At 38.7% G+C, this 72,089-nt stretch overlaps 2 protein-coding genes across 5 annotated transcripts; both read right to left on the reverse strand.

Moving 5' to 3' along the window:
- Positions 1-28,779: 28,779 nt before the first annotated feature.
- On the reverse strand, positions 28,780-35,829 carry kcnj2a (potassium inwardly rectifying channel subfamily J member 2a). The gene is made up of 2 exons (XM_027160422.2): positions 35,603-35,829; positions 28,780-32,669 (listed from the first exon to the last, which is right to left on the reverse strand). Exon 2 carries the CDS (start codon positions 32,406-32,408, stop codon positions 31,125-31,127), a length of 1,284 nt encoding a protein of 427 aa, XP_027016223.1. The 5' UTR covers positions 32,409-32,669; positions 35,603-35,829; the 3' UTR covers positions 28,780-31,124.
- A 2,731-nt stretch (positions 35,830-38,560) lies between these two features.
- kcnj16 (potassium inwardly rectifying channel subfamily J member 16) lies at positions 38,561-51,827 on the reverse strand. Of its 4 annotated transcripts, none has more exons than XM_047816996.1 (3): positions 51,730-51,827; positions 51,613-51,654; positions 38,561-41,759 (listed from the first exon to the last, which is right to left on the reverse strand). In XM_047816996.1, the coding sequence occupies exon 3, from the start codon at positions 41,748-41,750 to the stop codon at positions 40,629-40,631; it is 1,122 nt and encodes a 373-aa protein (XP_047672952.1). In that variant the 5' UTR covers positions 41,751-41,759; positions 51,613-51,654; positions 51,730-51,827; the 3' UTR covers positions 38,561-40,628. The 4 variants fall into 4 exon arrangements, with proteins under 4 accessions (XP_047672952.1, XP_047672954.1, XP_047672953.1 ...); XM_047816998.1 differs by lacking the exon at positions 51,730-51,827 and adding an exon at positions 49,880-50,176 and having other exon boundaries at positions 51,613-51,674; XM_047816997.1 differs by lacking the exon at positions 51,730-51,827 and adding an exon at positions 49,844-50,176 and having other exon boundaries at positions 51,613-51,674.
- Positions 51,828-72,089: the final 20,262 nt, after the last annotated feature.

Raw genomic sequence — 72,089 nt, forward strand, 5'->3', positions numbered from 1 at the left:
CATCCATTGGAGCCATGCTCCAAAATCTAGTGGAAAGTCTTTCCAGAAATTTGTTACGATCCCAGAGAGTGTTTAGGGGTATGGATGGGATGTAACAACATGAAATGATTATAAGGTTGATTTTTGGTGTGTATGTGGCAATCAATGACAAGGACAACAGATAGTGGGCAAAACCTGTATCTATTAATATACAAGTGTTGGTGACAAGTGCAAAAAAAAAGTATGATGATATTTACATTTACAGAAAACAGATAAAGACAAAAAAGGGGACAGGGACACGAGCGGTGCCAAGACAAAGAAATAAGCAAAACAAAACCACTCGAACTTGAATTTATCCCTCTAACCTAAACTATAAAGGAAAAGTAATGAGACAAATCTTCAGCGTCAAACGACGCCCTAACTACCCTACCCTACACTACCTACCCAAACAAAACGTACAGAGGATGGCACGCACTCCTAACCTAGAGTGTCTAATACAGAAATTATTACCTACACGTTGCACAATGTATGTCACGTGACGTACTCACCTGTCCACTTTCCCCAATATAAACAAAGCCACATACACAGGGCGAGAACGAGGGACTAACAAATTGGGTTAATTGAACAGTCTGACAAACGAACGGAAAAACACCACAACAAACAAACAAATCAGCACATGTTATCAAACAGGGGTCAAGTTCAACAGGAACACGAGCGAACTGGCATGAATGAATGGTGGCGGGTTTAAATAGGCGAGATCGGGTGTTGATTGGTGGATCGATTATAAGAGCAAACTGAGGACTAAATCTGTAATAGGATGTTCAACAAGCATATATGAATGTGATGGTCAGGTGTCCAAATACTTCTGGCCATATAACACCCACACACACACACACACACACACACACACACACACACACTCACACACACACACACAAAATGAATTTGGAGTTTTCATCCTTCAAGTCTGCTCCATCTCACAGACATAAAGCTCAGAAACTCTTGAAGTGGTTTAATTTGTGGAAAAATCTGGGCAGCGTGAAAATCTCAGTTGGAAAGTCTTCCTGTACATCTTTGTCTCTTTTTGTTTTCTCTCTCTGTGGTTCCCATGTCGTGACAGCACACAGGCGTCATGTCATTTCGTATTTGGATGTGTTATTAGCTTTCATTAGTGCCATGCTTCAGCGCTGTTTTAGCTTTGGCATTGTCATAGAGACCAGCTGCTTGAATGCCTCTTAGCTCTTGTGTGGGCAAAGCTGCCTTAATTTGACAAACTGCCTCCAGAGCCATCATCCTTGTTTTTGTTCTTTTCACAAGATATTAGATAAAAGCGAAATGGAATTTTGTTTTTCAAACTCGAAAGATGAAAATTATAGCACAGCCTAGAAACCAGTCGAGTGGTGAATGGCAGATAGTCTAAAGCCATACTCGGAATGTTAGACACATTTTTATTCCTCTGTGTGAAGAAGGGCCACTGGTCTTTACTCTGGGTCACAAATGTCTTCTTTCTTTTGTACTTGGTAAAATGTTTTGCTTTAAAAACCTGCAGGAAGAAAGGGAGATAAGTGGAAATGGTACAAAGTGAGAAAGATTAATTCATGGCACTTGAACTATGAGAGCTTAGTTCACGCCTGCCTGTGACTGAAAACTCCAAATGGCATTTAATCACTTTCTTAGAATAATGTTTCACTATTATTAACTGGCTATTCATAATTCCTGGACATATGACAGAACATAAGGTGTAATATAGCCCCATAATTAATAATTGGTGATGCCAACTGCTGAGACAGTAAAATCACTTAGCCTCTTCTCTTAAAATCTAATGAAGTTGTGAACATTCATAGACACATTGTGGACCTTAATATCCCTAGATTTGCATACATGAATGTCCACATCAAATTTGACAAGATTTCTTTTGGTATGTGTGAAAATCAATAAGTGAATCAATCAGTTGTTTAATGAATGGTAGTCACAGTCAGTGTTCCAGGCAGGGGTCCAATCAAACACAGGCATAGGGCAGAACCAAGAAGTTACTGAAGAAACAAAGTCAGGAAACTCGAAAGTACAACACAATTGATGGGACTTGACAAGAAGATAAAGACACAGGATCATATAAATAGACAAACTAATCAAGGGCTGAACAGAGAATAGATGAGAAAAAGACAGCAGCAGGGATGAGATAAGAATCACAAAGTGCACATGGTCACAGACAATCACATGAGAAAACAAAACCACATGAACTCAAAACAATTCATGCTTGCAGTGCTTGGATCTGAGCTTTACTCTGAGAAGGGAATTCGTGACACCAGAGAATCAGCATGCCAAGGCATAACACTGCCTTTTTTTGTTTCAGCAATCATTTCTGATCATGTTTAGGACCATTAGCTTTTTACATTTACAGTGCCTTGCTCAGGGGCCCAGCACAGGCAGCTTGGTGGACCTGGGATTTGAACACACAACCTTCTGATGGGTAGACTGACACCTTAACCGCTAGGCTACCACATCCCTAAAATCTTTTTAAAAGTTTCATGTACAGGTTAATTAACCTTACTTCATCTGCAGCCATTAGTTAAGGTGGAATATCAGGGTTCTTACATTTAGAGCATTTGGCAGACACCCTTATCCAGAGCGACTTACATTTTACCTCATTTTTATACAACTGAGGGTTAAGGGCCTTGCTCAGGGGCCCAGCAGTTGCAGTTTTGGTGGACGTCGGAATCGAACGCACAACCTTTCCGATATGTAGCCCGACACCTTAACCACTAGGCTACCACATCCCTTCATTTGGCAGATTCTCTTATCCAAAGCAACTTGTATTTATCTCATTTATAAGGGGTGAGAATTAAGGGCCTTGCTCAAGGGCCCAGGCATGGTATCTTGGTGGCCCTGGGGTTAAAACTCATGACCTTCACAGAGCTACCACTGTCCTGACCACTGACCACTGGTTCTTAAGAAATATTGAGCAAAATAAATAAATAAATAAAATCAGTATCAAAGCCCTGTTTGCAGAATTTGAAGATTTATTCTTGTATACAGTCAACATTCTTTTTTCCTGGATGACAGTGTGAATTGGTTTTATATTCTGGTACCATCTGAGAGCAGAACCCTGTTATCAGTAACTCTTATCAGAGTTATTATTAGAAAAAAACAAAGTCATTTCTCTATTTCCTCACTCCTTTGTCTGTAATTTTGTATCTACATGGTTAATGTGCAGTGCATGGTTAAGTTGAGGTATGTACTGTACATAAGCCATATAACATTTAAAGGCTCATAACCTTACCCAAACACACCAGTACATCCATCATCCGTCCATCACCGTGCAGTTTAACATATGGGAACAAACGGAGAAATTAATAGTCTGGCATTGAGTTAAACACACACTGGAAACAGTACGGGGTTTGGAGTTCTCCTGTTACTTTTACTGATGATTAGATGTGGAAAACCAACTCAGGCACACTCCTTATCTCACTGGAACCTTTGGACACAGACAGAACCTACAAGGTTAAGATTACATTAGGAGTAAGTGTGTGTGTGTGTGTGTGTGTGTGTGTGTGTGTGAGGCCAGTGCATCAACATGGCTGTCCTTATTGTAATGTGATCTTGTGCAAATAAGATCATCAGGATCTGATATGGGTGTTTGACTTGGTGTGTGTGCAAGGGTGAAGACACACTTTCTTTCATCACAGTGAAACCATACACTGTGCTGTGCTGTAGCTGTACTTAGAAGACCTTAGTGACACTGTCTAAGGTAACATCTACCTGTGCTAATTAACCTCCAAGCCAAATATTTACCTTTATGATCCCCATCTCTATTTATACCCTTACAGGAAATTAATGAAATATTTTTCCTAATCAAGATATGAACGAACACACGCAATTCAGCGAATGGAAAATATAATAGGGAAAAAAGCTAGAAATTTTAGAACGTTCTGGAAATTGTTTGGATTGGCATCATTATCATTAGAAATCCATTTTGGGAATGGAATATTAGACTCTCTAATTGCTTGCAAGTGTGCAGATATTAAGTTAAGATCAGAATACAGGTTTCATTGACTCTTGTTTGGAGTGAGATCTCTATCTAAAAAAATCTATTCTGCAAAAGAAGTAGTAATTTATGGAAATTAATAACTTACCTTTTCTAATACCTTATACCTCGCCGAGTAACATGAGCCATGATCACGTCATTGGTGATTCTTTTGAACAACTAAAGGGGTCACGGCAATTGTAAAAACATAACTTAATTAGAATGAACATAGTTATAGTGAACCAGATTGTATTTAATATGTGCTTTAAATTGTATATCTTGTTCATTTTACTTGTGAAGGATGCATAAAAAAGGGTCTCAAGACATACCCTTGAGGTTCACCATTGGCAACGGATCACTGTAAAACATTTCAGGATGGTTAAACTTAGTAACAAAAGTTTACCTGTAAACTCAACCTAAAATAAGCTTTGTTTCATCTCAGAAGTAATCAAAACAATAAATTCTTTAAGTCTCAATTTTTTGAAAACTTGAGTTCAGTATTCAATGCTTGTCAGGACAACTGAAGAAAAGATTCCCATAACTTAACCCTTGTATGTTGTTCGGGTCTGTGGGACCCATATTCATAAATATCAATAGTTTTGAAAAACTTTGCTTCCTTGTAAATTTGTTGAATTGTTCCCACTCATAACTTGATTAAATTATATTTTCTTTTTTTAAGCACTTTAATTAAAAAATGTGATGTAATAAAGGTAAAGGGCAAATATTAACCATATATGCTGTTTATTTTAGACCCATGAACACTGGCTTAGTAACAAATATACGAACAGCATACTGTACAAGGGTTAATACAGCACATTTGTGAATGCTTGATGCAAAAATAACTTAGTTTTTTAACAAATGGTAATCCTTTTTTTTTGCTCTTTGCACACACTGCCTAACATTTCAGTCATTTTGCTCATACTGTACAATATTTCAATACATTACAATATTTTAGTTGTTGCTGTTTTTTGCACAATTTTATACACTATCTCAGGGACCTGCTGCTAAGAAACTTTGTTCATTCTAGTATTACTGCACGCAATATTGTCTGAACTTACAGTATTTACATACAGTATTGACACTGGTCGGTCGGCGCTGTTTTTTTTTTTGTTTACTGTCTTTTGTGTATTGTCTTTTTTGTATTTTGTGTATTGTCTTGTAACCTTTTGTCTGCACTGTCTTGTCTGTCTTGTCCTGCACTGTCTTGTCTGTCTTGTCCTGCACTGATTGCACCAGGTTGCACAGTTGAACTTTATGTGGCTAAAGCCCTATTCGGACTGGATTAGTTTTACGTGGGGACGTGGGGGTAAAGTAATTATTACCAGAGCTTCTCTGTGATTTTAGTCCCGTCCGAATGTGCCATCTGGGTAATCATTACGGACAATGTCAGTAAAGATTACGGCGACTTTTACCTTCTGTAAAAAGGTCCGGAAAAATTACCTCATGTAATACTAATCCCGTCCGAATCGACCCACTGTAAATATGTACGGTAAAATTCCGTCATTTCCTGTTTAAATGTATTTTTTGGCGCGTTTTGCAAGCATGGAGTCGCTTGAAACAGGAAGCAATGTCATACGCACATGACGACAAGGAGGTTACTGTGGTGCGTAAAGCGAGTTACCCCTCCCACTTCTGCTAGTTTTACTGAGATGTCTTGTCCCATGCAAATTGGCCAATTAATATTACAGACGTCCTGAGGTAAAATTGCATTACTCCACGTCCCCACGTAAAACTAATCCCGTCCGAATAGGGCTTAGGACTACTTACAAAGTCCTTAGCCCTGTCTTTGTTTTTATGTAGCACCATGATCCTGGAGAAACATTGTCTCAATTCACTATGTACTGCAACAGCTATATATGGTTGAAATGACAATAAAAGCTTCTTGACTTGACTTGACTTGAATTTTAACACAAAACACACTGTAGTGAACTGTGCTGCTGTGAGAGTAGTAGTTGCCATAGGATTTAATGAGCGGAACCTTAAATCGGGTGCCAAAACAGCAGGCTGAACACACACCTCGTGATAAAACATAGCATTTTCATTAACACCTGCACTTCTGTTATATTCAGCTGACAATATGTTCAACATGTGCTTCTAGCAATAACAATACAATGGTTTTCTCTGTGTTAAAGCAAACATAGTGGTGCGTATACGCACGATCACTCTTTCCCTGTTATCCAGTGCTCTCCAGCATTTATACTTCTCTACCATATCTCTCATGTGCTCTTCTACATTTGTTCTCTCTCCCGAGACTTTACCTGTGTAGTGTTTACCTGTCTTCCACCACCCTTGCACGTTGCTATGGCTGTGTGTTTACGATGGAAGAAGCAAGCAAGCTGTAGCAACGGATCAGGTGATGAAGGCACACACAATACACACACATAGACATGCACACAACCATTAGTTCTGTAAAGAGCTTGGCCTGTCAACATTAATTTCCCCCCCACCTCGTTATTGCAGAGTCTTAAGTAGAAAAGAGTTATCACAAACGAACATGGTGAACCTTTCCATCAAGCCTGATTATGTGTGTGTGTGTGTGTGTGTGTGTGTGTGTGTGTGTGTGTGAGAGAGAGAGAGAGAGAGAGAGAGAGAGAGAGAGAGAGAGAGAGAGAGAGAGAGAGAGAGAGAGAGAGAGATTTACATTCAGTTGTAATGGCTAATTGGTCTTATAAAGATGAGCATGCTGATGCTGTTATGACAAGCAAAAAACATTGGCCTCACCTGATGCCAGATTTTCTTCCTAATCAAAGAACCACAGAATGTTTGACATGGACTTACACTTATAGCATACAGTAGCTCACATGCCCAGACCTTTAGAAAAGTACTCTTTAGAAAAGTAGCATGTTTCATTTAAAATTAACGTTATGCAGACTGAAGAGTTCACAGGTGTGAGCATGAAACATGCTCAATTTGAATAGCGATGCAAGTGTAAGCAACGAATGTGGCTTCTGATTAGAGACGAAATGTGAAATATTATGACAGGATTCATGGTCAACTCAGAAAAACATGCTTAATTTGGACCAAATTATCATGCCCTTAATTACTGTTTCTCGAATCATCTGGAACCTCATCTCTCTCTCTTTCTCTCTTTCTATCTCTCTCTCTCTGTTGCTTTCTCTCGTTCTCCGTCTCACTCTTGGGACCTTTAGCGTGACGATAAAAATGCAGAGTGCCAATGTGTCAAGCTTTGTTTCCACAGCAGTGAAGTCTTAAGGAGTGTGGAGTTGTAACAATGCAGACTCAGGAGACTTGCCTGAGTCCATGTGAAGAAGTTTATTTGGTTTATTTTTTAACAGTTCACAAAGTCCAGTGCAACCAATATCCATACTGATGAAATACCTCATTAAAAAGTACCACTGCATCAGCAGTGCAGAATTTGGGGCGACACCACGATCACGCAAGGCTCGGATTTAGTTAGTGACAGCAGGAGTTGGTTTGCGGAGACTGGCAGTGACTTGTCTATGGGTCTTAGATGGAGGGAAAAATGTAACAGTCTTCGTCTAAGTTTGTAATCTCTGCCTTAGGAAAGAAAAATAAAACTTATTTCTCACCAAGATGTCTAGATGTCCAGAATTGAGCAGGATGGGAACCAACTAAATAAGGTCTGGGCATGTAAGTGACATGTGAACAGTGATCTGGATCTGTGGACTGTGCTGTACATGACTCGTTTAAATCCAATATATGTGACTTACATGAGTCAATAAAGATTTTCCTCTGATTTATTACCATTGGAAGTAGGCATAAAATTGGGCGATAGGTCCACAGTTCCACAGTTCTACATCATATTTAGCTAGTTTCTTAAAGAACTTTATTCACATTTCACTGAATAATAAGACATAATTAAAAAAACATAATATAATAGGCATTCCTTTCCAAATCCAAACCATGATGTGGGTTATTATGCAATCATAATATTACTGTATATGTTGGTGAAAATAAAACTGACTGATATGTTGTAACAACTTTCACTTATTTAATATTACATGTGTTTTAATATTACACTTTTTACTTTTACCCATTAAATTTTTACACAAATATCTATACTTTTTACTTCTTACATTTTCAAAACGGACTCGTTACTTTTAGTATTATTCCTTCTCATTGAGCGCTGTTTCCAGCCTATCATCCTATCATCGTGCGGCTTTTTCCCCATGTGACTGGTGTACTGTATTATTTACTGGCTATCAGACATAGACTAAGGATAGCGGAGCTAACAATGAGCAGCGCCTACAAAAGGAATGGCTAATGTTAATTCAGAGGGAGTCACCGATGTTAAAATAACTAACAACGAGGACATTCCTGAACACACATGGCCATATATGAGGGAGATGTTTGAAATAATCGGCGTCAAAAAGGATTCCTGGGGAATGCGCTGCGAATCGTGTCAACCCAAAAAACACAAAGTGCTTAATTTAATTAACATTAATTTTGTCAATTGTACAACATCACAATAATTTTGAGTTGTTTTCAAGGACAGAGCTGGAATCTCCCTACAGTTTGGAATATGGCCTTGGTGATATTATATTTCCAAAAGTATTGGGTCAGGTTATGTGGTTCCTGCTATATGTGGTTGTTTTCTGATCTCATCCCTACTGAACACCTTTGGGATGAATATGAACGCTGACTCCACCCTACCCCACCTACATCAGTGCATGCCTTTCGTAACACTCCATCAGCACACTCCAAAATTATATATATATATATATATATATATATATATATATATATATATATATATATATATATATATATATATATATATATTAAATATACATTATATATAAACATGACGTCCAGTTACCAGCATGACACTAAACAGGTAGTAGTATCGGTGACTTTTTACTTAAGTACATGTCAGAGCCCATACTTCTTTACTTTAACTTGAGTAAAAGATTGTAGTCACTACTTCTACTTTTACCGGAGTCTTTTAAAAAATGAGTATCTGTACTTCTACTTGAGTAAAGGATGTGTGTACTTTTGCCACCTCTGCATGTGTTTGGTCACTTAATATAAGTGAAGTGACGTGACATACGGCTAAGTACGGTGACCCATACTCAGAATTCGTTCTCTGCATTTAACCAATCGAAATTATACACTCACAGCAGTGAACACACACACACACCGTGGACACACACGCACCGTGGGCAGCCATTTTAGGGGGGGGGGGGTTGTTGGTCCCTTGCTCAAGGGCACCTCAGTCGTGGTATTGCCAGCCCGAGACTCGAACCCAAAACCTTAGGGTTAGGAGTCAAACTCACTAACCATTAGGAACCACAACTTTAAGAACTAGGTGTTCTCCCTCAAGCCTCCTTCTCCATGGTTGCCATAACAGTTAACAAGCTCCTGTTATATTTTTTATGTATGAAAGTAAATACAAGGTCCAGAAAGTGGTGAAACTTAGATATTCTGCATATTCTTTAAATGCTTAATAAAATCTGTAAATTCTGTGCATTGGATAAAACTTAAATTTCACTTTGCCATGTTTCATTTGTGTACCCTGCATACTGAGAATGTATTGGAGAAGGCCATAGGGTGGGTTGTAGAACTGACCTTTCTTCAGTTTCACACTGAAGACATTTTCCATTAGACATATGAGCATTTGGAATGCACTTGACATACTAAAGGGCATCTTACCAAGTGGAAGTGAATACTGTTGAAGATTTTTTTTTCCACTGGCCTCTAGAATCTACATCAGGAATGTAGATTATTTCTATTAGATAGAACCCTTAGATATATTATATTTGGTTTGTGAGCCTAAATTTGTAAACCTGTTAGCATATCGTATGGATTTTTTTCACTAATGGAGTGCAGACCTATATAAGGGTTGAGAAGATCGTCCTTATTTTGTAAACTGAAAATATCCTTTGTTCCCGAGGACATAAAAGTGTGTGTAACCTTTACGCTTGGGTAAAACGTTTCAGGTATTACCCTTAGGCATTCTTCAGTTTGCAAAACCCTACAACAAAGCATTTCTATGGAAATATACGTTAAAGAACTATGAATTGTACATATTCAATACCCACCAAAGTAATCCTTGTAATTTGGGTGATTTATATTTTCATTGCGCAGGTTTTAGGCCATGATTAGCCATGTAGATGAATAGTGTGGGTGATTGTGTGTAACAATCACCTAGTAGGTACAACCTAGTGGTTAAGGTGTTGAACTAATGCCCGGAAGGTCATGAGTTCGAATCTCAGGGCCACCAAGCTGTCACCGCTCGGCCCCTGAACAAGGCCCTCAACCCTCAATTGCTCAGTTAGATAAATCGAAAGTAATTGTAAGTCACTCTGGATAAGCGTGTCGTAAATGTAACAGGGTAGGTTTTGTCTGAAGAAGTGGAATTTCTCATTTTATACACCTGAGAAATTGGGGCTTAGGGGCTTTGCTCAGGGACCAGGAGTGGCAGTTTGGTAGACCTGGAAGTCGAACTCACAACCTTCCAATTGGTAGTACAACACCTTAGCCACTACCACATCCTCCACTGCAGTTGCAGGAGTGATTAGTGGAGATATATTTCCCGTACCGTACCGTATTGGGGTGACCAATGACCTTGATTGCAGGAGGTGAGCAGGAAAACAAGGATGATAAAAGTTGATAGAAAAAAATTCCCTGCTTTTCCAAATTTAGATAATGAAAGCAAACATCACTTGAGCACTAGGTTATCTGACAAGATTAAACTTTTTATTTTAATCTAAAGGGAAGTCAGACAGTTCAAAATGAAGGGCTCTGACCAGCTTAAAGATTTATTCTTACACTACTTTTCCTTGGCTGATATTTACCTACTGACTGGTAAGAGGTTTTCGAGTCTGACAATTGAATAAAAGCTGATCGTCCTTTTATATCCGGCTAGTGAAGAGGTTTGAATATCGGTTGCGATAGGTAGGTTACGGAAAATATAGCAATCATGGGAGTTCACCAAAAGGCATGTTTAATACAACTCACTACATTTTTAGTGAAGTGAATTGAAGCTACAGATTCATAATAATAATTAATAATAATAATAATTCTTAAATTAAAAAAGATAATAAAAATTTGGGCATCTTAGAGTTTTGTTCAAATCCAGAAGACCAAGAACTAACTGGAGCATTTTAAATTTTGAAATCTGTTTCATCCTAATTCAATTTGAGAAGTTATTAGGCATCTTATCTTGCAGTTGATTAGATTACATATTATAGTCATTTCAAATCAGGGGCGGCTCTAGAGGCGGGTCCACGGGGGCCTTGGCCCCTGCTGAAATCTAATTGGCCCCGATTGGCCCCCGTTACATAAATCGTCGATAAGAAGAGCAACCGGAGAATTTTTCACAACGATCACAGATGCAATTCCACCCCCAACCAATTGGCGGCACTCGAGTGTTTGAAAAATGAATGACTGCCGAAATGTATTTGCACCGTACTGAATAAATGATTTTGTGTGTTTGAATGTACCCTGTACTTGGCCCCTGAATGTAACATGTGGCCCCTTTATGGCCCCTGTTACAGAAAAATCCTAGAACCGCCACTGTTTCAAATTATGGACAGGTACAGTATATATCCGATATCATTAGCTTAAAAAAAATGAGAAATATTAAAACATTGTTTTACGTGGTCTAAAGGACTACAGAATATGACAGTTAGTATAGTAAACAGACCACACTGGACCATATTTTGATTTATCCTTCTCGGCTACACCTAGTAAAATCCCTTTAAGGAACATTTCTGCTTAGTGCTAGCTTGGAGTGCTCTTGCAATATTATTGTGTAAGCACTTATTCATACTTATTCATATTCAGACACCATACATATTTTATGTAAGGTTTGCATTTCATGCTTCATTTATGCCAAGTGATAAAATAATAATGTTTAAATGTAGTGGTTCAGAGAACATTTTTGTATTACGTTATGTAAAAGACTGCTTTGCTGATAAAAATGGCACTGAAGCTGTCTGGGATTTTACATGCAGAAAGCCTGATACAACCTGCCAGCCAGAAAACTGCAAAGAAATGTCCACACATGACATTGTACCAGAAAATATGTTGTCGTAAACACATAAATAAACTATGTTTTTTATTATTTCTTTACTTATGGCTCAGAATAGTAATTATTCCTTTATTTATTATAGCATTTTTTACTTATAATCATTTACCAGACACCTTTATCCAGAGCAACTTATACTATCTCATTTTTGTACAACTGAGCAATTGAGGGTTAAGGGCCTTGCTCAGGGGCCCAACAGTGGCAGCTTGGGGGACTTGCGATCGAACTCACAACCTTCTGATTGGTGGCCAAACACCTTAACCACTAGGCTACCAGATACTCATGTTAGCTATACAGATTTTTTTCTATAACTTCTTTGATATCTGTCAGACACCGGAAGGAGGCGGACTGGAGACAGACCCGTACGCAGGATAGCTTCAAATGAAAGGGGTTTAATACATAAGGGACACAAACATAATCCACAACACATGGGGAACGAACATTATTATTAATGAAGCCGCGCTGCTTATGGCAACACGGCTCACATATATACAGACAGGGACAATCACACACAATGGGGAACAGGTGTGATGACCGGGAGGAGCAGACGAAGACGGGGCAATCACGTGACAAAAACAACAACAAACGCACATGGCAAAAGTCCGCGCTGATCCCTGACGGATCTGCGCCGATCCCGGACAATATCCTTTAGTACTAAGACTTTTAGATAGAGTAGTTTAATTCATGATACAATTATACTTTCCAGGTTTCATGGCCAACAGCTAACAAGTTTTACTATATGTAAAACAGGATAGACATAAAAATGTTTGCTTTTATAGGAAAATAATAAAGGATAGTAACAGGATTATCCTGAATAAATTATTTATCTCTAACAGCATGTCATGCTCAAAGTCTTTTATTCCCTTCTTACCTCATACCCACATCTTGAAAAGAGAAAAACAATGTTCTGATAAATATCCATACAGTATGTTGACAGTCATATCAATATAGTTATTTATAGCTACAGTAATACTGAACATCACATTGGTCTTTGTATTACTTTTGCTATGTAACATCTCTAAGGCAAGTTAGTCCTTATAATCACTTACTTTAATGCAGCAAAAACAGTTGTTTCCTCACCACTTTCTCTTTTTTTGCTGTTTTAAAGATAATATATGGAATTAAATTTGTCTCCAGAGAATCGAGAAAAGAGCAACACTAATTGCCTTAAATGGGGCAATTGGGGGAAGTAATGGCCTAATGGTTAGAGAGTTTGACTCCTAACATTTACGGCATTTAGCAGACACCCCTTATCCAGAGTGACTTACAGCTGAGCAACAAGGGCCTTGCTCAGGGGCCCAGCAGTGGCAGCTTGGTGGACCTGGGTTCGAACCCATGACCTTTCGATCAGTAGCCCAACACCTTAACCACTGAGCTATCACATTCTAGCCTTTAGGTTGTGGGTTCGAGTCTCGGGCTGGCCACAACTGAGGTGCCCTTGAGCAAGGCACCAAACCCCCCCAACTGCTCCAAGGGAGCCGCAGCATAAATGGCTGCCTACTGCTCCGGGTGTGTGTTCATGGTGTGTGTGTTCACTTTGGATGGGTTAAATGAAGAGAACAAATTCTGTGTACGGGTCACCGTACTTAGCCATATGTCACTTTCACTTAAATTCCTTTTTTTGCTGATAAGTTTTTCATGTCACCAAACCTGCTGTTACAATGCACCCGACACTGGAGACTCCTTATATAATGAACTAAACAGCACCTTACAGAAAGCTTCATTATAACATTTATGTTTATATACAAACTGATGCTATAGAACACTTCATCAGCATTGCGGTATAAGAACTGTGTAGTGCTTAAATCACTTTGTTGTCCCTCAGCATGTCTACATATACTGCATCTTGGCATAACTTCTCTCTCTCTTTGTGCCTGTCCAAATCATTCTCTCTGTCTCTCTCTCTCTCTCTCTCTCTCTCTCTCTCTCTCTCTCTCTCTCTCTCTCTCTCTCTCTCTCTCTCTCTCTCTCTCTCTGTCTCTCTCTCTCTCTTTCTCTCTCACACTTTCTCTCTCTCTGGTCCTTCTCTCTGGTGTTACATCGCTGCTCCCTGCCAGACTTCTGCCACTCCTGTGTTTACACACACTACAAAACAATTCCATTCTCCTCACAGCTGTTGTTTTCTCCCTTCTAGTTTTGCTCCTTGCTTCTTCATACCTGGCTTCTGTTTTTATTCCAGTGAACCAAATGTAACATTACACAACGATAGCCATACCCTCTCTGAGCCCCGCTAATCTGCTCTGTTGTTTGTTAATATTTGGCATATGCAAACAGCCTCTTTCACGCACACACAAACGCACACTGACACGCACACACGTGCAGTGGCTCGAAGACTACTGCATTTATAATAAGCATCATGTTTCCTCTTAAAACAATTTGTTTCTTTTAAACAAATCTTTTGTATTTGAAAAATCTTTTAAATGACAGGAAAAGGAACTTTATAGCAAAGTTCCAACAAATACTGCCAGATCTTTACTACCAAATATTTTTAGCCCGATTGTGTCTGGATTCTTCATCTACCAAACTGATACATACATGAACTAGTCTTTACTGTGAGTGTAACTGAATCGCAGGTCTGATTTAATATCAGTAATATAATACCCAGTAGTTCACACATTTTTCTCTAGAGTAACACGATCAGGTATAGGACAGAAGTAATGCTATTTAAAATGTGATAGAACTCATGGCTCTAATGAAATGTTCCATATAATCAATAGTGTTTGGGAATTAGGGAAAAAATTCAAATGATAAACAAGTTCATTAGTTATCTAAGTAGAAAAGTCTTAATATTTAAATTGCAATCAGTTTTCTGCCATTATTCAGGTCTCCGAACATTTGATAACTTCACTAAAAAAGACTTTGTGCTAAAACTAAAATGAATTCAGAAATCTCGTGGATGCTCGTATTTATGAGTTAAAGCTCCTGGCTAGACAATCGCATTTGGCTATATAGTGTACAATTAAGGACAGGAAATTATTTATAAACACAAAGTGCAACTGAGTAATTAGGAGCTTTTGAACAACGTATGAATATAAGCATCGGCATAGTTTTTGAATTCATTCTCATTTTAATATGAATTTATTTCTGTTGAAGTTATCAAATATATTTTGATATTGGTTTGAAATCACCATGAATTATCATGTGGTGGCTCAACTGGTTAGGGCTCTGTGTTGTTGATCGAGGTTCAAGGCCCAGCACAGCCAATCTGCCACTGCTGGGCCCTTGAGCAAAGCCCTCAACCCTCCCTGCTCCAGGGGTGCTGCATCACAGCTGCCCCCGCACTCTGACCCCAACCTCTTCAGTTGGGGTATGTGAAGAAAAGAATTCCACTGTGCTGTAATGTATATGTGGCGATAATAAAGGCTTCTATGCCCCCCGTTCTTCTTCTTCTTCTAGAGTATAACCAGAGATCGGTTAAAAGATTTAAATGACCTGGGGCTCTGTCTTAATAAACTAATTATTTGAGCAGTTAAACCCTAATGTAACTCTATGTTCTGTTACAGTATATACTGACATAACTCAGATTGGGTCACATTTAATCCACCAATTTTAAGAAAGTAAAATAAAATCGATGAATTCAGAGTCATGGGTTGTGCAAAAAAAGTACCTTTTGCATTGAAACACACCATCTGTTTTCCAATAATAAGTTCATCGGCACTGAAAAGAAAGGAAAGTCCTGGACAGAAATCAGGTGCTTGTTTAAGCACAGAATATTCTGTATGCATCGTATACATATATCATTGCATCATTAGAGACAAATTTTAAATTGAGCAAAAAACATGTGGCTGTTTGCTGTTGAATCTATTGGCCTGAATGACGTGATACTTATAATCATGTTGTACGCTAAACTATCATTTAAGTTAGCGAATTATTATTAATTTTGAACTTTTAACAATTTTAGAAATATATTTTTTTGTAGAAGAGTCGAAGAATATTGTTACATACTGTAACATTTATAAACATTCCTACAACATTGCTGGAAACTTTTAGATTTGGTCTAACCGAGAACGTTGCTCAGGTCCAGGTGTTGTTTGAACACGCAGGAATGTTATTTCTTAGTGAAAGTAGGATACTAACCGAAACATCTAATAATGTTTTCTGTTAGCTGGGTGTTCCCGATGGAAATAAAGGGTAATGCTAAACATTGGACGATAGTAACCTTGTCAACGCTCGGTTGTCAGAGCATTGGAAGGACAAGTGCATTACCCAAAGTCCTTCCAGAATAACGTCATTCACATGGAGAGCATCCTGCACGTCCCTGACCTTAATCAAGCAGTAGTTTAGCCAGAGACCTAATGTTTGTACCACTGTCACTTGATCTGTCGAGGTATCAGATGCATTGAGTGTAATCCAGCTTGATGTTAAGGCCATTGAGAGATATGACATTAGAGAAAGTGCTGAAAGGGGCTTGAGTATTAGTAAGAGTTGGACTCACTTGGTAAACATTGACGTGTACACACAACAATGCATACATGCAATACAGACACGTGCCACGTGATGATGGGTCACTAAACAAATGCTGTGTGTTTATGACCTTGCATAATAGTGTTTGGCAACACCTCACAGTCGTAAACGTACATGCTAACCAGATACCCATGGATTTCCTGTGTTTAAAGGCAATGATACTGTAAGTAGCATGTGAATGTCATCCTCTATCCTGTAGTTAAGGACAAGCGCATGTTGCTCTGTTGTGATTACCCAGTTGGTGGAACTTACATCTTAACGGTCTAAATGTCAAGCCAGAAGAACATCATGCACCGAATGCAGCAATAACATATTTGATCAATTGTAAACTAGCTAATCATAAGTTAGAATCATAACCTTTTGATGGACAAATACAATGTCAGTGGTGATAAAAAATTGTGGGGGAAAAATGAAGGTAGTGGTTAAATATATGGTGATCAGGCAGAATGTCGCTATGTTAATATATTTATTCATATTTATTTTGGTCAGGGTCCAGATGCATCTGAAGGAAAAACACCCTGTATTAGGTACTGGTTCATCACACGGTAGAAGACACATGTATTTAGCAATTTAGCATAACAACTCCACATGCCCTTAGTGGTTAGCACGTTCGCCTCACACCTCAGGGTTGGGGGTTCGATTCCCGCCTCCGCCTTGTGTGTGTGGAGTTTGCATATTCTCCCCGTGCCTCGGGGGTTTCCTCCGGGTACTCCGGTTTCCTCTCCCGATCCAAAGACATGCATGGTAAGTTGATTGCCATCTCTGGAAAATTGTCCGTAGTGTGTGATTGCGTGAGTGAATGAGAGTGTGTGTGTGTGTGTGTGCCCTGTGATGGGTTGGCACTCCGTCCAGGGTGTATCCTGCCTTGATGCCTGATGACGCCTGAGACGCACAGGCTCCCCGTGACCCCAGAAATTCGGATAAGCGGTAGAAAATGAATGAATGAACGAATGAATGAACTCCACATGCCAGCATATTTATGTGAGAACGTCTGGAACTTCACACAGACAGTAACTAAGAATCCGAATCAGAATCAGCTTTATTGCCAGGCATGTTTTCACATGCGAGGAATTTATTTTAGTGACAGAAGCTCCACAGTGTAAAAGAATGACATATACAGTATAGACGAAATTGTATGTACACATTTACAAGTGTGAGAAATGTGCAATTGAAGTATACAATATATACAATCTGTATGTACACGTGAAATTTTGAAATGTGCAATTGAAGTAAACAGTAAACAGTATAGACAATACGTGTGTATGTATGTACAAGTGTGAAATGTGCAAATTGAGGTATACTTTGTACAAATGTGCAAGTGTGAAATGTGCAATTAGGTGTTGTGTGTTCCATGGTGTTAATTGTTCATCAGATGGATTGCTTGAGGGAAGAAACCGTTCCTATGTCTGGTCGTTCTGGTGCTCAGGGCTCTTTAGTGTCGACCAGATGGTAACAGTTTAAAGAGTGAGTGTGCTGGATGTGAGGGGTCCAGATTGATTGACGTTGCCCTTTTGCTCACCCTGGAGGAGTACAGGTCTTGGAGGGTGGGGAGAGTTGTGCCAATGATTCGCTCAGCAGTCTGGACTACCCTCTGTAGTCTCCTGAGGTCGGATTGGGTAGCTTAGCTGAACCAAACAGTTACCGGGGTGCAGAGGATGGATTCAATGATTGCAGTCTAGAACTGTTTCAGCAGATCCTGTGGCAGGTTTAACTTCCTCAGCTGATGAAGGAAGTACAACCTCTGCTGAGCCTTTTTCACAATGGAGTCAATGTGAATGTCCCACTTCAGGTCCTGGGAGATTGTGGTTCCTAGGAATCTGAATCACTCCACTGCTGTAACAATGTTGTCCATGATGTTACTCAAGCTTTGAATCAAACTGGAGCATGTAGAGCTATTCAGAATTAGTGGATCATTTGTTTTTAGTATATGGTAGCTCAGTGGTTAAGGTGTTGGGCTACTAATCGGAAGGTCATGGGTTCGAACCCCAGATCCATCAAGCTGCCACTGCTGGGCCCCTGAGCAAGGCCCTTAACCCTCAGCTGCTCAGTTGTAAGTCACTCTGGATAAGGGTGTCTGCTAAATGTAGTAAACATTATTGATTTAAAAAAAAAAATCCGATTTTAAACGTATACAGTGATGAAGTGATATATAATATATACTATAACTATATAACTAAAAACTTGGCCATTATAAAGGCTGCGTGAAACGTTAGTAGTATTCAAGGCTGTATTTCTTAAAGTTTTCATTTATATTTGTGTGTCAGTAAATGTGCATGGCTGCTTTCATATGTGATATGTACCAGTAACTAACAACATTTGAAATGAAATATATGTAAACATTTTGCACATTACATTTTAATTTATTTATACACATCCTCTATGGGGGAGTGGCCAAATTTCCTTTTCACTGCAAGTGACGTTCTTTACATTAAATACGTAACTGTATCTGTGACAAATAAAAATATTTAATCTACAAGAATGAATTAAAAAAGAAATTTCAGAGTGACATTTTTATTTCAGGTTTCTTACCTCTGCCATTCTTGCACTATTTTACAAAATATAACACCTGCATTCAGCTTAGCAGTTAAAACAACTGATTTAATGCACTAAGGGAACAACCGAGACAGCTATCAAGCATCTTTTTTTTACATTTTTACATTTACTTTTTTGCTTATTTTGTGCTTGTTCTACTTATTTACATTTAACAGCACATCCTAAAGTGTTTTATTCCCTTTATACCACAGCAAATTGCCAACAAACAACAGAAATACAGCCTATTTTATTCCTTTATGGTTACATTTAATGCTGTATAGCATTGTTGTCTTTGTCCGCTTTCATGCTAAAATGCAAAATTCCCTGTTATGAGTCAAGAACTCAAAATCTCTGTGGAGTAAATATTAATAAAAATAAATTTTGCAGTAAAAAAGTCAGAACGATTGTGATGATTGATGTGTTTGCCATCATTTCTGCTCTTTTTGCTAATTCCATATGTGCCAGAGAACATTTGAACAGAGTCTATTTCAGCTTTTGTTGTGCTTATCTTTTGGAAAGAACGCTGATTATATGACAAAAGGATAACTGTTGTGAGACAAGATTGGCTTTGGCAGATACTACTGTGACCAACCAACTGTTGAGCTAACGTATTCTGATTTTATCTCACAGTTAAAAGCATGGCTAGCTTCAGCAGACACAAAAAGCTCTTCCTATTGTTCCCAGCATTCCTGACCTTCTCAGCTTCACTCACTGACGAAGCAAACACACCCACACCGATGGGCTGTAGGATTACGCACCCTGCAAAAGAGAATAAGGCCAGATTTACTGCCCAGTAGCCTGCCACTGGGCCACTCATTTCATGTCTCGAGCTATTATTAGACTGCTGTATTTGCTACGACAATGTGGTCAGACCCAATTAGCATTATGCTCCACCACCCAACCTCCCAAGGCACCTGATGGTTTTGATATATCTAGTGATTGTTTGTTGGATGCACCAAGTACCATGACTTGCAAATGGACCAGGAAATAGAAACTGATTGCACAGCACCAGAGCCGATCCTGACCTCCCTGGGGCCCTAAGCAAAATTCTGCTAAGGGGCCCTCCTACCTGACCCGTGAGCCATGTAAACCATTTGCCACACATTCACACTTGCACTGGCAGCACTGCAAAGATAAGTTAGCTTTGCAGTCAGATAGAGACTGGAGACAGAATCACATCAACTTTACTGTAAAATGAAGTAGGGGGAGGCGGGGCCTTGCGTAATTTGCGGGGCCCTACGCAATTTGCGTAATGAGTGTATAGGGCCGATCGGCTCTGCACAGCACCTAGAGTACAAAGAAAGCTTGCACCACATAGGTTGCATTTTTAACTTGAAACACCTGAGCAGAAATTACAAAGCGGTTTCGAAAACCCATATTTTCCTTAACCGGCTCTTAATATAATGCACAAAAATATAATGCTTAATATAATGCAGCTAAAAGGAATGAAGCTAAGAAAAAAAAAAGTAAAGTCCAATCAGATCTAATTACATTTGAAGAGAACTACCACCTAAAAAATCTTCCATCTAAAAAACAACCATCTGTAAGATGTGTGGAATTGGATATATTTAGAAAGACCTTGAAACCATTTTTTATGGGAAGCTCACACATTGTCATGATTCAGAGAGGGCACAAAGTGATGGCTGGAATTTCTATCGATCCAGAAGGAATGATTTATATATATATATATATATATATATATATATATATGGCATGCACATGGGACCTACTGAGCAAAAACCAACCAGTTCAATTAAATTCAATTTGTTTTCAGTTCAATTTATTTGTATAGCGCTTTTAACAATTTCCCATTGTCTCAAAGCAGCTTTACAGAAGTATGGAAACAGAAGAGAGAGAAAAAGGAAATACATACAGTATATAATAATAATAACGAGAAGAAGAAAAGCTAAGAATAAACCAGTAAGTTGCATGACTAGGAAAGATGAATTAAAGTTGTTAGGTGATGTATATCCATTTCATTTCATTTTGGGGAAAAACCACTACCAAACTGTAACTTTTTTCCCCCCAAAAAAACAGCAGTTTCATTTTATGTTGAACCAGACATGACTTTGCAATTGTGCAATCTTGTGGTCCATTTGCCAGGCAAAGCAGTCCTCACCACACACAAACACATTCCCTGGACTACACAACCTCATGTTATTGCTGCGGGAATGTTGGTGTCATTGTTTTTGTTTATAGAAAGAACAGAAAATACCCCAGACAAACGAATGAGATTTCATTTGAAACGTGGGCCTTCAATATCGAGTAAGGATGTGCCATGGTCTAAAATAAGGCTTGGGGGTGACTTAGATCAAATTAACATCATGATCTAGCTCCATTATCATCATCATTATGGTTGTGCTGACGGCGATGGCCTTTTTCTAATAGCTTCCCTGCATGTTGGCTGGTGTGTGTTATGCGTTATGGGAGGTTAGATAGTGCAGTTTCAGAGCACTAGGCTAAAGCCCAAACCACATGTTTGTGTAAGTACATATGATGTTTAGGGTGGTACCATGCACAGCAGCCATTGCAAGCCAATTATTTCCTTTTTCCAGCACTAATTCTATTAATACTTGTCTAAATGAAAAAAGATGATGGTAATGCTAATATTATTTCCTGCGCTATTTTTGGAATTTTCCAGTTTCCATTTGTGGCTACAGCAGACACAAGGGCTTGAGATTTTTCAGATTTGTCAGACATCTGCTACACAAAAAAATCTTCAAGTATGTTTTGAATTTGCAGCATCTTTTATGGACCTTTCAGAGAAAGTGATATAATAGTGTGCTGCACATACACGTTCAAATAAACAGCAACCCCGCACACACTCCAGTGTATATAAATAAATATCGTATAAAATAAGTCAAACAATTTAATAATAATAATTCATATTTTAAATGTAATCATTTGAAATATAAGTAAGGCCTATACTGATATAGATAAGACATTTTCTGTACCATGCATCCTAGGAAGGGTCAAAATGCAAACACTTTTTTTTCATTAACCTTTTCAAGAACTGTGCCATACTTATTGTTTAATTTAAAGAGTCACGTTTCATGTTCAGGTTCACCTAGAAACAATTATTTTCTCTTGAACTGAATATGACAACCGTACAATTTAAACAACGTCTTAGAACGAGTGAATTAATATAAACCTGTGATTTACTATTGATAGAGCTGCTGTTATATAGTATATATATAAAAAATACAGTAAGCAAATAAATCAACCTTCTGACCAAACAATAGCCATAATTTATCAGTATAAGCCCTGTCAGGTAAGAGTGGCTATCAGATATCAAGGGGCTATGATTATCAAATATCAAATCATCAAGCGACTTATATCCACACTTAGTTTCTTTATCTGTGGTCTTTAACATTGAGGATTAACACCTCATATCTAATGTCACAGCTGCTTCATGCAAACAATATTATTGCTATAACAAGAAGGGTTATTTCAGATGATAGTATTTTAGAAGCCCAGATGGATGGAAAAATACCTCGTTATTCCCTATTTACATTCACAGTCTCGGTGACCTTACCTAGGATTACTTGAGAGGTAATTAGGAAAAAGCATGTTGGCAGTTGTTTCGAAGGTTTTGGCATTTTACGGGTATACAGATATATTTATTCAGTGTAGATGAATACATTGGTGGGATTTGAGCTCATCACTATAGATTTTGGTTGCATAGGATAACCTTTAATTGCAATATAACAATCACGCATGACTCGTGTCATAGGCTAAGTCAGGTCCTCAGCACAAACGAATAGCCTAACAGGAACATAGCCTCCTTATTTTATCAAACTGTTCTTATTTGTAAAGAGCTTTAGCTTGTCGATCTTTCAGCTATGCAAAATTTTTCAATCCTAGCTTTATTGAAGCAATTTTTTTTAATTACAATGGATTCTGGCTGCTAGTTGAGTAGCAGGTTAAGTTGTAGTAGCTAGATAGTACTTGCAAATCCTGTTGCCGATATAAGTGTGTGAAACAAACAGTGAAGATGTAATTTCATTGACCAAACATGTTCACAAAATATTCATATTATTAGCATGGGGTAGCATGCATCCTGCCGCAATAGGCCTCTACTGCTAGCTACTGTAATGTTGTGGATAGCTTCCATTCTGACTTCCAACGCAGTTCACTGTCTAGATTTTCTTGGGTATGATTTTGGTGGCCCAAGATAACTCTTGCTCTCTGACATGTGTGAAGCCAAGCCTTCTTTCCTAAAGCCGCCCGGTATAAAAGGGCACGGCTGGGGAACATTTGTCAAAGTTTGAAGCCTGGTGTGTAGCTCAGGTTTCCTGCCAAAAAACAGTTGCCCGAAGCCACATCTACTCTACAGTCCATTCTGCCTGGCTGTTGCAGTAGCCAGGTCAAGGTCATGTACCGGTTCCAGTTCCTGTCAGTCAGAGCTAATTCTGGCCATAAGTGAAGGTGAAATGATGTGCATTTGGAGGAAGGCATAGATGACAACAAAGTTAATCTCAGTGGTTCATTAGGGAGCGTTTGACACGTCTTTAACCGTATTCAGCATTAAACCCCAAGTGTATGTGGCTTAAACCTGAAGGCTGTTTAAAAAAATCCTTACCACTCTAAAAAAAAAAAAAAACCCCACAAAACTGACAAAACAATGAGGATTTCTGTGTTACATTAGCCAAGTTCATAATTAACCCTTGAACATGATGTTCTAGTGGAATGTACCTGGACTGTCTTCAGCTACGACATCGCAATTGTTATTTATTATTAGGTGGCTTTTAAACTGTCAATTGTACAAATCGTTCAGGTATCATCCGGCTTCATGTATCATTTACAGGTATATCATAGTTTTATGACAAATCTAAATATTTATGTCTTGACTAGTTTTGATTTAAGGCTGTAAAACAGTACAGATGGAAAAATGTGTTAAAAGTCATTTGTTAGAGAGATGGTCTGTTACATAAATTTAAAAAGTCGGATCTTCGGTTTTGCCAGAAAAGATATTATTTTAGTTTAAGAGGATTGTATTGAATTTCTGCTTAAAACAACTCCAGTGTTCCCCAGGATTCTGCCCACATGGGTGGCACAGGGTGGCAATTAACACTCCTAGGAAAAACAGTGCCTCACATTAATTAACTATCTGGCCTTAAATAACTAAATCTCTAGGAGGATATTTCTGGCAGAATTAATAAATAATATCTGTCTGTCTTCCCAAAATCCCAATAACATGCCATTAGGTGGACTGGCTATGCTAACTTGACCTAGGTGAGAATTTATGTTTGCATGGTGCTCTATGAGAGACTGAATGTGTATACCTCATGCCCATTGTTCCTGGACCAGACTCTGGATCTGCCACAACCTTGACCAGGATAAAACACTAACTGAATAAACCTATTAATTTTAAGGTAAAACATATACAGTATGTCATACACGTGTATTGATACTTTACAGCAATAAATAAGTGAAATATTCTGCAAACACGTAACATACATAAACAGATGATGCCAAACCTTAATAGGAATATGACAGTGATGTATACCTTTTTTTTTCCCTGTGTATCACTAATCAAGCCGTCCAGTCTTCTATTACATTCTATTTTTACCATTTGAACTTCAACCGAGCCAACATTTCCTATTTCATGATCTTGCTTTAAAGACCACACCTCTCCTTGCTATAACAGCAGGAGGACTCATGTTAAGGAACCAATAACACCACCATTTAGACCCTACAATGGACAGATGCAGAGGAAGGAAATGGCAATAAGAGTCTCCACTCCAGTTTGTAGACGTGCTTCTGAAGAGGGAAGTTGTATACAATACTGTTGATATAGTATAAAAGTCTCCAGAGATAGCAGATTTCAAAATTTTACTTCATTTACAAAACATTATTGCCATTTCTTTCCAAACACACCCAGCGTAGTCTCATCCAACACTGGCTCCCAGTTTGGCAACAGTGTCCTGTGTGAAGTGCTTGCCATACTTCCTGTTAAAGTCTGTAACAACCTTGTACAACCTCGACAGCTTCCCGATTCAGCCAGGAGAAGGTTTTTTTATGTTCTTCAGTCTGAAAATTGTGTGATTAAGGCTATAAGTATTCCTGTAATCATTCGATCATTAAAGGTGAATTTCAGTTTTCATTTAACAACCAGGACACGATAAGGTCAAAGTCTACGGGACTGAAGAAGAAACCTTTATTTGTCACATAGACATTACTGTTACTAATGTCACTGTGAAATTCTATTCTCTGCATATCCAAACTTGTTACCAAGCTTGGGTCAGAGTGCAGGGTCAGCCATGATGCAATGCCTCTGGAACAGTGTGGGTTAAAGGCCTTGCTAAAGGGCACAAAAGTGGTAGCTGGGCAGTGCTGGGGTATGAACTCATAAGCTGCTGATTAATAACCTACAACCACAAATCCTGTATTATTTGCATATAACCTTGATCATTTTACAAAGCAACAAAGATTGATCTTTTAATAAAAGAGCAATTTTAAATTTCTGTCAGCACGCTGGTGTATTAACATTTTTCTATACCACGTTCAATGCTATCTGGATACCAGCTGATAATGGTGTACCAGTAGGATTCAATCCTCTTCTTTGCCACTTCTTGTGCTCATCACTGTCATAACCTGCTACCTTGCCAAGCTGAGTCTAGCTTTTGCAACAACATTTCATCTAACGTGAACACCAACATGACGTCGAATGCCACTGGAACATGGTACGGGAGAAAATGTGGTGCTCTTGCTCTATCGTCTTAGGAGATGACAATAAAACCTGACTGGTATCACTGACTGTACGTTTGAGATCGTAGACATTTTTTGTTTAGTTTTCAAAAGCAGACAGACCAAAAGATGTGTGAAAATTGAAATCTTATCATATTTGATGTGTTTAAGGGTGGAGTTTTCGACACCTGTTCATATTGTAAATGCTGCTGCCATTCTCGGAAGCTGGCATCACAATTTGGCACCATATTTTACATGCCTCATAGGAAATGTGTGTGCCTTTCTCTTGTAATTCTCTCGAATTGTATACATGAAGTGACTAATCTTATATTGTGCATTCAGCACTGTCCAGTAGTCTGAGTCATCAAAATTCAAAGAACATTTTTTTTATATTCCATCATGAATAAAGAACACATCATCTAAAGAATCATGATCTGAATCCGTGATCAGCAAAAGCCCGAAGTGAAAAACTGAGGACGTTACAGGTTGCATGGTCCATTTGAAGCAGGAAACCACCTGATCTAGACAGACACAACAGTGGAGGGATCACAGAAGGTCTCCAAGTGTGCGACAGAGCAGTTCCCAGACTCACACTTCTTAGAAGGGTGTTTTCCGGTTATAGTTTAAAGACTGGATTGTTTTGTGGTTGTTTTGGTGAAGGAAGCCCCTTAGGCTTGCATTGTTTACTGCTGCTTTCATTCACAGCTGGTCAGAAGATTTAAAGCTGTAAAAAAAATTAATTTTAGGTGCTCTGGAAAAAAAAAAAGATGTCATTGAGGACAATTCACGAGTTACAAGAGAGCGGCTGTCTGGTGTGTTTCATTCTTGCACTTGCTTCTTAAACCTGGTTCCTTAAAAACTCAGTATAAAAATAGCATAATCAAACAGGCATGTTGTGGTTGTAGCACCTGCACACCACCTGAGAAGCTTTTCTATTCCATACAGCTTTCATTAGTAGGCATTACGATTTGATGAATGAAACAAATACCTTTGTTTACATTTTATTTGCTCCGACCCTCTCCCCCTACACACAAACTGCATGATGAAATGAATATCGATGGTGTCACGTGCAAGGTGCTATTATTTCATCGAGCCAAGCACAGATTCACTGGAAAATGAATGTCATTTATTTGTGTAAAATAAATTCTTTGGATTTTTACTACTGGTCAAGCTTGTGTGTGTGTGTGTGTGTGTGTGTGTGTGTGTGTGTGTGTGTGTGTGTGTGTGTGTGTGTGTGTGTGAGTGTGTGTGTGAGCCCGAACCCTTCTAAACGGTCTGAAGCCTGCTAAAGTCTAAAGCTTCAAAAAGCTTCACATATTACCTCCCATAAAGGGCCTTAAAGGGTCAAGGGTGGGGTGAGTGTAGAACAGCATTAAACTCGCCACCTGCTAATCTCTCTAAGGCACCTAACAATGTGTACTACTCTTCCTTTCTGGCAGGAAGTACTGCCCCAGCGTGCCTTTCCTGGCCACCGTGTTAAATTAATAATTCAATAAATAAATGGAATATTAAACGGTGTGACCGGAAAAGGGTGACCAGCGAATGTGAATTTTCCCACCAGTGGAGCAGTATGACTAGTCCACAGTCAAGCCCAATATCACAGACTCCTAGTATACACTCTATACCAATCATAACATCAGTGGAATGAGCTCACAAATGCCTTCAGTGCGTCACGCGTCACTGTTATTTGAGTAAAAGCATTGCATTTTTCTCTTGTGAAAACATCATTACACAGTCAAAGCCAGTGTGAAACATTTATGTACTGTAAGGAGTAAAAAACAACTCTGTTATGTGTGCTGTTATAGGAAAATAATCCACGACTGGATACTGTGATGTTTGCATGGCCGGACACGAAGGTGCTCTATCCCAAAGCTGACTTTTTTCCTCGACTAACATCACAACCTAAAGTGTTTATTCTTTTTTTTTTTTAATCACATCAACTTCCAAATTCCAAAATCAAGAGTTTATTGTCATATGTGCAGGAAACAGTCAGTTACACAATACAATGAAATTCTCAGTCTGCGACTCCTCCGGCAACCTATGACATAATTTTATTCAGGACATACGGAAGAGAAAAAAAAGCAAAAATTCTCAGCTCTTTCGGGATATTAAAAAATAAATAAATAATAAGTAAAATAATAAAAAATAAAAAGGATCACAATTTTGAATTTATTATTAAATAGTAGGTTTTAATACTTTTAACTATTTATAATACATTTTAAGTATTAATACCTAATAAACATTATAGCTTGGCTTTTTACCAGAAAGATGTTAAGGCACTGTTTACAATTCCATAGAAATGACCATGTATATGCATATTAATGAGGAAAAGAAAAATGGAAAAATACTTAGACAGTAAAAAAAAAAAATATATATATATATATATATATATTTTATATTTTCATTGGCTGAAAGAAACCATCTGCCTTTTCCTCTCTCTCCCTCTCCAGCCTCCACTTGTACTTTTCCTGTCCATCTTTCTTATTAATGGATCTTGTAATGACTATTAGCAAATAAAAGAGGATCTTTCACACACACACACATACAGTCACACACTTTGTTCCCCTTTTTCCACTGGTTTCAGAAGTACAAGCTCTTTAAGTTGACATTAGTGTCGATCTCGCTGTCCTGCGAAGGAGAATTTTTTCCACCGAGCTTCCATCACTCTGCTAAAACATAAATCACAGCCTGGGCTTGTCGGAGGGAAGCGACTAGAGCCAGAGTCAGCTCATAGTACACAAAATGAATCCCATTTCCTCTCACGAACGTCCTGGGATTTCTCACCTCGATATAATGACAGAGGATTACGCAGCACATTGCTCATGAGCACAAAACCACAGGCTTTTGTACTGTATTAAGCATGAGGTACATGAGGAGCGTATAGATGGATGTTTAACATAACATTTGGCTAAAACATTACTGACCTTAAGCCTTTTTTTTTTCCCTATCCAGTCAAATACATAATTCTAAGATAAATATGACAAAATAAGAAGTTAAAAGTATTTCAGGGTAGCCAATACTTTTTGGTTAGTCTAATTTACAAGCACGAAGAGAGTCAAGCAACAATTTGTTTGATTTGTCGTTCATATTTTATTGAAAAACAGAAATAAAATAGCATGTACAATAATTATTACAACAATAATAATAACTTCAATAATAATATTAGTATAATATAAAAATCTGTACATTCCATTGTTTTCTGCAGTACAAGGAAGACTGATAGAAAAAAAAACAAAACAGACTGCAAAAAAAAAGTACTGGCATATTTACAAACCGTCGATAAAATGCACGAGGCCTTCAGTCATTGAGGAGGGCTTTTCAGTTTGATAGGTCAGCATTCTTCAGGTTTATAGATTGTGGCTAATTCTAATTTTAGTGTTGGTTTTTCAGATAAATGCACAGAAATCAAATAGGGGAAAAAAAAAAAACACCTAGCGCAAAGCAAACACAAAAGCAGATACCACGTGTTAATTTGTACGCTTTTTGAACGCAACACCTAAAAATAAAGCAATCATCTGTTGATCTGAATATTATTATCTCCATTTAGAGAGCATTGGAGAACATTTGCTCTACAATTAAAACTTCCTGACATATAGAGAGGCTGGTTTCATTAGCATGATTTCGGCTGATAACGTGACAGCTCAGGTTATGTTCCGTCCTGAGCTCAGTGCTGGTGAATTGATCATGGTCTAATTACTCAATCCTACAGGTTTCAACCACTTGGCGCATGCAAAAAATGAGCCGTTCGGGTCGAACTGTAGTTTGTCAGGTAAAGATAGACCTTAGTGCTCTCAAACGTCATGAAATTTAAAATAAAATAAAATAAAATAAAATAAAAAAATTTGTAGGGGTAAGAACTAGAACAGTGCTGTTTCAAATCCAATTCCACAAAGATTAGCTACCTTAGATCTCAAGGCCATACAATACAGTGCAGTTTTACACAATGAACATTTAGGTTTTGTCGTAAAAAAATATATTTTTAATTCATACAAGTTGCTTGTATGCAAATCTACACATTTCTAGCAACCTTGGAACACTTAGGCAGAACTAATAATATAATATCATATAGTATAATATAATATATATATATATATATATAAAACACTGTTTAGGGGATAAAGACTTCTCAAAAGACTACCCTGTAGCCTTCTTCTTTTTCCTCATGATCTCTGTGATATTTCTCTTTAAAAAACATTTGGCTTTGAATATGAAAAAATATCTGATAAAATAAGCATGTGTACTGAAAAACAAACAAAACCAAAATCCCACCAAAATATTTTTTGTCCTGTAGACCCATGTCTAATATCTTTAAAATAATTTGATGCCTTGGTTAGAATACTCTAAAATATTTCAGTCTTCTCCAAAACCCTATTATATAAGTTGCAACATAGCAGCATGTATGGAAAAACATTCATTAGCGCATTCTCACCCTCTCTTCCCCAGTGGATGGGATGACTGCTTTGTCTGGTTTTAACACCGGTCTGACCCTGTGGGAATTACCACTGTAAACAGGCATGTTCCTTGCATTTCCCCCAGCTCCTAAACCTGCTGCCAAGCCTGCAATTAAGCCCAAATGACCCATGCAGAGCAAACTACTCGTTACATTAATAGCAAGTAAACTGTTTTGTATTGTGGCTACAGGTCTCACACATACACACACCCCTAAACCAGAAGTCCCCAACAGGACCATTTCAAGGATACCTCGGACCCCAACTGAGGCCTTTGAAATCGTGCTAATAAACAGGTGGTACAAATGGTAACACGTTAAATAATAGATTAACCAATGTTTATCATTTTTATGTCAGAAATTAGACTTCTGTATATTTATATAACATGATAGGTCCCTATAAACACAGGAATTTATCTCTACTTACATCTGTCTGTAATGAACAGGTGTAAAGCTTTCGTTAGATTACTGCCCTATCTGGCAAGTAAAGATTTTCTACATCAGCGATGGCTTGGGTATGTAATACAAGGCATAAATTAAAGGTAAACATGCACACATTATTGTCAGTAAGAGTTGTTTTCATTCATGCTTTACTAAAACACTTTTTTTTAGCCTATTCATTTCAATCTGTCACCTCTGGACAAATGCATAGGAAGACATGCCCGATATTTTCAAGTTTTACATAGCAGTTACATCCTTTCCACTGTGTGCCATCGAAGAGCAATGGTCTAAAAGGTAGTGTTGCATAACTGGATAAACCCACCCACCCCTTTATGTGCACTAATTTTCAGTGCAATGCCTCTTTATAAACTGGATATATTCATCATGAACACTCTTAATCAGTTCATCTCTTATCTTCTCCTTGAAGCTGTACCGTCAGCTTAAGTCTGCATCCCTCCAGGACCCGAGTTCAGCGCAATGTGCCTATTTGCCCAACAGGCAATTACTGGTCTTATCACAGGAAGCCTATACAGTCATATTTCGGATTCTCGCCTCAGCGGCCGTGACTCTAGGGGAACACTGGCTTGATTGTGGTCAGAGTCTGAGCCAGTGTCAGTATGTGTGCTCGTGGGCACCAGTCCACCCCCATCTCCTTCCTCCTTCTCCTCTTTGTTTGGAAGCACCACCTCATTCTCGTAACAGAAGGAATTGGAGTTGGAAAGGATGTATTTTTTCTCTGCAAGGTCCCTGGCACTACACAGCGGGGTGCTGGGCACCTCATAGGTCTTGTGAAAGCGTGAATAGTCCACTTTGTAGTAGTTCTTCTCCTCGAACAGGACTGGCTCGAAGCGGTGACCCCAGAGGACCTCACTGGCCAGATATGAGCTACGGCACTGAGTTGTCATGGCCGTTGCTTCCACCATGCCTTCTAAGATCACCACAATCTCAAACTCTGAACTGTCTAGCTCCTGCTTGCTCATGTCATAAAAAGGGCTGTCCTCGTCAATCTCGTGGACAATGGTTATTGGCGAAACCAAGAAGATACGGTCAATGCCACTATCAAAGCCCACGTCAATGTCTATTTGGTCCAGCGGGATGTATTCCCCCTCTGCTGTAGTACGAGATCTAAGGAGCTGAGCCCGAACATGAGCCTCAACCAGATGGCTCTTGCGCAAGTTGCCAACCCTCCACATTAGACACAGCTTGCTGTCTCTCATGGCCACGGTAGCATTGTGACTGAACACCAGTGTCTCGTTTCGCTTTTTAGGCTTGGCCATTTTTGCCATGACTGCACCGATTATGAAAGCATCAATGATGCAGCCCACGATGCTCTGAAAGACCACCATGAAGACAGCAACGGGACACTCGTCGGTCACATAGCGGTAGCCATAGCCAATGGTGGTTTGTGTCTCGATGGAGAAAAGAAATGCTGCAGTAAAGCTGCTCACATTCGATACACATTTTGGACTGTTGCCTTCCAGGTCTCCATGAAAGATTGCCACCAGCCAGAAGATACATCCGAAGAACAGCCACGACAGCAGGAATGCCAAGCAGAAGATGACTATCATCCAGCGCCAGCGAATGTCCACACAAGTAGTAAAAATATCAGCCAAATAACGCTGACCCTTCTCACTGACATTGATGAACTGTACATTGCAGTGTCCATCCTTCTTGACAAACCTGCTCTGGGGCTGATGCCGAGTGTGCACCTTACTCTTTCCGTTCCCATAGCCGTTGTGCACCGCCATAGTGGCCAGCTTCATCCCGTCCTCCTCTGATGACACAATGCTGTAGCGGTTAGCCCGCACACTTCCCATCACCTCTGTCTGGGAGGGCTGTGCTGCTTCTGCTTTGGAAAACAGTCTGAGTTTCTGGAAGAAGCGTTGGAGAAACAGTTTTGAAACGCTCACGGAGACCAACACAAGAAGAAAATGGTGGGACTGTTTAGAGAGGGACGCAACAGGCGTCACTCTGCTCCAGTTAGACCTTTTGATTGACAGAAAGGTCTGCAGAGCCTTGTGTGTCCTGGCTGTTCACTCTGCTGTCATCTGTTACTTCGTTCTCATCAAGAAAGTGTTCTAACAAAAACAAGAAATGCAGGTATACAGTTAGTTTCAATTTGCTAAATATATCTCAGCATTCGAGACATTTGAGCACTGGTTTAAACTAATATTGGATTTAACTTATCTGATGCTGATACAGGATTCACAAAGGAAAAAAAAAGCATAATTCTACTACAAAGGAGGATTATCAGAAGACAAGGACTCAGTTTGGTCAGAACAGTGGGATTCGCCAAAAATATTTTAGTTGGTGCTAAATAAAATACCAATGAATAAATTGAGCTACTTTTACTACATTTACAAGTGATTGTAAGGTAGTTTTGTTCAGGTTTGCTGTGTCATCTTCAGCAACACTGCATTTAAGACAATTTCAACATTTGACTTAAAGTGCTATAGTGCTTGGCGCCTATAAAATATATATATACTGTATATGGCTGGTGTCACGTCAGCACTGCATTGCATTTTGCTGACTGAGCTTGTCTAAGATGTTTATGTACAGTTCCACCCTTGGAACAAACAATAAATGTGTTGCTACAATTATGGCCTCAGCAGTAGAATGGATAGGAATTTCTACTTGCCCTGAAGCACACGGTTGCTTTCCAGCAGTCGCTTGCAGCACTTTAATGCCCCACCAGTGTATTTGTCAACCTGTTCTCTCCACGCTCCACCAGCCTTACTGCTCACTGGTGCATTATTAATGCCCATTTTCGCATACTTTGCTAATCACACAGTCAGGGAAGATGGAAAATGTTTTGCATGACTACATCCTTTACCAGTGCACTGGTACACACTGACTGGATTTCTCTAACCAGTAGCAGAGTCCTGGAAACTTTTCCAACCACACTCTAAAACAGATTATTTTGAGTATGCCGGCCTGCCCAGATAGCAGATTATTCCGGGCCAAATATGGTTCAGTTCAGGCAAAATAAGGGCCAGTTATGGCAATGACAATTGGATTATGGGCCAAAAAGCCTGAAGTAGGAACAGCCACATCTTAGGTTTTCTTAGAATTTGGAAAATTTGGAACTGGCCCAAGTGCAGCATTTTTGGGCTGGTCCATATCGTGCCTGAGATCGGTTCTCATCAATGTGGAGTTGTGGCTGTGTTTTAGTAGCCAAGTTTGGATGAGTTCATCACCATCATTCCACAGTGTTAAGTGGGCTAGATGAGTAAGTGTAAACCAGCACTGAGCCATCTAGCACTTTATCAATTACTGACTTACTTGCTGCTTTTCTAAACAGTCTAGAACAGTGGCTTAATCGGAGATATTTCCGATATAATATAATGAACACAAATCTGAAACCAATTTGATTTCCACAAACACCAGGACAAAGCAATAGTTTGTGATCCTTTCCTTCTGCTTGGAGCAGTGCAGTGAGACAGATGGGACTGAAGAGCTCATCCATCGGGACCTCATCATCTCTCTGCTCAGTAGGATCTAGGCCTGTGAGCACTCTAGCATCACTCATTATGATTCTTAGTCTGCTCTACCTGTTTAACACAATCCCACAGCAATCGGTTATGAGAAGAGATGCAAGATTCACCTTCAATACTTAAATATCAATATATATTTACAGAACATCCAAGTATACAAAGAATTTGATTTTGTGAGGGAATAAATTGACTACATGGAATTTATTTATGCATTCACATGGGTTCTTGTCCACATTGCTCAGGTTTTACTTTCCACAGTAAATCATTTGTACTTTCCCTTAATAAAAAAAAATACCCAATTGTCTTTCATATGAAAGTTGTACCATATTACAGTGTAGTACATAATGGTCAGTATGGATTTTAGTACTGATCTTATCGTGTCCAAGCTTAGCAAACACATCCGAAATAGCTTTTTAATGGCTTAAATGTGATTCAGAATGATTTGTCACAATGATAAACGTGATCTGCTTTTGAAATTTGATGGTTGGTAATGGAAATGTTAGAAAATATTCTACTGGATAAACGATCAAACACCTGGCAACGCATAAGGTCGGATTGACAGATGGGACTGTTTCTTTGAGTAAATGAAATGTAATATAACAATGTTTATATCTAGGAGGAGTGTTTACTGTAATCGCGTGGAACAGAGACACACAGTGGAAAATGTGAGCCCACAATTCGAAGGCGATTTTCTGTGATTGGGTGCTCTTTATTTCCAGAATCAGCCGCTTATCCTTCACTTGTCTAAAAAAGGCACATCGTGCATTGTTTGGCACTGTGAGAAGTTATGCATGAGTGAGTCAATATTGCCTTGAACATGTGGCTTATCCTGCTGGATGTCCACTAAGAACAAAGCAAGTGCGCGCATTGCGCTCAGGACGGATAACCGCACCGCGTAACGCGCAACTTTAATCATGTAACGCTAAAAATATCTCTTGTGCGTTTTTTAAGCTGTAATTGCACAGGAATGTATCTTCTTTGGAAACGTCCAAATGTCCTATGAGCTCCAACAGGTGCAAAGCAGAAGACAAACTCTGCACATTTTTCTCGTGCAGTGCATTTCTGAGCTCCTTTTCCTTCCCTGGTGAGTCATGTTGGTTACTAACTAGAGTGTGTGGTTTAAACTGCAGATGTTATTTCATTTATTCAGATTTATTTATTATCTATGCATAGTTAGTGTGGGCATATATTAATCTAACATATTATACATGATTACATGTCACTAAAACAAATTCCTCGCATAAAGATGATCTGATTCTGATGATTATATAGTATATTATAATAAATGATATATTAATGCCTCTTGTTTTCTTTAGGTTTTTTTTTTTAAATAAATAATATATTTCCATTTATTTCGATTTGCATAATATGAGGACACACACACACACACACACACACACACACACACACACACACACACACACACACACACATAAGGATGACAGTTTCGCACATGAAGTTTAATTACATAAAAACATCCTGAAAATGTTTATTATTTTATATTTATTCACTCTTACCTGATGGTCATTTGTAGTTAAAAAGACAAAACAAAAATCATTCTACACGGTAAATCCAAATAGATGTGTAGCTTTTCCCCATTGATGTCTGCTGCATCTGTGTACAAAACGTGGATTATGTTACTATAAAATAAAAATAAACACACCCACGTGTTCAGCCGAATCCTAACACGCGCTTACACTCATGTGTTCAGCAGTCTGCGCTCCCAAAACAATTTAAATAGAAAACAACCGGTCTACCCCGCCCCTCTGTTCAGATCCAGCCAATCAAATCAAGCTAAATACCGGATTGCCAAACCTCCTCCTCGACCACCAGCCAATTACAACAGGCTAAGATGAAAAGACCGGTTCTTTTTGCTCCGGCTGACAACCAACCAATCAATGCGGTCTGTACGGAGCCGGCTGGAACTTCAACCAGCCAATCAGAAGACTTAGTGACGACACCACGAGAAGCGTATAAATACGTCTGCTCCGGTGAGACAAGTCCAGAGCAAGATGAGACGTAAAAGGGATTCATTCACTTGCAGAAGTTCTGATCTTGATCTGATCTTGTTGTGATCTTGTTGTGATCTTGTTCTGATTTTGTTCTGATCATAGATGTGTTTGCTGTAGTCTGTAAATAAAAGTTGTTTTTTTTTTGTGACAGTTTAGTGACACTTAATTAATATGTAAATTGTCATAATTTGGGTGTTTAAAAAAACAAACAAACCAAAAGTTAATCAGATTATATATAATCAGAGATCATCATGTCCATTGTTTTCCATTTCAACATGTACAGTGATGGGGAAAAACAGTCCTGAGGGCTACATCAATATTGGCCAAATTGAGATTTTCCCCTTTGATTGCATAATGTTTGCCTATAGTGTCTGACAACAGGATGCTTGCAACTCTGTTAGTGAAGTAATAAGTCAGAAAGTCGCATTATCGCTTTCATATTGTTCCTTCAACTATAAAAAGTAGAATATAATGTAGCTGGTAGATAAACGACGGTGTGGGCTTCAGCCATGTAGAAACTTTTATATTGATTTCAGTCAACACATACAGTAAACCTAGATCTCATGCTAGTTCTCATTTGTGTTAATCGTCTTTATTCAAACTTGATAAGGTTTGCTTATCCAGATTTATGGAACGCTCAACATGTTGTTATTACTTTCTTAGCAATGTAACGTTACATGACGGTAAATGTTTATATGCTCAGAGTAAATGAAATAATATTTCAACCAATGCATTTATGCATAGAAAAATTATGAATATTTATTTGAATGCTGATAAGGTTTTAGGCATGCTTCAAAAGCAGGTTAATGTGCAGGTTAGTGTTAAGTTCTAATCAGTATAAGATCAATACAGTAATAATTAAAAATCAACACTTGTGCTGATGTGCTTTTTTTTTTTAAGGATCCATCAATTATCCTGATCTGGAATGAGCTAGTTTTTCTCCTGCCCTCATCGGCTTCTGTTTGAATAAGGTTGCAATGTCACACTGCTTACTAATCATAAGCTAATGAGGCGTGTTGGACTGTGTTTGTGAAGCTGTTTTCGAAGCGCTTATTTTTAGATCCTTTCTTGTTCACTCTATAAATAATAGCACCTATTTATAGCTGTCTGCTCTGAGCTGGTGTTTGCCTTTCAGGTCGATTTGAGTCGATGCTTGGACAAGAGCTGTTACTAACCACAAGGTGGAGGCCTGGAGGCTTTAGTATTTACTGATGTCCTCTCAAAGCCATGGCCAATTGAGGAGAAACTGTTCACAGAAGATTCCTAAAAACATCTGCTATCCAGTCTACATGAACAAAGGGCTGCCAAATTTCAGGAATAGATCTGAGAGAGGACAATGTTGGTGTCGGCCAGAAATGACTGTAAAGGCGATGATCCTGTTAACACTGTAAATATGTAGATTTTTGTTGCGAATAACGTACGTTACCTGTCCTGTAGATTCAATTATGTATCTTTATCTCAAAATACCTTTACATGAATCTTTATTGTATACATGTATCTTTATTGCAATAATGTAATATATATATATATATATATATATATATATATATATATATATATATATATATATATATATATATATATAGATTTGAACTCATTCTTCAATAATAAACACATTTTTTTGTATTTATATATTTTCTAATATATAGTTTGTTTAAACAAAATGTTTTTAAACCGTGTGTTTATCTGTTGAAGTGCTTGTAAAACTCACAATATTTAATTCTTTATATTGTAAAGAAGACAATTGGCAAATATATGCTCATGTCAGTTTCTAATAGGCCAGCTAGTTTCTTAATCAACAAAGTGATTGGCTATTTTTACTAGAGGGCGGGACTTAATTTTGCATGGATGAGACGAGGTTTTTGGTTTAATCCAAAATGTCTATTTCATATTAACATTTCCTCGTTTTTCCGATGTATTTATTTCTGTAAGGTATTATGGATTGTTTGTAATATGTTGTAAAATCCAATTTTATTCAAAGGCTGCTAAAATTGCAAAATTAAAACGGAACCCCTGCACCACCCACATGGTTGGACTAAACCCACTCCAAAAGGTGGCTAGTCCTTTATGCTTATTAGCGATCTTTCTTCCTGTCAGTTCGTGTGAAAGCTATTTACTAATGAAGCAATAACGAGTGTGACGGACGAATCTAAAAAGCTATCTTTAGATTTTTTTTAAAAGAATTTTATGATCTTTAACATTTGTGAAAATACTTTTGTTTATTTTACTTGATTTTTCCTCAAGTTTACCTCAGGTTTGCATGCTAGCTATATAGCAGCAATAATTATTAAGTTAGAATGCTATATATATATATATATATATATATATATATATATATATATATATATATATATATATATATATATATATATATATATATATATATATATGCAAGTGAAAGGTGAAAGACTTCATATGTTAATTTATCATAGATGAAATGATGTCATTTATTTGTAATGATCATTGTATTTATATTTATTTGTAAATAATATACTGTAACATTTGTAATCAGGATCATATCAATTCAGAATCACATTTATTTGTGATTAACTGATAATTATTCATGCAAATATTTTGTAAAGATATTTGCACTTAATTCATTTACATGTCACGGGGTACAAGTCAGAGGAGAAGTGCTGGACAAACAACAGAGAAAGGAGTGGATATGAATAGTGAATCAAAATAGACTGGAAAGGAGGTAAATACAAATAAATGACATATTACTGATTCAAATGAAATATCTGCACCGATATCTGTACAGATATCACTGGATCATTTTATAGAAATAAGCCTTATGTGACATGCAATGATCATAATTTTATTCAAACTATATAATATTTAAGTGAATAAAATATAAAAGGGATGACAATTTATATATATTTGGAGTTTAGGAGAAAGAATACACATGAAACATCCCTTCATTAATTCCCTTTATACCACAGTGATGTTGAATTCGTGAGTCATTTTGGTCAGAAATTGTTAAATTTCTATAATAGCAGCTTTGTCAGTAGCCATGGTTTTAATTGCACGTAGAGGTTTGTCTTAAAGCACTTGTTTTAATACCGTACAATATTACATGTATGGCAACAATTCATTCACAGTGACTTGGCAGAAGATCCACACAATTTAATAAATTGATCAGAAAATGTCCTTGTTGCTTTTTTTCTGTAAGGAGTTAAGTTTGAAGTTTATTTAACATTTATGGAAGGAGTCTCCAAATAGTATATTTACTGCCACGGGAAAGTCTTCCGGACAGGTTGTGTTTGAGATTTCCAGTTTTTCCACAACGTGACAAGCTGTATTTTTATTAACTTGCTTCTTATTAACTTTAAAACAGGGAATACAGAGAGGAAGGTGAGCTGCTTTTTCATAATTTATGAAAAATTACCACGAGTCTTGTGTGGGCATTCATATAACATTATAAAATAAATATTGCAATTGTAAGCAAATTGGTTATTATGGTATATTACAGCATCTCATCCTGTATTATATTTCTATAACAGCACGTCCTGTTGTGTGTTAGTTTTTTAAATATTCCTTACATACATTTCCCATCTACCGTCGATTAAAGTTCTTATCTTGAATAGAAATGTACATATGACAACAGTGGTACTGAAGATGTACCTGGTCTAGTATAAAATGGGCATAAGGAGAGACATTATGAAGAACTTATAGGGTCATGTACATTTTCACTGCACACAGATTTCACTTCTTAAATTAGTAAATATAAAATTTGCATTATTTATAATCTTTAATATTATTATAAAGCTTTTGATTGTAGGCATTATACAAAAGAACACAATTTCATACAAATAAAGTAATAATACTCATTAAGCAATATCAACAGGTGTGTGTGGTGTAGACAAAAAGCATGAATTATAGTTTCCAGTTGAAAACATAAAAAAATATATATTCTGAAATTTCAATATTTTAATTATAAATGTTATTTTACTGCAATCCGAATAGCATAACAAAGCAAAAACATAATTCTGCTAGACTTAATTTAAATTTCCCTGCTGTGGTAAGATGATATTGTGCAGTTCACTTAATGTTAGCCTTGCTGCATTATTTACCATATTGATAATATAATTTAGCAAATGGAACTGAAATGACCGACATATAGCACTAAGGCATTGCAAATCCAGTTATTCTCACAGAGTATTAGGTGATTTGTCATAATATACTGTATCAACGCTAGTGAGACTAAGGCTCATGGTCAAGCATGTTTGTACATTTTTAATAGATAAAGCATGATCAATATATCGCCCTACAGCACTTTAGATTGCCTAAAAAATAAATAACACAAATCATTAGATTTACTTCACATATATGGTCTGCAGGTTCTATCTATAAAATTCTATTTTAAGAAAAATCCTGAATGACTTACGCCTGAATCTAACATTCCACATGTGTATATGGCGGACATTAGCTACAAGGTTTTTGAATTGTTTTATTGTATATTTCATACATAGCTTTACTGTCCCTTAAGTGTACCCTAAGTACTGCAAGGTTCTATAGATACCATGGTTTGTTATAGTTTTTCTTGAATAGTAATGCTAGTATTGTTTTGACCTAAGATTTCTTCACTCTCCACTGCCAGAGAACAACCCATTTGTTGGTCTTGTTTACAGCTTGAAGGATGCTTTAGTTCATAGTTTTCATCACTGCTTTCTGTCACTGGGACTTTAACTGCTAGGTGAAAGAGAGAATAGTCCACTCGGTAGGACTTCTCGGTAACCCTCACCATCTCTTTAAACTGCTGACCCCACAGAATTTCACTTGGAGTGTAGGAGGTGCGTGACTGGTGGAGAATCCCACTGCAGTCATCTGTGTATGTAAAAGTCACCACCAAGTCAAAGCTTTCTTTTTGTAGATCTTGCATGGTCATTTTATGTAGAGGACTGCTGGCATTGATTCTGTGGATGATAGTCACTGGAGTGGCCAGAATGACATGACTGTTTTGGATTTCAAGGTCATGATAGGTTATGTCAGATTGGCTACTTGTATGCACTGTGTGCCTGACCAGCTGGGCATGCGTGGTTCCTTCTACCAGGTGGTTTCTACGGAAGTCACCCACTCGCCATGACAGGCACAGATGCCCATTACGAAGGTTTATCACGGCAGTATTACTGAATCCGACTGTCTGTGCTCTTTTCCGGGCCGATGCCATTTTGGCAACAACGATCCCGATTACAAAGGTGTCTATGAAGACGCTGATGACGTCCTGTATGGTCACAGTAATGATGGCCAGCATGCAGTTCTCAGACATGCCGCGTGAGCCATATCCGATGGTAGTCTGTGTCTCAAGAGAGAAGAGGAAGGCTGCTGTAAAGCTTCTTACCTCATAGATGCATGGCTCGTTGTTTGGGTCCTTTGTGTCACCATGGATCAGTGCGATAATCCAGAACAGGATCCCAAAGAAGAGCCAGGACAGGATATATGAGAGGGCAAAGGTCAAGAACATGGCCCTCCAGCGGATCTCCACCAGTGTGGTAAAGATGTCTGTCACATATAAAAGACATTCCTCAGGCACATGGCGAAACACTATGTTGCAGCTGCCATCTTTGTTCACATATCGTCTCTTTGTGAAGCAGTAGCCATCATCCAATTTTACGTTGGAGTAATGCGGCTTTTGAACCGTTCTCGAGTTCATGCTGCCGGCCTAAAATAAGGAAATATAAATAGACTCATGTCAGAGTTATGGGATTGCTATTGATGGGGTAACACGGTGACCTTCATCAGATTAAACCTTGGGTGTCTTGGAAATATACTGCCCTGTAGACTAGGCAGTAGTTCAGCTTTACACACCTGGATTTCATATTCATGTACTCTTGAAGACATCGATTTGGCAGGTTCCTAAATCAGGCTTGGATACTTCTGTTTTAAATGATTCTCAAATATCACTGTATGGTGCCTGTAGTTATTCTGTCTGGTTCTAGTGAAACAAGGAAAGGCTGCATTCAATTCTTTCCGTTTATTATGTTTTTTGTTTTTTTAATATTGAAAGATTAATTCATTCATTATTCATAATTTCTTTAGTTCAGTTTTGATCTGGGCCATAACTTGCCTTATAAACACCACGTGTGAGGTGGGGACCATCCATTATCCATTTTAGAGCACCAATTCACACACAGCAGCAATTTAGTGTAGCTAAACTTACAGATATATATATATTGGAGAAAGTTGAAGGTTTTAATTAGTGTTCCTTGAGTGTTAGCTTTTAATAGATTATAAGAGATACACTCTGGATCTTCTGCAGACCTCAGACGTATAAAGCATTTACTGAAGATCAATGAATAAATGAATCTTGGCATTCATCATCAGGATTGGTTGTTGTGGAATAAAGGAAGATCTGCAGGATTGTTTGTGGTGGAATGAAGGAAGAGTCAGTGAGCTCTGGCCATTCCACTACAGCGTTTTAACACCAGGCTTAATGGAAATAAAGACTTTTAGAAGGTCACCAAAATAAATGGAATCAGGAATGATTTCAGGAGTTACTGAGACATGATATACATTAAAAAAGTCCGCACACCCTATTAAAATTGTGTTTTTTTTTAATTGTGACATTAAAACAAAACAAAATGAATGTGAGAATTTTACCTTTAATGTGATGGAGAAGCCAACAAAATTAATGTGAATGACAAATATGAATGATAAACTTGTACATAAACGGACAGGTGAATGTGCTCAGAATTAACTAAACACATTTTAACTTATATTTATAGATACTTGTTCTACACCTGTCAACATTCTGAAGAACCCCAAATAAATTAAATTAATTAAATCTCATTGTCAGAGGGGCACGGTGGCTTAGTGGTTAACACGATTGCCTCACACCTCCAAGGTTGTTGGTTCGATTCCCACCTCCGCCTTGTGTGTGTGGAGTTTGCATGTTCTCCCTGTGCCTCGGGGGTTTCCTCCAGGTACTCCAGTTTCCTCCCCCGGCCCAAAGACATGCATGGTAGGTTGATTGGTATCTCTGGAAAATTGCCCATAGTGTGTGAGTGTGTGAGTGAATGTTTGTGGGTGTGCCCTGTGATGGGTTGGCACTCTGTCCAGGGTGTATCCTGTCTTGATGCCCGATGACGCCTGAGATAGGCACAGGCTCCCCTTGACCCGAGGTAGTTCGGATAAGCGGTAGAAAATGAATGAATGAATATATATATATATGTTTTTACTTTTTATCTGAAATTTGTTACTTGCTCTCACGTTATAAAGATAGGACATGATTGATCACAAAAACCTGCAATTATAACAGGGGTATACATACTTTTTATATCCACTATGCAAAGTTATTGTGACCCCTACTTTAGGTTGTAGTGGGCCCTTAATGTTGAATCAGGTCTTACCGTAAAATCCCGATTGGAATCACTCTAAGAAATGCTGTATATGATATGCATGATAAGGATACAATATTCATCATCAGTTATGACTCACAAAGTGAATCATAGAATAAAAAACGTTTACAGGATGTTGATCTTAGATCGGATGCAAACCTTTAGACCCGCCCTGCATATGTGCTGTCTTTAATTTCCCATCATGACTCAAATGTTTATAAGCTGGTAAAAATAAAGTTGATATAATTCACATATATATATAGAATGACAGGTTTCATGATGAAAACATGATGAGTCATAGCTATTAACAAATTCATTCATTTATTCATTCATTTTCTACCGCTTTTCTGAACTTCTCGGGTCACAGGGAGCCTCAAGGCAGGAAACACCCTGTACAGAGTGCCAACCCATCACAGGGCACACACACACTCTCATTCACTCACACACACACACTAGGGATTTTCCAAAGATGCCAATCAAACTACCATGCATGTCTTTGGACCGGGGGAGGAAACCGGAGTACCCGGAGGAAACCCCCGAGGCACGGGGAGAACATGCAAACTCCACACACACAAGGCGGAGGCGGGAAACGAACCCCCAACCCTGGGAGGTGTGAGGCGAACGTGCTAACCACTACGCCACCGTGCCCCCCCCCCCCCCCCCAACAGACATATATTTATGTGCTATGTAAGGTAAGTACACATGTGTATACATAAACTCGCATACTGTACATTTGCCCAACATACACACATGTTCATATGTGACTATGTGTAATGGTGGCTTTATAGGTAAGTTTAGACAGGCACACACACATGTTCTTATGTACCGATACTGATATCTAAAGGTACGTACTGTACACACACCTTAATATTTGTACTTATAAACTGTGTTCAACATGTCCAAATGTTCATATTTGTTAACACTGCTTTTCAAAGGTAAATCACAAACTCGCTTGTATGCCTTGACAAGAAACACACTAAACACACACAAATGCAGAAGTTACAAACATGAACATATATTTTCTACAACAAGCACACAGAACTTTAAGATGGCTATAGGATTCATTTCTAGCAACCGTGATTGATTGCACTCACAGCTGGCCTTATACCAGGCCACAAGACCAGAATCACTACAGTCGCACAGATAAAATTTTATTTCCATTTCCTCTCATGAAACAGTGCCTGGAAGTGACAGATAAATGAGCAGGCCATGTTCGCTGCTGGCCGGCACTGGAGCTCTGTGGCTATGTTCAGATGCAGGCATGCTGCCTCGGAGTGGACCACATGGCCTTTCACTCACCCGATCCTGGCATGCCCAATGTTCCGCCTGCTTTTCCTACTCTTATTGTTGAAAGAGGTAATTAAGCGAAATTGTCTGCTATGTATCAAAAATCTGTCTTACTTATTCTACTTTTTCTCTCCCTCTCTCCTTTCTTGACAACTTTGTCTGATTGACACTGACTATCGTCACCCATTTTTAGAAAAGTGTGAAATGTTTGTATACTTTTAATGGTACACAAGTAGTCCAAAGAGAAACGCTGTGTATTGTGTATGTGAGTAAATATGGTGTATGTGTGTATGTGTGTGTGTGTATGTAGTGGCAGTGGTCAGAGGGGATAGAGAGAATTCATTCATTCTCTCATTTTTCCACAGTGTTTTTTCCTTCTGTCATAATTTTATTCATGTGTTCGGTTGTATTCCTGTCTGACATTCAGTTGACGAGTACTCATTCCTTCCTTTCCAGGTCTATTTTAAGATAGACAATCTGGGAATGTTTACCATTTGCGACTTTCTTTACTTTCCCACTATTGCTTTCTTCTGCACTCATTGTCAATACAATTTATCATAATAGATCAGTTGCCTGGAGATACAAACCTCCTTGCAACAAAGCATGATCTTGGCAGGTTGCTGAATATTTAGCTGTTGCATGGCATTGCTTCTTCTATTCTGTGTAGCCTTCCTTTAATTTCATGCCAAAGTTAATATTTGTGTCTTCTATTTGAAGCATATTTAGGATAATTATTACCTCAGTACTACAATTATTACTTTCCTTGCTTCGTTTTTATTCACATCTGCATCACCATATCGCATGCCCTCAGTTTTATTACATATTTATAATATCATTGCAGTTTTAGAGTGCTCGAATATACCTTTGCTTTCAGGGGCTGACAGATTATAAACTCGGAAGCTCCGGTGTTCAGCACAGACTTACAGTATATTTTGGTTGTTTGGAAAACCTAATTGAGGGGGCACGGTTGGGTGTTCGATTCCCGCCTCCGCCTTGTGTGTGTGGTTTGCATGTTCTCCCCGTGCCTCGGGGGTTTCCTCCGGGTACTCTGGTTTCCTCCCTTGGTCCAAAGACATGCATGGTAGGTTGATTGGCATCTCTGGAAAATTGTCTGTAGTGTGTGAGTGTGTGAGTGAATGAGAGTGTGTGTGTGTGTGCCCTGCGATGGGTTGGCACTGCGTCCAGGGTGTATCCTGCCTTGATGCCCGATGACGCCTGAGTTCGGATAAGTGGTAGAAAATGAATGAATGAATGAATTAATGAATGAATGGAAACCTAATTGAGTCTCAATTGAGTATGAATTATACTATTCATATGCGTAATTTATTAAATTATCAATTGAATTACTATTTTTTCCATCTAGTAAATATAAAACCAAATCTTCTTGTCCCTGGGCTACTTGTCTGTCCACCATGACTTTGTAAGTACTTTATGAATTTAGTGTATATTTTAAAAATGAGAGAGACTAATCTCCCAAGTCACGCAACAAAATCATGCTTACCCTATTGTCAGGAGATTGTTTCAATCACAGTGATGGGATTCATAGAATCAATTTTCATTTCATAAATGACCTCTATCTTTAAAGTGGCTTATGGATCTCTAAGATGGATCTTTTTACGTAGAAGCATGTAATCTAATATAAAGCACTTGCTAAGCTGAGACAGAGCGACTCCTGCTTGGCTGCCTTCTCTTCTTGCCACCCACATCCCCTAGCTTCTGTGTTGATCCAGAACCCTGATGGCTTAACACTCCATGGCGATGTGTAAAGTGACTGTCATCTAGGTGGAATACAGAATTCTGGCCCATTGTTGGTTGAGGAAACTCCACACACAACCGGAGTGAGACGGGGCAGTGAACAGAAAAGATGGAAACTGGAAGCAGCCCAAAGTGCAAAGCACAGGCAAAAGACAGATCTATTATCTATTGCAGCCAAGCCGCAACTAGCGTGCACTGTACTAAAAGCTAACTCCACCCTGGCACTAAACTGGCAAGTGCAAATCAGATCAAGAGTGTTGATTTAGAAACAAAAAATTATATTAGTATGAAAACAGTATTGACAGAAAGCACAACTGGTCACAGATCATGACACTCTGCTTCTTGAAAAACGTAGACCCTTTTTTCCTGGACAGAGTCAAAGCTTTGTCTGCCAGATTGTGCAGCATAGTCTCAGAAGACATAGACAGAATGTCAGCCTGGTATCCATCCCACTTCATACTGGTAAAGATGTGTCTCGACTGACAGAGAGCAGGTCAGTAAGATGCGCAATTCATTTATAAAAATCGTAAACAGGTGTCTACTTGTATCACCTTTGTGTCCCATCTTCTGTAATGACGTCATCACGTGCTGTACATGACGTCTGTCATCATGTGCTGTACGGGAGTTTTCCCTATTGGGTTCAGACGTTTGTACGTATCATCCTGATGTTAGCTGAAATTACTTATACTAATAAGTGTTTCTGGAATGTGAGAAGGACTGGTTTGAAAAGCCTTGGATTTTAGATATCCAGTTAAGCATCATGCAAACTGTACAGATATGTCCAAATCATCACACACACAGAACTAGTTTTGAACTAGATTTGGATTTAGCTATACAATTTTCCATGTTTATAGGGAACATTCATTCATTCATTCATTTTCTACCGTTTTATCCGAACTACCTCGGGTCACGGGGAGCCTGTTCCTATCTCAGGCGTCATCGGGGCATCAAGGCAGGATACACCCTGGACGTAGTGCCAACCCATCGCAGGGCACACACACACTCTCATTCACTCACACAATCACACACTACAGACAATTTTCCAGAGATGCCAATCAACCTACCATGCATGTCTTTGGACCGGGGGAGGAAACCGGAGTACCCCGAGGAAACCCCCGAGGCACGGGGAGAACATGCAAACTCCACACACACAAGGCGGAGGCCGGAATCGAACCCCCAACCCTGGAGGTGTGAGGCAAACGTGCTAACCACTAAGCCACCGTGCCCCCCTTTATAGGGAACAGTGTCTCAGTATTTGAAATCACATTAAAACATTTGAGATACTACTTGCTATAGTTTGAGGCAGGTGTCATGTTCAGCATGCAGTTTGCACATTGCTAAATAAATTGGTAGCTGTATGCTTCATCCTTAGAGCTCCAGTGCAACACATTAAACCACATTCTATGATCTCAAATTTGGCAGGCATCGAAACTAATGATCATTCTCCGTTCTATTGATTGGAATTTGAAGCTTTTTTTAACAGCAGCAGCTGTAGTTTTACTTCAAGTGTAGCATTACATATACACAGTGTTGAGTAGCCTTTCCAAAGTATTGGCAATGCTTTAAGTGCTTCAAATACAGATGTCCCATTTAGGACTGGTGCTAAATGCACTAACTACAGTAGGATTTTTAAACCACATCAGACTTTTTTTAAGGGCCACAGGGATTTCCTATGTTTCTTAAGGTTTAAAAGGCAGAACATTGGAATGAATTGTTATTTTTATTGTTGCAATACATCCATATGATTGATATTGGGATTGTCGTCTACCGAATTAGGTTGTCTTCTTTTATTTTAAGGAGTAGTACAAAGTTTTTGCTGAACAGTTCTGACAGCCTAGAGGAAGTATTTTCTTTCCGAGATGAGTTATTTATATTGCTCAGTTAAAGTGAATTTCGTATGTAGTTTCTGAGATGCATAACTCCATGTTTCTCTATATAGTGATATATTTTCTCCCTAATTTGGTCTTGCCATTAGCTGCCAAATTGCTAACTCTCTTCTAACACATGATTGCTGCATGAGTATACAAAAACAAGAGTCCATGTTTATTCATCTCTTTTCTGGCTACGTGTTAAATTTAGAATTGATTTCAAATTGCCTTGTAATAAGTCTTCTAACACGCTACAATCCATCATGCTCTTTGAGATCACAGAACCCAGGACTTCTGGTAGTTTCCAGAATGGCAAAATCTACTAAAGGCGGTAGAGCTAATTTTTTTCTTAGCCTTCCTGACAGCGTTTGGGCATCAGACACACTTAACCAGTATAAAAGCAGATTTAATGACATATCTCTTTTGCCAGGCATACACATATTACATCCTACAGCCGTGTGCTCCAGTAGATATACTGTACATTATTTCTTTCTGGTTAATATTATGAACAGCAGCTACGTTAATTCCGCTCCACTTTCTTCTCTTTCTCTACCCATCCCGATGCATCTAGGGATTGTGCCAGCTTCACTTGTGTTCCGTTTCTTGTTGATTGTAAACATTCATTCATTCATTTTCTACCACTTATTCGAATTTCTCGGGTCATGGAGAGCCTGTGCCTATCTCAGGCGTCATTGGGCATCGAGGCAGGATACACCCTGGACGGAGTGCCAACCCATCGCAGGACACACACACACACACTCTCATTCACTCACACACTCACACACTACGGACCATTTTCCAGAGATGCCAATCAACCTACCATGCATGTCTTTGGACCAGGAGAGGAAACCGGAGTACCCGGAGGAAACCCCCGAGGCACGGGGAGAACATGCAAACTCCACACACACAAGGTGGAGGTGGGAATCGAACCAACAACCTTGGAGGTGTGAGGCAATCGTGTTAACCACTAAACCACCATGCCCCCCCCCCCCACCCCCCATTGATTGTAAACATTCAAAGGGAAATTACCAACTCCATGTGGTCTTTGAGGACATCGACATCCTAATCAATACACAATTGTCAGAGTTTATATGATTATAGAAAGGACCTCATTCTTAATAACACTGTCTGGTGTTTATAACAATTTATATTCACAGCATGGTGTCACCCAAAGGAGGAGGGGTTCACCATTGAGTCTGGTTCCTCTCTAGGTTTCCTTCTCCTCCATCTAAGGGAGATTTTCCTTGCCACAGTTACCTCAGGCTTTCTCATTGGGGATAAATACAAACACATTTAAAAACAAATAAATCCTTGTATTATGTTAAACTTTTTGCAGTATTTCTTATGTTCTTATCTTAAAGCTGCTTTGAGACAATGTCCATTGTTAAAAGCGCTATACAAATACATTTTAACTGAATGAAATTAAACCTTTAGACATACTAAATTCTAAATACATGCCACAAATCATTGACAGGTAATGTTTCAGCCGGATTCTATACCTTCTTTATATTATGATCAATGCATACACGACCCACCCCTTCATTTCATGCAGTCATTTTCTGCCGTTTGATTTCTCTACACTCTGCTGCTCATGGGAAGTGACATGGAACATGGCCTTCAGGTCCTGGTCATCTGGGTCATATGGCAGTATTCAGTGCTCCAGCACTGTCGTTATGTTTCCTGTACTGCTTCAGGCTCTTACAAGTCCATTACATGCCCACTTTGTACAAGCAACATTCTTCCAGCCATTCAGGGTTCACAGACACTAAAAACATTCCATGATTTGCCCACGGTCCTGATTCACTCGTTCTGACCTTGACTGTTTCAGTGATCTGCAAGTTAAGTGCAAATTATTTAGCTAACGTTTGACCAACAAGAGGATGTCATGCACCAGAACGTAATGGCTATGTTTAGCAGAGTGAGATGTTGCGCAACATGAATTCAAAGAGGAGAAAAACAGACTGTTAGGGACTGATATGTGAGTTAATTTAGCATACAATTACGTGCATATGGCATCACATCTCACCTCATTAATCCAATATGAATTGTTAATTGAAATATGTCAATTTATTTGACATAAATAAGGAATCTTATACACCCACATTCATCATATACAACTATAGTTACATAGTTACATCTACGATTTAAAGTATTTTCAAGTATAGCGTGTTAATTTGGCATTTATCTCATCGTTGTTATTAGGAATGATATAATCTTTGTTGTAGCTGTTTAAGTTCAGTAGATCGATAGTAGCTATGATTATTAAATGACTTGATTTGCTCTAGCATGATTACATGATTTTTGGCTTGTACATGCTTTATAAATTTTCTATCAAATAAAGTAATCACTGTAGATCAAGAGACGTGGAATTGTTCTTGACAACTAGACTCTGCTATGCACATGCATACGCACAAGCTTGAATGGTTAAGAAATGTTTAAAGTAGGAAAAAAAAACCCCAGTAAAACAATGATGAATGTCAGTGAATGATTCAGAACACAAGCTGGTTTGTGGCATTCTGTGGTATTCGATATGATTTATGGTGTATAAAACAAATCACTTGTATGAAAAATTTGACTCGTATATAATGGGTAAAAAATTATTTTGCTATAAGATTTTTACAAAGCTGTAAAACAATTGGCTGTTTTAAGCTGCTATTAATATCCAAACCACTAAATATTACAATTATTGTTTTAAAGTTATTAACATTTGTAAATGTCAATCCGAAAACCTTCTTGTCTTGTTTTGAGACCTTGAACTGTCTGTTAGTCTGTGACGTTCTGTGATTGAATGGCTTAAACTGCAGTCTCTTCTTGTGTCATTTCATCTTGAAGGAAATCCACCCATGGCCCTCAGCCTACAGAGAGGGCATTTATTGGCACACACATGCATAGAAATACACCACATCCGATTCTCAGCCTGAATCCAACAGGAAAATAGAAACCACAAACCCCTAGAATATAGAATGGTGTTGGAAGTCTGGGCTGAGTATTTGCTGGATACAAATTCTTAACCGCACCTCACAATTTTTCTAATGCCAATCACCCGCAATCCACAGCTTATTAAGGCCGTGGGTCAATTTCTTGGTCACAAGCTGATGCTTGAGACAGTTTTATTGCTTGGCTGATTTGTTCTAATTCGTAGTGTCCTTAAAATAAAACTTTATTTATTTTTGGTTTTTGCAGACGTGCAAAGTCTTCAGGCATCAAAACATATAGAGATTCACACACACACACACACACACCTTTGAGAGGAGAAGAAGTGGCTTACCTGAGATGTTTCTCTACCTTGCAGATTATGAGGTGTGAGGACCTGTAAGAAAGACGACGCTCAATCTCCAACAACAGAGGCTGGATTGGGCAAGAATGTGTGAAAGAACCAACCCACCTGTACTGTACTGTACCTTTACTAAGAAACTGGCTCACATGTCTCAGAGGGTGAAGGTTTTTCTTTGTGTGCAAGCATGTGTTCATCTCTGTGTGTGTACACAAATTAAATTTCTTTTGTGAGGACAATCACCTCTATGCCGGCAGATAATAAAAAATAATAGGAAAACTTGACTTCTTTTTAGAAACAGGCATGAAAGACAAACTGCATGTGCCTGCACAGCTTGTTTACAGTATGTCTAATATTACACTTTGTCCTCCATCATACAATAACCTGTCCTTTATAAACAACTGAAGCATTTCAAGAACTGTAGCTAGAAAACAAGGCAATGGTTCTGGTATAGCTGTCAAAACAAAAATGTGATTGCTTTTGATGAGGGTGAAGGAAAGTAATGAAGGAGTAATATGAGCTTGGAAGTCATCAGCATAGCCTTTATTAAATACTGTGCTAGACAATCATACAATAATGGTGTACTACAAATGTACATTATTATTAGTAGTAATAGTAGTAGTAGTAGTAGTAGTAGTAATAAACAATACTTCAGGGATTTTATTCTTGAGTCCTCTTGCAAAGTTGTTCAATAGAGAGGAAAATCGTGCTTGGAATGACAGAAATGTGTGTGTCTATTGTTAATGCCCTAATCCAAGAGATACCCGAGAGCTTGGGAGTGCTTGTCTTCAAATTGGTCCTTTCTTTTGAGTAGTCCCTCAATCAGATTTCAGATCGTCTTTTGTCTTTCTGTTTACCCAGGAAACAAGGTTAGCTTTACTTGTACACAGCAGTGGGGTGCATTGTTTTATGCATGGAGGAGATATGATACAAGTCTGTGTCCACTGGGTCTTTATCACCTGGTGCAAATGAGAATGTTCTTGCATGTTATTACACTAAAGGGTATTTTTGACATGCATCGAAAAACTGTTGAATGTATGCATTTTCTTTAAATGTACAGATTGGGAACTGTAGCATAAAGTTTAAGAATCTGTACAAATGTCACAGATTAGGTGTCAAAGAAATTTACACTGTGAGAAGCTCTTTGTACATGTAACAATAATAGTCTGACACCTGAGAAAAAAATTGGATTCATTTATAGAGCGTATTTATAGGCAGTAATCGAAGAACTGTGGGTGAACAGGAACAAATGTTTGAGAAAAAAACAACAACATTTTTATTTATTCCAACATGGATAATATCATAATCCATTTATTCTTATGTTTAATGTTGTGGAATGTTATATGTGTGTTTGTGTGTGTGTGTGTGTGTGTGTGTGTGTGTGTGTGTGTGTGTGTGTGTGAGTGTTCACAGTGTATGCATATATAGAAAGATAAATTAGGGTAAGCTATTAATTTACAGTTATATACAATTAGATTTTGATAATTATTTAGAAAAGTCTTAGCCGAGTGTAAACAGAAACCGAGTGCAAAAAAAAAAAAAAACAATTAAAGGCAATGAAGTAGTACTGATACATGTGTCTTAGCAGTGTATTGTAGAGTTCAGTAGGTTTATGGTTTAGGGAAAAAACTGGTCCTGAATCTGCTGGTTCTGGTGCAGATACTGAATACACACACACTCACTATATAAACTACACGAGACTGTACAAATCAATCACTCCCTCAATTGCTGTTTTTGTACACCACGTGTCAATACCTCATCCAACTTCTGCTACTACAGTACATAGGTTTGTATATGTTTACAGTTGCTCTAGCTGCACAAAGTACTTTATAATGTACAGTACACTAGGCACACTGGCTAGTGCTATTTTCTGTATTTGTCTTGTAGTGTTTTGTATGGTCTGTTTATCTTGTAATGTTTGTATTGTCTGTTTGTCTTGTAATGTTTTGCATTGTCTGTTTGTCTTGTAGTGTTTTGCATTGTCTGTTTATCTTGTAGTGTTTTGTATTGTCTGTTTGTCTTGTAATGTTTGTATTGTCTGTTTGTCTTGTAGTGTTTTGTATTGTCTGTTTGTCTTGTAATGTTTGTATTGTCTGTTTGTCTTGTAGTGTTTTGTATTGTCTGTTTATCTTGTAGTGTTTTGTATTGTCTGTTTGTCTTGTAATGTTTTGTATTGTCTGTTTGTCTTGTAATGTTTTGTATTGTCTGTTTGTCTTGTAGTGTTTTGTATTGTCTGTTTGTCTTGTAGTGTTTTGTATTGTCTGTTTGTCTTGTAATGTTTTGTATCGTCTGTTTGTCTTGTAATGTTTTGTATTGTCTGTTTGTCTTGTAGTGTTTTGTATTGTCTGTTTGTCTTGTAGTGTTTTGTATTGTCTGTTTGTCTTGTAATGTTTTGTATTGTCTGTTTGTCTTGTAGTGTTTTGTATTGTCTGTTTGTCTTATAATGTTTTGTACTCTATTGTCTGTTTGTCTTGTAATGTTTTGCATTGTCTGTTTGTCTTGTAATGTTTGCATTGTCTGTTTATCTTGTAGTGTTTTGTATTGTCTGTTTGTCTTGTAGTGTTTTGTATTGTCTGTTTATCTTGTAGTGTTTTGTATTGTCTGTTAGTCTTGTAATGTTTTGTATTGTCTGTTTGTCTTGTAGTGTTTTGTATTGTCTGTTTGTCTTGTAATGTTTGCATTGTCTGTTTATCTTGTAGTGTTTTGTATTGTCTGTTTGTCTTGTAGTGTTTTGTATTGTCTGTTTGTCTTGTAGTGTTTTGTATTGTCTGTTTGTCTTGTAGTGTTTTGTACTGTCTGTTTGCACTGTTGTTTGTCTTGCACTGTTTATCTTGTAGTGTTTTGTATTGTCTGTTTGTCTTGTAGTGTTTTGTATTGTCTGTTTGCACTGTTGTTTGTCTTGCACTGTTGCACTTATGTGCACTCGGATGCCCAAGAACCTAAATCTGGAGACATGCTCTACTTCAGTCCATTAAATGCACTGTAGATGGAGGGAGTCTGCTGCTGTTTGATTTCCGGAAGTCCACAATGAACTCTTTGGTCTTTGTGGCATTGCGGGTGAGGATGTTAGTGGAACACCCTGCTGACAGGAAATGGACAGCACTGTTGTATCATCTGCATACTTATCTGCAGGGTGAAGAGGAATGGGCTTAGCATGCAGACTTGTGGGACACTGGTATTCAGGATGAGGGTTGAGGACATGTGATTACAGTAGTCAGCCTTACTGACTGAGGTCAATTAGTTAATTACGTTCAGTTAATTAAGTCCATAATCCATCTGCATATGTGCAGATACAGAATTCACTGAGCTTAGTGATCAGTTTAGAGTGGACTACTGTGTTAAATGCAGAGATAAAGTCAATGAACAACATCCTAATGTATGCAGTGGTATGATTCTGGTGGGTGAGATGGAGGCTAGATGAAGAACAGTGGAAATTACATTCTCTCTCGACCCGTTTGGAAGGTGGGCAAACTGGTGTTAGTCTAGTGTAAGTGTAAGTTAATATGAGGTGACTCAGTTTCTCATTTTAAAAATCAATTCGATTAGATTAGATTCGACTTTATTGTCATTGTGCAAAGTACATGTACAAAGCCAATGAAATGCAGTTAGCATCTGTTTGTGCGGACACAGAAGAACCGCTAATGCCTTCCTGATTGGAGGAGGGAAAATAGTCCATGATGAAGCTGAGTTGATTTGATTATGGCTTTTGCCCTCTGCAGAGAGCTTTTTTTAATTTCTTTTTATGGTAGGTAGCTGGGCACTAATGATTTGTTAGGTGGTTTTCACCAACCACTAAAGTAATTTTCGGTTTGTTGCAGTGCATTTGCCATACGAGACCGGAATGCAGTTTGTGATGAGTGCTCTAAGTGGTGAAGTTCACCATAATAGTGATAATGATGTCCAGAAAGGAGGAGTTTAGGGACCAGGTGAGGTTGAGGAATGAAATATTCAAGAAAAAAAAATTTAATTATATACATAGTGTAATTGATTGAGAACAAAATGATGTGACGCTAGTGAATAAAAAACAAAATTATCAACCCATTGACGGATGGATTAAACATCAAAGTTAAAAAACACAGAAAATCAACAGAAAATCAAAGTAAAAAATAGAAATTATAGTCTGGTCCAATTTTATCACAGCAATTCATAAAATAATTTAGTATTGTGTATGACTCCCATGTGCATGTATGCACTCATGACAATGACTGGGCATGCTCCTGATAAGATGAGGAACAGTGTCCTGGGGAACTCCTCCCATACCCGAATCAGGGCATCATTGCAAAGCTTCTGTCTGTGGTGCTACTTGCCACCTTCAGATGCTCTGATAAATAAAGTCCCAGAGGTTCTCAATTGGATTCAGAATGTCGGAACGTAAAAGCCAGTCAATCGGATCCATGCCTTTGCAAACCAGAAATGTACACAATCTTGCTACATGAGGCCGGCATTGTCACGCACCAGGAGGAACCCACGTAAAATTACACTGCATAAGACATGACAATGGCTCTGGGGATTTCATCCTGGTACCTATCCACAGTAAGTATACAATTGGCTAGCATATGGAGGTCTGTGAATCCCTCCTTGGATATTCCTCCCCAGACCATCAATTACTCACTGCCTGGCTGGTCGTCTTGGGTGATATTGCAGACAGCACAATGTTTCTCACAGTATCTCCAGACTCTTTTACCTCTGACATGTGCTCAGTGTGAACCTGCTCTCATCCATTAAGAGAACAGGACATCAGTGGCAGACCGCTGCATAAATTCTGATGTTCTATGGCTTATGGTAATTGAGCTGGGCTTTGAGCGGAAGTCCCATTAGAAGATGTTAGTCTCTCAAGTCTCATAGAGTCTCTTCTGACAGATTGGTCAGAAACTTTCACACCAGTAGGTCATTTTGTAGGGCTCTGGCAGTGCTTCTCCTGTTGCTCTCTACACAAAGGAACAGATACCGGTCTTGCTGCTTTGTTGTTGCCCCTCTATGACCCTTTCCAGCTATCCTTGTCTACCAACCCATTTCCTGGTATCTCTTCAATGCTCTTAACTGTGCTGGGAGACACACCGAACAACAATTTGGGCAGCATGTATAGATGTTCCTTCCTTTGGAAGCTGAACCACCTGTGCAGACTAATTGGGTTGCAGGTACTGCTGCATGCTATTTTATGCTCTAAAAGCTTTGGAAGATGATAAACTGCACATGTGTGAGGCTGGACCATCTAGGGTTTGTTAATTAATATACCAAAGAACATCTTTTGTTAACAGTGCCACTGTCTTTGCAGGCTCCTAGCCTGTCTGCATGTTGTAATCTGATCAAAACCTTTAATGTGGTTTGATGATAAGGGAATGCACATGTATGTGGTCTATGTACCAAATATCTGGCCCTTTTTACTCTTCTTCACTTAGAGCAGTTACCTGAGCCTGTTTTCACCAAGTCATAGCCAGTGACTGTTGCACCAATCTTTTGCGCTTTTGATTTTATACTGTAGGCATTAAACCATTATTATTATTATTATTATTATTATTATTATTATTATTATTATTATTATTATTATTATCATTATCATTATTATTATCATTATTATTATCATTATTATAATAATAATGATAATAATAATGATAATGATAATAATAATTAGTAGTAGTAGTAGTAGTTTTATTTTATTATCATCATCCATATACTGTATAAGTGGCAGTAGCAATCAAATGATGACTAATGTGTGTACGTGCATGGGTGTGTGCTAGAATGGTTCCAGGTATTTTGCATCTAATTGTTCAAAAAGATTCCCTCCTTTAAGTTATGTTCTTCAAACAAACACACAAACAAACAAATTGTCATGAAGACAAGTTTGTCTGTGCAGGGTCCTTGCCGGCCACCCTGCCAACTGTATATTCATTGACTGCATGGGCTCTGCTTAAAGGAGGGTCATTAACAGTTCTCACATGTAAACCATTAAGAGAAGAAAGGCTTGAAACAGGTTTATTTATGTCCTGGACTCCCAAAGAGCACCTACAAAAAAAAGTTAATGATAGCAGTTCAAGTAGGCTAATGATTTTTGGTCAGACTTTAAATAGTTTTATGCATGTGGGTGTCACGAAACCATCCTGTTAAGGACCTGGATTTAACAGTGTACTGTTCTGGTTCTACGTTGGCCACAACTCATGATCATTGAGCCTCTGTCCAAGTTTGATGCCCATATGTTTTGTTTCCCTAGTAACATACAGTACTGTATATAATTTTCAATATTGTTCTTTGTTCTTGTGAAATACTGTATTACACCTGTTAGTGATCCAGTTCTATGCTGCCTTTCACTGTTATTTTATCCATAACTATGGATAATGATCATGACTATTGGACCTAAAACTGCTATTTAAACAGATTAGCCTGTTGCTTCTCACTTCCCTGTGATATAGAAAACTTTTCCAACATGAATTTATTGACAACTGCGGGATCAACTGTTGCCTCAAATTTTCTCCTCTATTCAGTTTTCAGTATTCAGTATTCAGTTTTCTCCTCTAGCCTTAGTAAATTAAACAACTGTGGATGTTACCTGCTGAAATCACTATTCAAGTTCAAGGTCAAGTTCAAGTTTGCTTTATTGTCATTCCGCTACATGTTGAGACATGCAGTGGAACGAGATGTCGTGCCTCGCAGGTCAAAGGTGCAACATACTGTACATACAGACATAAACATAAAACAACAACGAAGCAGGTACGGACTATGCCATCAGTACAAAAAATACACTCAAGAAATAATATAAATATGTAGACTATGGGGGGCACGGTGGCTTAGTGGTTAGCATGTTCGCCTCACACCTCCAGGGTTGGGGGTTCGATTCCCGCCTTGTGTGTGTGGAGTTTGCGTGTTCTCCCCGTGCCTCCGGGTTCCCTCCGGGTGCTCCGGTTTCCTCCCCCGGTCCATCTCTGGAAAATTGCACGTAGTGTGTGAGTGTGTGAGTGAATGAGAGTGTGTGTGTGCCCTGCGATGGGTTGGCACTCCGTGCAGGGTGTATCCTGCCTTGATGCCATCCATAATTTGCAGCCTCTGTGTTCTATGTGGTTTCTTAACAGTCTCATGTCACACTTTCCTATTTTCCTGGCAGCCATGTACAGTATGCTGTAGCATTAGTAAGGAATTAAACAGAGTGGAAGATTTTGTGCTTTATTAAGTACTTAAGTGCATATTGAAGAGGCAAGTCTTCCCTGTGCTTAATGGCAGTGCAAGTCAGGGTCAAGAAACTAGTGATACAGAATAGGGTTTGAGACATGTCTTCACAGGGTAATTTGTGGCTTTGTAGGCAGACATCAATGTTGTATAACTGGTGAGAGAAACTACAGAAAGTTACAGTCACCCGAAGTAGACAAGAAACTAAGCAAACATCTAAGTGGCCTATGTCGAGAAAGATCCTCCTGATATTGCGGAAGGGGAATGAACTGCCATCCATAATTACAGTACATTTACATTTACAGCATTTAGCAGATGCCCTTATCCAGAGCGACATACATTTTATCTAATTCTTATACAACTGAGCAATTGAGGGTTATGGGCCTTGCTCAGGGGCCCAGCAGTGGCAGCTTGGTGGACGTAGGAATCGCACTCACAATCTTCTGATTGGTAACCAAACACAACTAGGCTGCCACATCCCTATTAAACATCTCATTATGGACAGGATAATCAGGACAGGATAATCAGATAAGATGTTGTGGAGGTTAAATAGATACTAGTAGAAAAGGTGCGATTAGAAAGAGGACTAAATCCTGAATCTTGTGGAACTCCCGTGTCATTCAAGTAGGAGGCTTACAAGATTTACGAGGTTAAACAAGAGATTCTAATTATTGACCTTGTCAAAGTCTACCGAGGACTGACTGGCTAAGACATTTAGCTTCTTAGTAACAGAGTTATGTAACAATGCAATAGATTTATGTAACTAAGGGCCTTTTTACACCTGGTCACTTCGTGTGTTGTCTCTGATCCGATAGCTATCTGATTTGTTAAAACTGTACCATTTACATTAGGCCACATAAATGCGTCTCGGCGAATCGGATATCAATCCGATCTTTCTACTCCCGCCCAATATGCAAATATATTTTACCTCATTTCTGAGGTAATTGAAATGGAACGCGCTTTGGTGTATGCGGTTGCTACAAAAAACAGCATTTACTGTTTGCTGCATTTTCGCTGGCAGCAGCAGCGCATTTTAAGACCAAACGAGACACCTGGGTAAAAGATCGGAGCCAGCGCTGGTGGGAAAACATATTTGTTTCTGGCGCGATGCATGACTCGCAAGTCACCTGCGAGTGACGTACTTCCGTTTGGGAGGAGTATAGCGCTGACGTATGTGGCTTGAACAACCACATGCATTTACACCTGTCCAGTTTCATCTGAAACGCGTCCCAAACCACCTCCTGAAGGGGTTTGTACCATCGGACTTATATCTGTCTCGAAACCGTTTCGGAGGGCATTTAGACCTGGTCTTTTTACCATCGTATAGCTTTCTGATCACAGAAAACACATGAAGTGACCTAAGTTATAGTAACAGTGAAAGAATCTTGAAGCATGACGTGTTCAGAACCAGGAGGGTATTCTGTGTAAAAAATCAAGACGACTGTAAAAAAGAAAATTAGTTTCTTGTCACTGACTCTGTTTCTTATTCTTGATTTTTTTTGTCACACAGCTGGATGCTATTTTAGCCCCTGATCCAGTTTCAGCTTTAGTCCCTATTTCTGAGCCTGTCCTGGTTACCTTTCTATTACTTTGATTTACCACCCAGTGTTGGTGAGGATACAGTATCTTTGCTAATACAACCTATTAATACAGCTCCTGTTAGTGTCCTGATCGGTTATCTTTTTTTTATGTTGCTCACCTGTGATATCGTTCACAATGATGTCAAGGTATTGGACTACTGATAGGAAAGTTGTGAGTTCAAATCCTAGCACCACCAACCTGTCAACACTGGGTCCTTTATCAAGGCCCTTATCCCTCAACTGCTCAGTTGTATAAATGTAGGTTGCTCTGTATAAAGGTGTATGGTAAATACCATCAATGTTAGAATAATGAGTTGATCTGCATTAGAAAACACTCACTCAATCACTCATTTTCTACCGCTTTTATCCGAACTTCTCGGGTCACGGGGAGCCTGTGCCTATCTCAGGCGTCATTGGGCATCAAGGCAGAATACACCCTGGACGGTGTGCCAACCCATCGCAGGGAACACACACACACAATTTTCCAGAGATGCGAAACAACCTACCATGCATGTCTTTGGACCGGGGGAGGAAACCGGAGTACCCGGAGGAAACCCCCAGGGCATGGGGAGAACATGCAAACTTCACACACACAAGGCGGAGGCGGGAATCGAACCCCAACCCTGGAGGTGTGAGGTGAACATGCTAACCACTAAGCCACCGTGTCTCCCTCCTTAGAAAACAAATAACAAAAAACTCACCAACCTACAGTGAAAGTTTGTGAACCTTTAAAATGATTTGCATTTGCCCATGAAGTTTTTCATTCTCTCAGGAGGCAAAGCTGCCCATTCTTCTTCGCAAAATGCCTTCAGTTCCTGTAAATCTTTGGTTGTCTTGAACAAACTGTATGTTTGAGATCTCCCCAAAATGGGTCAGTGATACTGAGGACAAGAGACTGTAATGGACAGTCTAGAACCTTTACCTTTTTCTGCTGTAGCAATTGAAGAGTCAACGTTGCCTCGTGCTTTGGATCATTGTCATGTTGGAACATCCGAGAGCGTCCCATGTGTAGCTTTTGTGCTGTAGAATGCAAATTGTCTGCCAGTATTGTCTGATATGCTGCATTCATCTTGCCATCAATTTTTACTAGCTTTCCTGTGCCACTGGAGCTCGCACGGCCCCAGAACCTAATAGATCCACCACCATGCTTTGCAGGCAGGATGGTGTACTTTTCACCATTCGCCTTGTTAACTCCTCTCCGAACATAGTGTTTATGGGTGTGACTATAAAGTTCATCACTCATCACTCACTCATTTTGGTCTCATCACTCTAAATGACTCTGCTCCAGAAGCTGTGAGGCTTGACTAGGTGCTGTCTGGCATACTGAAGGCAGACCTTTTTGTGGCATAGACACAGAAACGGTTTTCTCCTGGCAGCTCGGCCATGCAGGTCATTTGTGTTCAAGTCCCTCCTTATTGTGCTCCTTGAGACATCATCACTTTTTTTTTCCAGAGCTGACTGTAGTTATCTCGAAGTTGTTTGTGGGGTTTTCAACAATGTTTTAAACTCATGGTATGTAACTTAGTGAGCCAGCATTAATGTATCCAATGATAGAGATTTAAGCACTTATGTATGTCACTCTGGATAAGCGGTCTGCCAAATGCTGTAATGTTGTAAATGTAGGTGATTTAAGTTATCATTAGGATTTTAAAAGGTGTCAAACAACTGTGATAATTAATCAGAAAAAGTTTATATAGTGTTACCAGACTTATATAGTAAAGACCCAAGTTTATGTTCTTGAAAAAGGGGAGGGCTTTATAAACTCGCATTTGACTCCCATACCCTCGATTGAAACACCTGACCTCAATTACTTATAAAGTGAACTTGTATTCTTAGTTGTTCAAATACTTTTTTAAAAAAAGGTATTGAATATTGGATAGAATCATTTAATATTCATTCATTCATTCTCTACCGCTTATCCGAACTTCTCGGGTCACGGGGAGCCTGTGCCTATCTCAGGCGTCATCGGGCATCGAGGCAGGATACACCCTGGACGGAGTGCCAACCCATCGCAGGGCACACACACACTCTCATTCACTCACACACTCACACACTACGGACAATTTTCCAGAGATGCCAATCAAACTACCATGCATGTCTTTGGACCGGGGGAGGAAACCGGAGTACCTGGAGGAAACCCCCGAGGCACGGGGAGAACATGCAAACTCCACACACACAAGGCGGAGGCGGGAATCGAACTCCCAACACTGGAGGTGTGAGGCGAACGTGCTAACCACTAAGCCACCGTGCCCCCTATTTAATATTTATTTAAGTAAAAAGGTTTTTTTGTTTAATTTTAAGAGAGATTAAGATTACATTTCAGGTAAAGTTATGCATCTGATTGCTATATTTGGACTTCCAGTTGAAGCATCTCAGTTAAACTGTATGCAAAATGAAGTTATTAGCTTTACATCATTGTTGGCCAGACGTCGCCTTCTTCTTCAGTGGAAGTCCTCTGTCCCACCATCCCACTCACAATGGCTAAAGGATACAGCGTTTTTTATTAAGTTTGAGAAAATTAAATATAAGATAAGAGGTAACACTTTCAGGTTTTTTCATAAATGGCAACCGTTTATTTAATATTTCATAGGCCTTCAGGTTTTGCCGGATTAGGTTTTCTTTTCTTTTGTAAATTTTTAAATGACTTATATTGGACAATTAAAAATGGCCAGGACCCGCGGTGGGCGGGTGGTGGGTGGTTTGTTTTCTTCTTTTTCTTTTTACTTCCTTTCTATTATTGTCATTTTTGTAATTCTTTTACTTTACGCCTTTTTCATGTAAAAACAAAATGGGATTCTGTATTGTTATTTGACTTTGTTTGCAATAAAAAGACTTTGCAAAATAAATAAATAAATAAATAAATAAATAAATAAATAAATAAATAAATAAATAAATGCCTAATCATGCTTGAAATAAATAAACAAGCAAACAAACAAACAAACAAACAAACAAATAAATAAATAAATAAGTTATGTAGAAATTCAAAAATTGTTAGGGGTCCACAAACTTTATCTTGGCACTGTATATATCAATGTGTAGATGTCAGTTGGCAATATTATGAACATAGTGGACAGACAGCTGTTTTTACAGAAATGTGCCATGCTGTTATGGAGAGTAGAGTCCATATGTTGTACATTAGTTTTTTATTTATTGTATTTCTTGTGTCACAGTTGATTTTTCATGTTTACATTTTCGGTCATGTTTACTTTTTTTTAATAAATGTTAATCACTTGCACATCCCCCCCCAAACACACACACACACACACACTCACACACACACACACACACACACACACACACACACACACACACACACACACACACACACACACACACACACACACACACACACACACACACACACACATTATTCTGTTTGCTTGAATTGATCCATTGCACTTATATGTGCAGTTTCCAGTTGCACTATAAATACCATTTGTTTTAGTGTCTGAGTAGAAGTTTACTAGTCTTGGACTCTCTTCATTTCTGAATTAGGCTTTTAGGGCTTCTTGTGGTTCAAAAGGATTTTTGTTGGAAGGCATTATATTAGAATTCTGCATGACTGTTTTAACAGGAAGTTTTTCTTCTCCCTCTGCACACTATAGTTCCCCTTCCTCTGTTACTATTTGGAAAATGATTTTCATAAAGAATGCCTGACAGCCTTGTTTTCATTTGCGCTGTGGAGGGCCGAAGTACACCGATTAACTTGAGCACAAGCTGGTGGCAATGCTAAGTGTTGCCTTGTTTGGATTGTCCGATGAGCCGTTAAGCTCACACAAGGTCTCTACCCAAACAATGACTATAGAATAGAGGGCACGAAGACAAGCAACACTAAACACATGGTGGGAATTTTCAGCTGTGCCATACTGTTGTTGTGCCACTGTCAAAGTTTCTCTGTTTTCTTTATCTGTCAGTGCCTGAATGATTGACTGAAACAGTGTAGATTTAAATGTATGTTTAGTTCAGATTTTTCCATGCCTACTGTTCTATAGACATTGACTGGGTAAAGGTTTTTTGTAAGTTTTATGGTTCATTTGACAGACCAAACAAGTCAATACTTAGCACTGATTCAAAACAAATCACCTGCCAGTTTTAAGTATAACAAGTAAACCTTTTTACTTTTAATTATACATTAGAGGGAAACATCAAATCACTGAATATAGCTGCAACTGTAAAATTTCAGTCACTGAAACTGATTGTTTTGATTATTCATATAAAACATATAAGATAAATCCTAAACTAAGGGTGCTTTCACACCTGCCTTATTTAGTTCGGTTGAATCGTACCAGAGTTCGATTGCTCATTTGGTGCGGTTTGTTTTGGGCAGGTGAGAATGCAGCAATCGAACTCTGGTGCGCCCCAAAAGCGGACCAAACAAGCGTACTGATACCTCCTTGAAGAGCTGGCCTCGGTACGCTTTCAAACGAACTCTGGTCTGTTTGTGGTGAGAACACGGTCCGAGATCGAATAGACCTAACTGCAAAAAGTATTGCACATTTTGGACTAAACCAGCTGCAGTAGTGGGTCGTTGGCAATATTTTTGGAAGATGAGCATGTCACAGTTTCGCAAAAGTATTGCTCGCCACCTCCTGAAGTGTCTTGCGATGCGTCTTCGCCATTTTCAGTGCATTAAAATGATATTTTCATGCCGCATCCGCACTTCATTCTGAAAATTAAGACTTTGCATAGAATGCTGTATACAAGCGATGTAGTAGGTTACAACCACAAACATAACTGCAGCGCGCAGTCGTCTCTCCATGGTGTACTGTATTTGTATGTACTAGTGTACCTTCCTGTATTTTCCTCTTTTTGTTTACTTCCGGAGTTTCGTTGAAATTTCCCGCACGTTTATTCTGACCAATCGAGAAGCAGTTTAGGAAATACGCTCAAAGACATGTGGCCAATGAGTGATGTGGATGTTATCACATGACCGCATTTTGGTTCGTTTCGACTGGTGCGGAACAGAACGATCGGTGTGGTGTGAAAAGGAACCAAAACTGCTAAAAAGCTACAATGGGTCATTTTTTGCTTTTGGTCCGGACCAAATGAACCGAACTATAGGTGTGAAAGCATCCTACAGTAAGTAGGTTTTAGAACTAAAGTGTGCCATGTGCCCATGCTAAATACTCTTTCTGATATCTGTATGACCATGCTGACAATAGTGAGACATTCATAAAATTATTAGCTAGTCCATGATGGAAGTAAATCCTACAATGTGCTTGCTCGTTTAAATGATTTGGGTGCATAAACTTTAATTCACACTTAAATGTAAAAGACTTGACTTTAATTATAACCTTCTGTCATATAGTTCGTGCTAGCTTAGTTGGCCCCTTTTATATATTACATAACGTAATGGCAAAATATATTAAAAAGCAATAAATGTTACTGTAATAACACAGACGAGATTTCTTTTGGTTTTGTCTATTGGGTGTACAACTGAAGTATAGCGTTATGTGTTTCCAAGTCCTATGAAAAACTTTAAAACTTTAATTTTGTTGAGATTGATGATCCGATGAGACCAGTTTTTATAATAGTGGGTTGTTATTTCATACTGTAAATATATATATATATATTTATATATATATATATATATATATATATATATATATATATATATATATATATATATATATTTATATAGGGGGCACGGTGGCTTAGTGGTTAGCACGTTTGCCTCACACCTCCAGGGTTGGGGGTTCGATTCCCACCTCTGCCTTGTGTGTGTGGAGTTTGCATGTTCTCCCCGTGCCTCGGGGGTTTCCTCTGGGTACTCCGGTTTCCTCCCCCAGTCTAAAGACATGCATGGTAGGTTGATTGGCATCTCTGGAAAATTGTCCATAGTGTGTGAGTGTGTGAGTGAATGAGAGTGTGTGTGTGTGCCCTGTGATGGGTTGGCACTCCGTCCAGGGTGAATCCTGCCTCGATGCCCGATGACGCCTGAGATAGGCACAGGCTCCCCGTGACCCGAGTAGTACAGATAAGCGGTAGAAAATGAATGAATGAATGTATATGTATAAAATATACTATGCATGTGTGCACAGCTCGTTTGTTTAATGTGTTTGAATTTAATGTTCACAGCCAAAGACTGGCTGAGAAAAATTGCAAAATTCTTATTGAGTAGAGTACAATTTTGTCATGCTGAATTTTATTTGAATTTTCAACACCAAAGTGTTTTCTCTCGATGACCACCCTCTAACATTACTGCTATCCATACACAAGAACAGAGAAACTGAACATTGCTTCGAATTTTAGTCTAATAAAATGATGAATTTGTGGCTCTTCTCATGGAGTACAGCCTCGCAGCTTTAAATCACTATGCAAACAGACAGATTGTGCTCTCTCATACCTGTGCCAATGGAAAGAGACAGAAAAAGAGAGAGAAGGCAGTGCACTTACAGTAAAAGATGGGCACTGGTTTGCTGTTATGTAACCATGTAACAAGTAGAAAAAAATCTTCTGTATGTTCTTTTGAGATTAATTTTTTTTTCTCACACTGCCAAAGCAGACAAAGCAAAGCGGCCTGAATAAGCAAGAGTCAAAAATAAAGTGTATGAAATGAACTGCAGTTTTTTTTCTTCACGGCCCTGACTTTTCCTCTGCTCATAGTTGCATCATACGGTGGTTGCTTTATCTATAGTTTTATTTTTAATTGCTTGCGCAGTCAGTTTTATCAATAGATTTAATCACACACACACACACACACACACACACACACACACACACACACACACGGCTGTATATATATATATATATATATATATATATATATATAAAAAAAAATAAATATAAATATAGAAACACACACACACACACACACACACACACACACATACACACACGGCTTAGCTTTGGAAAATATGCTGCAGTTTTTCTTTGTAGATGAAACTGTTTATTGTGTTCACATTTATTTTATGATGGGCTTACTATGTCACTGACGTTATCTCGTCAGAACCTGTAGATAAAAAGACCCTGTAACTGTGTTTTTATATACAGTTTATAAACCCTGTGCATGTCATTACACTATGTACTGCAGTTGATTCGTCTGTTTCTTGGCTATGGATGCTGCCTGGTGTCTGATTCCTTGAGAATCTGTCCTCAGTTGAACTGGGTCAGTGAGTGAGAGACTCAAATCTGACACACACATACACACAAACACACACAGCGAGTGAAATTCAGCCCTGAGGCTTACGCTGAAAGGGAAATCAGCTGCTTAGGAAGAACAGAAGCTTGGCCAAACTTACCACACTGTCTGGCAGACTCTCTCTCTCTCTCTCTCTCTCTCTCTCTCTCTCTCTCTCTCTCTCTCTCTCTCTCTCTCTCTCTCTCGCTCTCTCTCGCTCTAATTCAGCCTCTCTCTTACATTTTCACTAGAGCTTATTTTGACTTACCTAAACCCTTTGAAGCTGTGTTTCTCATTATGGTCAAAATGCTCGTACTGTTACTTTACTTTATAGTATAAATCAGAGTAACTAGAATAACGGTTAATGAAACCGTGACACTGTTGTTATTTTCATTAATACTAATATGAGCAGTAGTGTTAATTCTAGTGAATTCATTGACCTTATTTCAAGTTGGAAAAAAAAAATGGATGAACAGAATAAGGAAGGAAAGATGGATGATTGCTTTGCTTCTATTTCACATGAGGTCATCTCTCTGCATTGGTGGCTGTAAATCATGTTTGTTTTTGTTTTTTTAATATGATGAAATGGTACATATCATGATGACTGGAAGAGGTTGCTTGATTGTGAATTGCCAGTGTGATTAACAGCATAATGGGCTAGTGGTAGCCTAGTGTTTAAAGTGTTGGGCTACCGATTAGAAGGTTGTGGGTTCTATCCCAGGTCACTCTGGATAAGGGTGTCCGCCAAAGGCTGGAAATGGAAATGAAATGATGTTAAAGCAAAGAGACTTTGGCCAAAATATTGTTAATTCATGGCATTTGTTGGTATCATGTTATTCATTGGGGCGCACAGTGGCTTAGTGGTTAGCATGTTTGCCTCACACCTCCAGGGTTGGGGGTTCGATTCCCGCCTCCGCTTTGTGTGTGTGGAGTTTGCATGTTCTCCCCGTGCCTCGGGGGTTTCCTCCGAGTACTTCGGTTTCCTCCCCCGGTCCAAAGACATGCATGGTAGGTTGATTGGCACCTCTGGAAAATTGTCCGTAGTGTGTGAGTGAATGAGAGTGTGTGTGTGCCCTGCGATGGGTTGGCACTCCGTCCAGGGTGTATCCTGCCTCGATGCCCGATGACGCCTGAGAAGTTTGGATAAGCGGTAATGAATGAATGAATGAATGTTATTCGTCGGTCATTTTTAAAAAATTCTTAAGTAAACTCTCTTCCCATTTGTCTGACATGTCAGTATTAAAAGTGTCAGTATTAAAAGTGAGTTTTGGGTGTTAATGTGCTTGAATATGTGTTGTTATGTACAATACCATTGGTGGTTGTAGCCTGCACCATTAGTGGCTGTGTACATTACAATTATTCATAACATTCATTCATTCATTTTCTACCACTTATGCAAACGTCTCGGGTCACGGGGAGCCTGTGCCTATCTCAGGCGTCATCGGGCATCGAGGCAGGATACACCCTGGACGGAGTGCCAACCCATCACAGGGCACACACACACACACTCTCATTCACTCACACACTACGGACAATTTTCCAGAGATGCCAATCAACCTACCATGCATGTCTTTGGACCGGGGAGGAAACCGGAGTACCCGGAGGAAACCCCCGAGGCACGGGGAGAACATGCAAACTCCACACACACAAGGCGGAGGTGGGAATCAAACCCCCAACCCTGCAGGTGTGAGGCGAACATGCTAACCACTAAGCCACCGTGCCCCCCCCCCCCCCCACATTACAATTAACTGATTGATAAGACTTGACCAATGGGAATGAACAATCTTTAGATGGAGGTTTAAAAAACATCATATTGAAGCTCATGTATCAGACGCTTGAATCACTGATAGCATTCGTTTTGATTGCTGATTTGGTTGTTTTATTTGTTGTCTTTTTTCTTCCACCCTTATACTATCTCCTTTGCTGTATGCTGGTAGCATGGAACAATCACATTTACCTTTTAACAATGCTGTCATTTATGGAACTCTGTACTAAAATAACCCATGATCATGTGATTAGTACAGACAGCTGCAGTACAGGGCAGTTCTGCTAAATTGGCTAAAGGTATCCAGGTGAGTTCATAAGCTAGATAAGGAGATTATTTTCATTGATATTTTCCAAGGCTCTCAAGTTTTAAAGACAGGCAAGAGTAGCATATTTTAAATATAAAATATATATATAAATATAAAAATATATTTAAAAAAAAGATGACAAATTATTCCAAAACAATATTTGAAGTAAACAAAACATATTAAATACATTAATACAATGTAGTGCTGGTGGTTAGTAGCCTTATTTTTCTGAGATTTAATTTATGAGAAAAATTCATTATTTTACAAAATGGCATAAAGCCGGGGCCCCCCGGCACCATCTCAGGGCCCCCAGTTTGAGAACCACTGACCTAGACTACTTGTTCTGAGCAGGTGTTGTCAGTGAACAGGCTGTAAAACTGTTGACTAAGTTACAGACTCTCATGAAAAACAGGACTTACTCTGTGCTCAAAGTGATGCTCGTAGCTCCAGTGGTTTTCTCTGTGGGTGAACGAGGATGATGCTGAACAATTCCAGGATATGCTTTTTTTTCATTGGTTGTTGCGTTACAATAGTGCTATTTTCTGATTGGCTATTGTGTAGCCTCTTTTTTTGACTGGCTGATACGTGTCAGGCGCGACTAAGAACTGAGACGCGCTCGATTCCTGCCCGGTTCCATAGAGACAGCGGTGCGGACTGATACATTTCGGGCGCTGCGGATTATTAAATATATGATAAATAGTCAGAAAGTTTTTCTGCGTGAGAAATACAATGTGTGGCGGGAGAACGTGAGGTGAGAAAAGACCCAAATGAGCGACTGTCACGTCAATGCGAGACACTTGATAGCCCTGAAGATGTACTCTTTCTTTGGTCTGTTAGCTACCGTGCAAATAAACAAGAGCATGCTAGCACACACTCTGGATCACTCATACAAAAAGATTGTTGCTTTGGAACCTTGAGGCGTCTAAAATGAATTGTCTCCAAGATAAAATCGTACACAGATCGATATATGTGAAAAAAGGCATCATAGCTTAACCTCCTTAAGCTCTCAGGACTCATTGTTTGACTCATTGTCTCATATGACTCACTGCCTGTCATTGTCAAAGCTGTCATAACTGCATACATTTCATTTTAGTTGAGTGTATTCACTGAATCATTCATAGTGGTTATGGAACAATATGCTTTAGATGGATACTTGAATAATAATTTGGGATTGAGTCAGTTAAGAATTTGACTTAGTGACATAATAACAGTCTACATGACTGTCTTGTTGTTTTCAGCAATAAAAGCGCCCTCTTGTGGGTTTTTATATAGTTGACACAGATATCCTATAATATTAAATATCAAAAGTAGATTGGAATTTTTTGTTTCAGCTTTGTTATTAAGATTCAATATTAAGCCCTAAAGACTTTCGTCAGAGATCTCGAACTCGTAGTCCTCGGCCTAAATATAAACCTCAGCACCTCAGATCTTGTGTGTATGTACTGTATCAGACTACATATACACACTTTGGATATAAATTGTCAGCCTACCCCTTTTAAAATCACAGTTTTTTTTAAATGAAAATGAAGCCAAGATAAATGATAATCAGAACATTTTTCGACTCTAAATGTTGAATTACAATATATATTTGAATCGTTTCTTTCAGCTGCTCCTTGTTTGGATCACAGTGGACCACGTGGTCCACATATTAGATTTGGCACAGGTTTTATGCTGAATGCCCTTCCTGACACAACCCTCCCATTTTATCCAGGCTTGGGACCGGCACTGAGATTTAACACTTCAGTGGCTGGGTTAGCTTCCTGTCCGGGAATTGAACCCAGGCCGTGGCAACGAGAGCACAGGATCTTGCCGCTGGACCACCAGGAGGGCACAAATCACAACATTAAAACTTTTTTGGAGAAGAAATGAAAAACGAATAAACTTACAATAACCTACTTGCATAAATATGTAAATCCCTAACCATGTGGTTTTATTAGATCACTCAGTGTTTTGGGGTAAGTGTATATCAGCATGGTACATCTTGACTTGGCAATATTTTCCCACTCTTTCTTGCATCAAATTGTATGGGTATGTCCTGTGCACAGCCTGCTTTATTTTACCCTAGAGATTTTTATTTGGATTCAGGTCTGGCCTCTGGCAAGTTGATTTAAACACCTCTTTTGTTTGAGCCATTCCTTTGTTGATTTGGATGTATGCTTTGGATCGTTGTTGTGCTGGCCATCTTCATCTTAGTAACAGACAGTTAAACCTGATGGTTTGCCACCAACATGGACTGGTATTTATGGATATTCATCATTTCCTCCACCTTGATAAAAGTCTCAATTTATAACAAATAAAAGTAGCTGTTAAGCATGATGCTGCCAACACCATGCTGCACTGTGGGTATGGTTTTCTTTTGGTCATCAAACCATAATGCATTTTGATAATGCCACATGGTCTTGACTGATTTTGTGGTAAAAAAAAAAAAAGCTGAGCTTGGATTTTTTTTTATTTTTCTGTCAAGTTTTTCTGTTAAGTCTGTACTTTTTGCATCATTTAAGGTTGCTGTATGCTTTTTGCATCATTTAAGGTTGCATGTTC

The sequence above is a fragment of the Tachysurus fulvidraco genome, chromosome 8, assembly GCF_022655615.1.
Source record: "Tachysurus fulvidraco isolate hzauxx_2018 chromosome 8, HZAU_PFXX_2.0, whole genome shotgun sequence".
Lineage (NCBI taxonomy): Eukaryota > Metazoa > Chordata > Actinopteri > Siluriformes > Bagridae > Tachysurus > Tachysurus fulvidraco.

Bases quoted from the DNA above. Each gene is read 5' to 3' on its own strand.
- kcnj2a (XM_027160422.2), bottom strand. From the start codon at position 32,408: ATGGGAAGTGTGCGGGCTAACCGCTACAGCATTGTGTCATCAGAGGAG.
- kcnj16 (XM_047816995.1), bottom strand. From the start codon at position 41,938: ATGTCTTCAAGAGTACATGAATATGAAATCCAG. The intron at 41,760-41,905 runs GTGTGTAAAGCT...TCCTTATTTTAG, and splicing joins TACATGAATATGAAATCCAG to GCCGGCAGCATGAACTCGAG.